At 36.5% G+C, this 65,000-nt stretch overlaps 3 protein-coding genes across 5 annotated transcripts in view; 1 reads left to right on the forward strand and 2 right to left on the reverse strand.

The window, feature by feature from the left end:
- The window catches only part of LOC144970375 (uncharacterized), a 10,484-nt gene extending 8,137 nt beyond the window's left edge, over positions 1 to 2,347 (reverse strand). For 2 of the 3 annotated variants that reach the window (XM_078909944.1, XM_078909947.1), the window contains exon 1: positions 2,031 to 2,266. The gene's annotated coding sequence lies outside the window, so the exon portion shown is untranslated. The other variant, XM_078909948.1, reaches the window with a different exon arrangement.
- Positions 2,348 to 8,153: 5,806 nt separating this feature from the next.
- LOC144971978 (transforming growth factor-beta-induced protein ig-h3-like) lies at positions 8,154 to 25,756 on the reverse strand. Its single transcript, XM_078913058.1, has 8 exons — positions 25,648 to 25,756; positions 23,728 to 23,886; positions 19,109 to 19,241; positions 14,806 to 14,896; positions 13,828 to 14,017; positions 12,784 to 12,891; positions 11,136 to 11,249; positions 8,154 to 9,069 (listed from the first exon to the last, which is right to left on the reverse strand). Exons 2-8 carry the CDS (start codon positions 23,873 to 23,875, stop codon positions 8,942 to 8,944), a joined length of 912 nt encoding a protein of 303 aa, XP_078769184.1. The 5' UTR covers positions 23,876 to 23,886; positions 25,648 to 25,756; the 3' UTR covers positions 8,154 to 8,941.
- Positions 25,757 to 28,619: 2,863 nt separating this feature from the next.
- LOC144970376 (DNA-binding protein SMUBP-2-like) lies at positions 28,620 to 49,923 on the forward strand. Its single transcript, XM_078909949.1, has 16 exons — positions 28,620 to 29,299; positions 30,656 to 30,837; positions 31,760 to 31,955; positions 32,468 to 32,568; positions 33,471 to 33,631; positions 34,754 to 34,954; positions 38,794 to 39,018; positions 39,680 to 39,777; positions 40,623 to 40,817; positions 42,212 to 42,330; positions 43,294 to 43,388; positions 43,627 to 43,750; positions 45,291 to 45,467; positions 46,005 to 46,095; positions 47,080 to 47,218; positions 48,533 to 49,923. The coding sequence occupies exons 1-16, from the start codon at positions 29,220 to 29,222 to the stop codon at positions 49,580 to 49,582; spliced, it is 3,234 nt and encodes a 1,077-aa protein (XP_078766075.1). The 5' UTR covers positions 28,620 to 29,219; the 3' UTR covers positions 49,583 to 49,923.
- The last annotated feature ends 15,077 nt before the right edge of the window (positions 49,924 to 65,000 follow it).

Genomic DNA, 65,000 nt, shown 5'->3' on the forward strand with positions numbered 1-65,000 from the left:
ATCTCCAGACTTCAACTATGCTCAAAGCGCTTCACAGTGTTTCATTTATTTCCCCACTAGGCGATATGGAAACATATTTCCATTTTGTACAATACCAGTCGCCTGTCAGGCGTCCGTTTTGTACAAATACTCTTACAATATCCGTCACCGCGTATTGAAAGGTACTCATTCACGCCTATGTGTTAAGTGTCTTACTCAAAGACATAACGTCCGGACCAGCATTTTCCACTATCACTGTCGCCATCCGGCCACTGACCATGCTTGACATCGTTTGATCTTTGTGATAAGTCGAGACACCGTATCGCTGAGCTATCGAGCCTCAAAGGAAGAATATTTTGCACATCTATCCACCAAAGGGTTCATGGTAGCACTTCGATGACAAGTATCGTAATCGTCTGGTATCGATTCAGCACAGCAGCGGGGCAATCAAAAGGCGCGTCGTCGACCATTGACCGACCGGAAGGTGGGATTTCGAATCCCGGAAGGAATACTTCAACCCTTTTTTTTTCTTGACTTTTGATTTCTGAACAAAATGGGTGTCCGCGTCTTAATCCATTGCATATATAGAACGAAGATGACGTCACTCTGGTGTTTGTTACTGTTTTTTGCCATCCGCGTTTATGGATAATTCTCACTAAACTGTATTACCCAGACTATAAATGTTCATGGTTACGCATAGTTTTGTGTGTTGGTCCGTTAGACTTCTGGATGGAAATATGGGCTTCTTAGCTAAACGCATACTGTCTATAAGAACTAAATGCAAGTAACTTACATTATTTATGTGGTCTAGTGGTATGACATTCGCTTTCGGATCGGAAGGTCCTGGGTTCGAGCTTCGCTCGGCGCATTGTTGAGTTCTTGGAGAAGGCTCTATACTCACATTCTCTCACCGTACTCAGATGTAAAATGAGTCCCTGGCCGTTAACAGCGTTGTCTCTGTCCGAAAAAAATGTAATATCCCCTAACAGGCGTCATGTCCTCTATGTTAAATGTTGCTGTTGACCAGGGACCCCTTGTAAATGCGCTTTGAGCACATTTAGTGGATATTACGCTATATAAAAGCGCATTTAAATTTTATTGTTGAGTGAAATTCAGTATAATAATTATATAAATAAATTGGGAAAGGCAATGAAACCAATATTTGGCTTAAAACTGCAATTATATGTTTTCAACCTTTAAGAGACTTTAATTAAATCATCAAGTAATTTGGCATCATAGCGTTACTAAAGTTCGCTGATACAGTCAACATAATGTATATGAAGAGTGCATCGACCATGGTAGCACTACCCCGATTGCAAGAGCTCAATCCAAATCTTCTGATCCGACAGCTGTCATAAACTCAGTACAATAATGCAAAATAATATGGAATTAACTTAAGTATTATTCTAATCTTTCTCCGACATTTAAATACAATATAGATAATAATATTTATGAATGATTGATGACACTGTTGAAGCAAGTACCGGGAGTCCATCGTGAAATTATCCTTGGCAGGTCAATGTATACATTCCCTAACCGTTTCTCAGTATGAAATGATACTGGCCGTTAACAGCGTTGTCTTTGTCCGAAAAATTGTAATATCGCCTAACAGGCGTCATGTCCTACATGTTAAATGTTACTGTTGACCAGGGACCCCTTGTAAAGCGCTTTGAGCACATTTAGTGGATATTGCTCTATATAAAAGCGCAATTATTAATGTTGTGATTTGTTTTGAGGAAATTCAGCTTGAGATTCTTATTAATATTGGGAAACGGGGGGAAAAACTCCAATTTTGCCAGCCTGTAATTCATCTTCTTATTTTTTTTTAATAACTAGAGCTTTAATATAGGGCAATATCCACTAAATTTGCTCAAAGCGCTTTACAAAGGGTCCCTGACCAACAGCAACACGTAACATGTAGAACGAGACATGACGCGTGTTAGACAACTACGCGCCGAGCGAGGCTCGAACCCAGGACCTTCCGATCCGACAGCGAGTGTCATAACACTAGACCACATAGCCGCACAACATTATTATGTCGAGTTACTTACAGTAATTCCTAATACTTCTAGACACTGTTAAATCACCAAATAGATAATATTTTTGAATGATTGAGAATTTTTGAAGAAAATACACAGGAGGTCCATCTAGAGATTATTCTTGCAGGTCAATGATACTCCCTAACGTTTTCTTCCAGTATGAAACGATTTACAATTGTTCACATTATTGCACTGGTTTACTGAGGTATGTTCTAGACATAAATATGACGGCAGGATTCCGTCCATTTCACCCACCAGAGCCCTTAGATATGAACGTTTATTGGTCTTACTGGTCAAAGGGAGACGTAACGTAACAGTCGGTCTCCGTTAATCTCTGTCAACTGAATTGATATTATAGAAAAGCTGTGGAGTGGTTGGCCTAACGATTTTGCCTTTCGAATACACACACACACAATCACACACACACAAACACACACACAACCACATACACACTCACACACAGACATAAACACACACACTTATATGTGACTCACCGCTTTAAATCGGTATTATATAGGTTCTGAAAATTGATTATATGTATATATATATATTATATAATATATATATATATATATATATATATATATATATATATATGAAACAATGCTTAGTTTATGTTTATCTAAAAACAATAGCTGTAGTTTCTTAAAATGACAAAAAATATATTTAAATATCCCTTAATTTGTGTCATTTTTTCTTTAAAATCGGGTTTTACCACTCTTATCACCCCGACATTATACTGATTTGAGACAATGGGTCACATATTATAAACCGTGTCAGTCAAGCTATGTTGAGTATGAATGCGTGGGTAGAATCAGTGCCGTTGAACTTTCTTGTACTTATTATCAGCTTTATTGGGTATTCATTTTTTCATTAGCCATTCAGGCAACGCAGGTTGATGCAAAAGAAAGTTAAGAAACAATTTTTCTTAAACTCAGTAGAGTAGGAAGTGATTGATTACATCATTCTCAACACCTTCTTCGCCGTTCTTAAGAGACATTTAAATTGCATTACGGCAATATAATAATGCGCAAGGGACTTAAGAAACGTGCAATCACTTAATGAACCTTTAAGACATGAATCAGAAACACTACACTTTGGTAACTAATTCTCAGTCGACGTTATTTTAAATCCCCTGTGTTTGTTTTTATCCGTGACGGGACGCGATTTTACAACGTTACACGTATGTTGCCAGTCAATTTGTGTTGATTCAGCTCTTTGGTCAACTAAAATAACTTCTGTTATGTCACGGTTCCTAATTCACAAAGAAGCTTTTTATTATAATACTATAACATAAAATAACATTATCGTGGCAGAAGTTAATTAGACCAAAAGAACACTGAATACTCTGTGAAAAGGAAAACTACATTTGAAAAGATTCATTGATATGACATTAACGTTTTGAGGATAACAATGCCAAGCATTTCAAAATGTACTAATTTAAGTGACAAATTAGGGAGTAGGTACTCATCATCATTGCCTTTTTCACCATGGGTTAGGGTATAGGCCACAGACAAACAGTTTCCGTCCCTCTCTACCTTGAGCTAACTTTTTAAAAAACCTAGTTCCATGTCTTATCACTTCTCTGTATATCAGCTTCTGTAATTCTTCTCCGTGTTCCCGGTGGCCTTCCCCTTGATCTTCTGCCCTGAGGATTCCAGTCCAATACTTTCTTTGTTATAGTGGAGTCATTCTCTCTAAGGGTGTGTCCAGTCCACCTCCATTGTCTTCTTCCTATTTCCTCTCCCACTGGCCTCTGTTGTGTTCTTTTCCATACTTCTTCGTTCTTAATTCTAATTCTATTCATCCATTTTTATTCTGAGTAGCTTACGCATGCACCTGTTTACGAGAATCTGTGCCCTCCTTATGAATGCCTGTGATGCTTCCAAGTTTCACATCCATACAGTAGGACTGACTTCACAAATCTAAGATAAATAAATATCTGAAAAAGTATGTATGAAATAGTGCCCGACAAGTTATAAAAATAAATACAAGAAATAACTATTCCAGATAAGTCTTATATTTATATTTCTGCTGTGTCTGACACTGTTTCATACACACATTTTCAAATCATATAATAATGACCAGCCATTGTTTAAACTCACTGAGTTCCCAATCAATGGCCGTTTTGAAGTTAGTTAAGCTTTATAGTCTTTAGTTTTGAATTTCGATATATTCCAAATAACGTTAACGTATTAAAATAATTTTTCTCATAATTTTTCTGTGGACAATAATATATGTTAGTGACAGCTCTTGTCTCAACAACAACAATATAGACTTTGGAAAACTTCGTAACAAAAACTAAAAATAAAGAAATGATGATTTTCCTGTCTCTTTAACAAAAGTCCAACACATTTAATGTATTGAAATACTTTTTCAAATTCGCCCTCTGCCAGTTTGGTTGATTAAAATATTAAAAGCATATAAAATATATCCATGTTGTCCAGAGCCAGACCCAAATGAATTTTCAATGTAATGAAATCAATCAGAAGGTAATCAGAAGGTCTAAGGATCGACTGATTTTTTGGGATGGTTTTTTTTTTTCTTGTATTTTTATTTATTGCTTTATCTGGCACCTTTCATACACATTTGTTCTGTTATTTAATAAAATCAATATTAATCCCATGGGACAGAGGATGGGTAAAAAGCAAAGGACCAAAAAAAAAATTTTAAAAAATATTTTTAAAAAATGACTGTTTGCGTTAGGATTATTATGCTCGTTTAGATTCTCTCTTGGCCAGGCGTTTGATGCCGTCACGTTTCAATAGAATGAATTTTTTTCCAATACAATTTATTATTAAATAATGGTTTGATTTCTATTTGTGGTTTATATTATTATCATTGCCCTCATCAAAACACCGCAATCAACAGGCAGGTGTGCGAGTCATAGCAGCAGGACCACTTTTACCCTACTTGGCCACGTTCACTTATTTCCAATTTTGTTTTGTTTTTTTTTCCCCCGAGCTGCAAGGCTGGACGATTGTTTTTGACTGGTTCTATTTGGATAGGTTTTGTTCCAGAGGCCAGATCTTGCGCAACCGCGGAGTAATAGTGCGTATTGTTTCCCCCACTGCTCCGGAAGATCGAGTGTTAAGGGTTACGTTGAATCTCTAATGGTTCACTGGAGATCAATGACGTAGTGCCCTTTTGCTACACGATCAACCAATGGCTTGAAAGATTTTGTTGATAACAAGGACTGGGGTTGTTAAGCCAAATACCCTTCGTTTTCAGTGACAATGAAGCAATGGAATAAATGAAAGTAAGGGTTTGATTCGTTTTGGCATTGGGATATATATAGGGATTAAAGCATATAAAGACTTCCGAGAAACATTCTTTGAAACGTTGTTTACAGGATGACAACTGGATCCGAAGTTATGAAACATGAATCTAAGCATTTTCAAAAGAGTGGCCAAGAATCGCCTTTTCATTTCTCTCTCTGTCCTCCCCTCTCTCTCTCTCTCTCTCTCTCTCTCTCTCTCTCTCTCTCTCTCTCTCTCTCTCTTTCTCTCTCTCTTTCTCTCTCTTTGTGCGGCTATTTGGTCTTGGAATGACGCTCGCCATCGGTCCGGAAGGTTCGAGTCCCACTGAGTGGCGCATTGTTGAGTCCTTGGAAAAGGCTCTTTACTCGCATTCTCTCACCGCAATCAGGGTAAAATGAGTACCTGGTCGTTAACTGTGTTGTCTCTGTCGGGAAAACAAAATTATAATATAGGCGCCATGACTCGTCCTACTTGTCAAGTTTGTTGTTGGCTCGAGACTCCTTATAAAGCGCTTTGACATGTTAGTGGAAATTGCTCTATATAAATGCTCTCTCTCTCTCTCTCTCTCTCTCTCTCTCTCTCTCTCTCTCTATCTATCTATCTTTCTATCTATCTATCTCTCTCTCCATTTTGGCAAAGGACATTTCGTTGCAGCGGCCAATTAATCTTGTAGTCTTCGTTGTTTTCTCATCTAACTCACGATTGATTTCTACATTGTTTTGGTCATGTGGCCTTCATGTGGTCTCCGGCATTGATCAGAGGTAAAGAAATAATTATGGAGTGCCAAACGTTCATTGTAATAAATGATAAAATCACACCCACAACTACAAGCGTTATATAATTTTAGAGGATCCTGGTATTTGTGTGTTTTGGAATTCAGAATGAATTCCCAATCGGTGCGCAAGCTGGCGAGTGCGAGGTCGAACAAAGTTCAGATAACAAAAGGCAAGAATGCAAAACAGTATTTTATTATTCCACCCTTCCCATAGAAAAACCCTATAACTTCTTAGTAAATACGTAGAATGATCGTTGAATCATTATTCAATGCTTTGAGCGCGTTGAATAAAAATTCAGAAAAGTGAGTGGAGCAGGCACCTATGTTGGTAACAACAAGATATGAAGTGAATAGAAAAGTGCCAGAAGACAATAGAGAATGAAAATTTTTCGCGGCGGTGGTGGGGTTTGAACCTGCGACCTTATTGGTACGACAACTCCGCCTGGCAGGTGAGAGCGTGGCTCTACCGTGTGAGCTATCAACGAACACAAAAATATTCGTTTCAAACTCAAAGTCATTACTAGATCCCTCTCTCACCCACTTCTTGAGACCGCCGATTCGTTCGTACACCACCATCGCGAATAATTTTGACCAGCAGTTAAGCTTAATAGCCAATATTCTCAACACAAACATATAACATAGAAACGATTGAGACATTGAGTATGCTCCGGTGTATGGGGTGAATTTTTAATTCAGAAAAGTGAGTGGAGCAGGCACTTATGTTGGTAACAACAAGATATGATATATATATATATATACATATCTTGTTGAATAAAAATGTATTCTATCGTTGCAGAAAATTTTCCCACTTTTTATTGGTGTGTAATAATTTAGGATTCTTTCACGAGTTTGAAGTTATTAAATGAGTCATTTTTATCGCACCAAATAACCCACGAGCTTGTGAGTGAAAAATTTCTTCAACGATTGCAGAATATTTTCGCTTATTTTATTGGTTTAAAATAAAGTGTAAAAGAGTGCTGATTTGAAATTAAAACTAATCTTTTGGTGCGCATTTATACAAATCCAACGCTTTTTTCATTTTTTTTTTTTTTTGGGGGGGGGGGGGGGGGGGGGGTCAAATTGTCATTCAAGCAGATGGAGAAAAGCACAAATTGGCGAATCACAATGCAATCGATCACGAATTATCTAAGAATCTTACTTTGAGGGTGGAATAAACGTTTTTTCATTTCTTTGTATTTATTCAACTCGTTATGTTTTTTATCGTACAATAATACATACTCGCAAGCTCGTAGTGTTATTTGGCAATATAAATATATCTCGTTTAATACATACAAATAAATAAAAGAATTGTATAAATGTCCGCTAAATTGGCAGTTAAAAATAATCTTTCGGTGCGTAGGAATAGAAATCTAACGCTTTCTTTGTTGGTTCAAATTGTCATTCAAGCAGTTGGAGAAAAACACAAATAATGGCGAATCGAAGTACTACTACCATACAATTTGTCACGTTAATGATCTGACATGGAGGTGTGGGATAAACGTATTCTTTCATTTCTTTTTATTTATTAAACTCGTTATTTTATATCATGCAAAAACACATACTCGCAAGCTCGTAGTTTTTATTTGGACATTTTTTCCTTCTAAAATTAAACAATACAAGCTTCATTGATTTGTTCTCCTCTCCATATAGGACAAAACACACTTTAAAAATGTACAATGATGGCACCATAGGGCGTTCAGAGGCTGTAGACCTACGAAAATGTACGTTTACTGATTGCGTTATGTAAAATAGGTATTCGATAAGTTTTTCAACTTTTAAGTTAAAAGGCAATGATATTTTTCATATCTCGTGTGCCAATGCACTTTTTAAGCTGAGGAACAATCTGCAAGGTTAAACCATTAAAAATATGAGTATGACATTGTTTTTTTTGTTGTTTTTTTTTTGTTGTTGTTGGAAATTGGCCTAGCACTGTCATGTATCGTAACTAAATGTTGAAAGAAAACTTTAAAAGATAAAAGAGAAAAAAAAAACAACAAAAAAACAAACAAACAAACAAACAAAAACAAAAACAAAACAAATAAACAAAATACCCCAACCCCAAATAAACAAATAATAATGAGATGAAAATGGCACAACCAAGAATGGTCCAATAGTAAATATATTTATTTTTCAATAGTTTTTTAACTTCAGTCTTTTAAACGAATTATAAATTTAAGACATACATCACGCCATTGAAATGATGGCAAATTCTGTCACTAAGCATTTTTACTCCTCTCATACGTTGAAGCTTTGAAAAGTCGTATTTTCTAATAAAACACTAGAGGCTAGAGTGAAAACAGAACATTGTAAAACATACAAAAGCAAATATGAAAAGATGGTAAACAAAAAATCATTCAAACTAAAAAGTAGTGTAAAACTATGATTATTGTCATTGTCACGGGTTTAATGAAAAATGTAAAGATAACAATCATGAACATAATCTGTGACAAATTAGGGAGCACGCATTGGTGTAAAATATGAACCAGTGTAAGCAAAAAAGAACGAAAAATATTACAAGGGAAAAAAAAACACATCCCAAAAATTCAGCCTGCATGTCGTTGCAGGCGGACTTTTGGGATTAATTTTTTCCTCTATTTTTCTTTCTGCTTTGTCAGCCAGCCACTATTTCATTCACACCTTTTAAAAAATTCTAACGTCATCTGTTGATGTTCTTTTTTTATTGAGTGAATGGATTTTAAGCATTATTGTCACGAGGATGATTATAATTCGTAGTTTAACTAACTTTCGCAAAACCAAATTACCCTCTATTTTATCAGATATATTCACGCATTTGAATTCAACTTACATAATCGTGGTAAATTTTAGAATTAAATATTTTGTCAATATTGCATGTCCTATTCTCTAAGACATATCAATATGATTCAAACCTATCCTACAACAGTGTCCGGAACTGCGTAAGCTTTCGGTCTGAGCACCTTGTCTATGATGTGGATGACTCCGTTGGTGGCAGGAATATCAGCAATTATGACGTTGGCATTGTTGATCAAGGCGCCCCCTGGTGGAAACAAATCATAGTGTATAACTCTAAGATGTGGTCAATGGAGTAAAAGAAAAATAAGTACAATAAATCTTAGATCCCACGATGATTTAAAATTGTTAGCATCTCCTAAAGCTAAACTTAAATATTTTGGCGTTAGGTCTCTTATGACGATTTGGAATGATCTCCCTCAATCTGTGAGATTTTCGAGCTCAATAGACATTTTCAACCCCCCCCCCCCCCCGAAAACATATCTTTTCAGAAAACATTTACTTAATTGAATTTTAAATATATTGTATGTGACTTTTATAATGATGATGTATTGATGCCCGTATTTGGTTGAATTGGATTTGAAACAATGACCTTTTTTGTTTTTTTTAAAGCGCTTTGAGGTTTGGACGAAAGGCGCTATAGAAATATGATGAGGATGATGATGATGATGATGATGATGATGTTGATGATGATTATTATTATTATTATTATTATTATTATTATTATTATTATTATTATTATTATTATTATTACAGAGCTCGCTGGGTTCTAGAATGCTCTCGGTAGAAGCCAAAAAGCGTGCTAGAATCCGAGCGTATCGAAGTCCGATGCTCATGAGAGGTAACTACTAATTATATCCATATTGTTTCGAGGTTAATTTATATTCATTCGATTATATTTTTAAAAAATGCATCCTCAACTTTAAGACCATATTGTTCTGTTTATCAAAGAGGGATTACTACCATGTTACACGGGCAGTTTTTAGTCTTCTTCTTTAAATATTAATATTGTTATGTGTTTTAGTTACTTTGTCAAAGCGTTTTTAACTGGTGCAGGATAGAATACGCATTGCTAAAACCGACAATAAAAATAAAATTCCCTTTATTCATTCTCAGGGAAGAATTTGTCCTAAGGGTCTATTTGAAGGGAAGACTAGAATAACCTAGGAGTCAGACCGCCGCAAAGTGAACTAGGGCGAGGTGACTCGCTAAAGGACACACAGAGCGTTTGGTAGTGGAACTCAGTACCTTTCGGATACGAAGCAAACATCATAATCATCATACCGCTGAGCCACGGTGCCACCAATAGATCAAGAACATTGATGACACTTTACTTAGTAAATGAAGTATAATCGAGTATAGTCGCGCTCTGTAAATTTCCTCCGTGTCTATGTGTTTTACATATTCAGTATTGCTTTCGGACTATTGTAAAACGTTTTGAGTATATAAGGTAGATATTGCGTTATATCTATTTATTTTTTTAAAGTAATAGGACGATAGTCTATCGCAAAGTACTCTCCACCACACCTAACAGACCCAGCTACCCAATCACTCCTGGACTGACGGAGGAGGGGGGGGGGGGGTCGTCAGAAAAAAAATCTCGACTTCGCCCAGACCGATCATAGCTTTGCATGTGAAATGGGTATTTCACCAACTGAGCTATCGGAGCCCCCCTTCCCCCCCCCCCCCCCCTTATAGGAGCTCACGTTTTATTGTCTATTTTAGATACGCATGTCTAATGTCAGCCGTTTTTATTTTAATGAATATTACATGTATTTCCGTCTTGATATAAATGACCCAAACTTACTCGTATGTCGTTTGCTTTTTAATAACAGATTTTAAAAACAACATTCCATGTCTGGCACAAGGCCTTTAATTGTGTTTCTATCTATGAAAATACACACAATTCTAAACCAGTTTAAACATAAGCATTTATATAATGCAATATCCACTAACCATGCTCAAAGCGCATTACAAGGGTTCCCTGACCAACAGCAACACTTAACATGTTGGAAGACACATAACGTCTGTTAAGCTATAATGCATTTTTTTTCCTCCAGAGACAAGGCTGTTAACGGTAAGGTACTTATTTTACACCTTAGCACGTCAGAGAATGTGATTAAAGAGCCTTTTCCGAGGAGTCAACTATGAGCTGCTAAGAGTGGGATTTGAACCTGGGACTTTCTGATCCGAAGTCAAGTGTCATACTACAAGAACACATAGCCGCATGTCTGATCCCAATCCTTTGCTATAAGAATTATAGATAAGCCATTTAATAATTTATTACTTTAACCCTAATTTTGTAGAACATACCATTGGCAAGCAGAGATACTGTGAGCGTCTCTCCCTTGTCCATTGTGGTGTAACTGTTATTCTTGGCTCCCGAAGAGTATAAAACCTTTGGCAATATGTGGTACAGTGTAGTTTCTTGTGAAAAGAAAACAGAAAACATTCATTTTAGTAACGTAGTTTATACCACTCATGAAATTTGGACGATTTTTGAGAGAGGTTTGCACTAAATGTGATTCTTCTTTCTTTATGCCCTTCCACCACACTATCATAAGAAATCGTCGCCTCGGCATTCCACGAAGGAATATAGATAATTCATCAAGCAAGATGTCTGATGCCAACAGGAATAACCCATGTTGTCCAAGTGAGCAAATTGGGAGTTAATAATCTTGTTCAAGGAAAAAAAAGAAAAATAAAGTGCCTGAAGCAGGGCTCGAACCCGGGACCTTCTGGGTCATAGAGCAAGCCTTAACCACTCGGCCACTTCGCCCCCCCCCCCTCCCCCCTAATTATGATTGGTTGATTTTAAAAATTGCCAAATCACTTTGAATTTTAGCATAGTACAAACCTGCCTAGGTGAAAATTTAATAATTTGTAGGTTTTAGGAGATAGACATAATCAACAATTTATCCTCACAGTGATTGAATAACACTTCAAAATCCTTACTAAGTCGTCTAGTATCAACTTTAGTTTTCAATAAGCTTTAATAACTTAAATATGCTTTTGAAGTTCTGAAGTTTGAGTAAAAATTTCGTAATTATACTAATGTTTCGTAGCAGTCGGCAGCTCTGATAGTCTGAAGTACTCGATTACTGTCAATTTTGAGATAGTTATAGATCTTATGGAAGGTGTGTGTGTGTTTTTTTTTCTTGTTTTTTTTTTTTTTGGGGGGGGGGGGGGGGGGGGCATATTTTGTATTATCCATAACACTTTACATTTAATAATATTTTTGTTGACAAACTGTTGTTGCAACAGACGGTACTTTGTTACATCAGCCGTTCAAAATTTGCAGTAACCAGTTAACTGTCGTACTCTAAAAAGCCACATATTAAAATGTTTTGATAGAAAACTCATCCTTGAAATTTCAAGTGATTTGAATGACACTCATCTTGGTTAAAAACTCTCAAACCTGGGAAATGGCGAGTCCCTGGGTTGAGCTTTTACCAAGATGGCTGTCATTTAAATCGATCGATATTTGAAAGACGATTTTTCTGGCCAAATGTTTAAATACGTGACTCTGCAGAGTACCACACTAAAACTAATATGATTCAGTAGTCTGATGTCACGCCGCCAGGCAACGGCGGCCATCTTGGTTCTAAACAAAGAAAATCTTTACTTTTTATTCTTCATGCTGGCTAGAACTTTTCATTCCCTTTTCATATGCCTTTTGATCAGAATGTGTAAAAGTCAAAACATGATCAAATTTATGTGTTTTTTTTTCCCTCTGGATACCCTTTATGCTCGCCAGAGAAATATTTCATACGGGCGACCGCCATTGTTCCGATAGTTTAGAGCCAGTGTTGCTAAGTTACCATGCGTCATTATGAAGGAAGTGACGTTACGACTATTGAATCCTATTGTGCTTTAAAGATCTGAAAAAGTCAATTTGATAAATATGCTTTATAAAACTTGATCCCTTGTAGACTTCTATTTTGCACGAATCATTTATTACCTCTGGTTTCCAAGTTTGTGAAATCAGGCTGGAGGCCTAGAGCTTTAAGAGGTGCCAATACTTCTTCAAAAGCTTTGTCTGTTGGGGCAAATAAAGTTCCCGAAGTGGCTGGAATATAGAAGGGAAAAAAAGTTTTTTTTTAAAATGGTTGGTTATGATATCAAACAATATTATATTCTCTTTCATACTTGGTGAAAAATAAAAATATCTGCTTTTAATATAAATATATTTTGAAAACCTTAACAGAGATTTGAATGAATACCTTGAGATTGCCATCGTGATAAAGTGAGAACAATAAGAACTGCTCAAAGACGTGTACTTTTCTTCTTCCTGCCTTAAAACCAACTAAGCCAAAATTGAGTCAATGCACATTTAACGCGTCCCTTCCCTCCCGCAAAAAGAAAAAAAAGCCAACCCCCCCCCCCCCCAAAAACAAAAACAAAAAAAAACCAACAAAACCCCCCAACAAAAAACAAAAAGTAACAAGCAACAAAAAACAAAAAGAAAACAGAAAGAAAAACCGAAGAAACAACAACAACAGAAATATATAAAACGAGTAAAAGAAAAAAAAGAAAGAAACTAGGGTACTTTCTAAATAAAACAGAAATTGACTCATACTAGACCTAACAATAAAATAATTGTAGCATTGTATAGCGCCTGGATCAAGTTCTAAACCACGATAGCAAGCTACATCATATACATTATTTATTTATTTATTCATTTATTTATTATTTACTTTTTAAAATTTTGCGATTACGATGAATTCCAATAACGACAAAACAAAAGGAAATAAACTTTCGTCTCGACCGACGTGTACCTTTTACATGTCTGATAACCCAGATTCGTGTGGGCTCAAGGTTGTAATGGAAATACTCTCAAACCAACGCAAAAATATTGCCCATTACAACAATTTTAAAACAAGCCCATAATTGGAATCAGTTATCAGACCTGCTTATATTTACACCTAGGTCTCAACAAATGTAGATAATTAAAAAAAAACAACCTAAACAAACAAACAAACAACTGAGATTCGATGGTACTCACTTTCGAGGAGCTTCTGGAATCCCACAGCGTCAATAATCTGTTTAAGGGTTTTGTGTATATCTGACTGGGACACCAGTTCATAGAGGTTTCCAAGAGGAGGGAGCATCACCCGATCAATGAGATGAACGATCCCGTTAGAGGCCATGATATTTGCCTGGAGAACTTTGGCTCCGTTCAGTGTGATGTACACCTGGAATTTGAATGAGTATGGAGATGAAGCAGGATTTAAAATATCAACTACCAGAGTATATTATGGTTTATCAATGAAAAAGAAGAATAAAATGAAATATTTTTTTTTTAATTCGAACAATTGGGTAATACAAGAATTGGGGGACGGGTAGGGGGTGGGGGGGATTGAGCAATTAGAATGACGGCACCTTATTGTCAATTTTAAGTGTTTATCAATCCATAGCTGTGATTTGGGTAGCCGGGTCAGTCAGATCAGGCAGAGAGTACCGTGCGACACACATCATCCTTTCTAAAGGGTAGCAAGCAATTGCTATTGTCCGTTTAATACAACATAAACGGGATAAATTCCGACTCCATGGATATTATGGCTATAAAGGACTACTTTTTGGTATCATTCCATAGCAGATCCTTTCTCGAATGAATATTTCAATACATTTACTTTGCATTACTAATCGTATATTGCGTTCTAGCAATTGTGGGATTTTCTAAGTCAGTATCACTTTTACTGAAAACAGTTGACAAGTATTTTGAAAGCTTTGATGTGGTAGCTTGGCTCAGCGGTACGGTCTTTGGTTCGTACCCAAAAGGTACCGAATTCGATCACCCGCCTTGGGCAAGTCACCTCCCCCTAGCTCACTTTGCGGCGCTGCACTGCGGCTGACGCATGGATTATTCCAGTCTTCCCTTGGAATATACCCTAACGACAAATTTCCTCATGGGGATAAATAAAGGGAATTTTTAAAAAAATAATTATGAGAGCGGTTAGAAGAAAAATAGGTAAATACGTACCGCATTGTTGGCATCGTCGTATGTGTTAACCCTAACACTGGTGCCAGGGAGTTGAGTCTTAATCAGCATATCGTCAACTGCATCTTGGGCTCTGGAAATGTACAATAATGATTCAGGAACAGCTTCTCGTACACATATTATTACATAGAGTTTGCAATCGTTTTTTTAAGTGTCCAAAGTCATCACCTGGCGTTGCTCATAATGTAGATGGAACGAAATTGACGTCACTCAGTTCTTTTGTTATTGACATTTTAATGGTTACTTCTCACTAAATTGTATCAACCCCGTGTGGTGTCCGGGGTCCCTCAACTGAGAGGGTCAAGAATAGCCCAACGCCAAGCCAGCGTGTCGTAAAAGGCGACTAATGGTGTGTGATTCCTCCATCTTTGAGTCACCTGGTCCTCCAGGTTGGGGGTTGGCAAAGGGTTAACACCCCTTTCCGTTAAACTCTAACCGTTACAGAAACACAGACAGACAAACCAAATCCTTTTTTTAGCTTGGGCGACCGAAGAGTTTCTGGAATATCAGAATTTATGAAGGACAACAGACAAAGCCGAAAGGACTCTGCTGACCCGATGACGTCTTCGCCAAACAAGCAGCTTCGAATTGCGTCGTGGAACGTTCGCACCATGTATGAAGCAGGAAAAAGCTCTCAAGTTGTGACTGAGATGAGAAGATACAGGCTGCATATACTTGGAGTAAGCGAAACCCACTGGATACAATCCGGACAGAAACACCTCAAGTCTGGGGAGAAGATTTTATATTCAGGGAGAGGGGACGGGATTCATACACAGGGAGTAGGAATAATTCTAAGCAAGTTTGCCCAGAAGTCACTGAGAGGATGGGAACAATGCGGAGAAAGGATCATCATGGCGTCCTTTACAACACGGAGTAAGAAGATCAGCATGAACATTGTACAGATCTATGCCCCAACAAATGATGCAACAGATGAGGACAAAGATACATTTTATGGTCTGCTACAACAAGTCATTGACAAGTTGCCAAGGAAAGACATCAACATATTGATGGGAGATGCTAATGCAAAAGTGGGACAGGATAACGTAGGCTATGAAGGTATCATGGGACGTCATGGCATGGGAGAAATGAATGATAATGGTGAGAGATTTGCAAATTTCTGTGCATTCAACAGTTTGGTGATTGGAGGATCAGTGTTCCCCCATAAGAGGATCCACAAAGCAACTTGGGTCTCACCAGATGGTATGACAGAGAATCAGATTGATCATTTTTGTATCTCTCGTAGATTCAGACGTTCATTGGAAGATGTGACAGTACGGAGAGGGCAGATGTTGGATCAGACCACCACCTGCTATTGGCAAAGCTTAAGCTCCGACTCAGAAAACACGGGGCCAGATCACATACAAGAAGAAAATTCGAGGTGAATGCACTTGATGGGGAAAAGAATGAGGAATTCAAACTACAATTGAGTAATAGATTCCAACCTCTTACTGAGCTCGAGGAGGACATAGATGTAGAGTCACATTGGGCAAAGATCAAGGAAGTCTACATAACAACTTGCCACGAGGTATTGGGGGTAAAGAAATCAGAACATAAAGAATGGATAAGTCCAACCACCTTGGACCTTATTGAAAAGAGGAGAACAAGGAAGGAACAAGTGAATGCAAGCCGAACAAGGGCTTCAAGACTGGATGCACAAGAGCAGTATCGAGCCATAGCTAAGGAAGTCAAAAGATCTGTGAAGAAAGACAAGGAAGCATTCATGAACAGACTTGCAGAGAAAGCAGAAGCAGCAGCGACTGGAGGACACATGAGGATCCTTTATCAAACTACCAAGACACTTGCTGGAAAATATGGGAAACCAGAGGTACCAGTCAAAGACAAAGATGGGAAAACTATTTTTGGAAAAGAGGCTCAATCTGAACGATGGAGGGAACATTTCAACTGCCTTCTGAACAGACCACCACCAGACAACCAGCCAGAAATTTTGCCTGCAAGGAATGAGCTACCAATTAGCTGTGATCCACCATCGATAGCAGAGATTGTGGGTGCCATTAACAAGATGAAAAGGGGAAAGCTGCTGGACCAGACCAGATTCCACCGGAGGCTCTAAAAGTTGATGCGGAAAGAAATGCTGAGGCCCTGCACCCACTATTTGAGAGAATCTGGAATGACGGGATATTCCCAAAGGATTGGAAGGAAGGACATCTTATCAAGCTTCCAAAGAAAGGGGACCTCAGTAATTGTAATAATTATCGAGGCATCACTCTTCTTTCTATCCCAGGAAAGGTTTTCAACCGTATTATTTTAGAGAGAATTAAGAATGCAACAGATGCTAAACTGCGGGACGAACAGGCAGGTTTTCGAAAAAACCGTTCAACCACCGACCAGATTGCCTCTCTGCGAGTCATAGTGGAACAGTCTATAGAATGGAACTCTCCTCTTATTGTCAACTTTCTGGATTACGAGAAGGCTTTCGACAGTATTGACAGAGCAACATTGTGGAAAATTCTGGCACATTATGGACTCCCTGAAAAGATAGTAAACCTCATTAAGGAAATGTATGAAGGATCAAGTTGCAGGGTTGTACATGAAGATCAGCTTACTGACAGCTTTGAAATTAAGACTGGTGTCAAGCAGGGATGCTTGCTCTCTCCATTCCTGTTCATCCTTGCCATTGATTGGCTAATGAAGGAAACCTCCAAAGGGAGAAGAAATGGGATACAGTGGACCCCCTGGACACAGTTGGATGATCTGGATTTTGCAGATGATCTGGCTCTTTTGTCCCACACCCAGGACCAGATGCAAGAAAAAACCACAATTATAAACAGCCTGTCGGAATCAATTGGTCTAAGAATTCACCCTGCAAAGTCAAAGGTCTTGAGGATAGGTACGCATCAAAGGGAGCAGATCAAAGTTAAAGATCAGGAACTCGAAGATATAGACACTTTCTGCTATCTCGGAAGTATAATTGACAAGGATGGAGGCACGGAAGCAGAGGTGAAAGCACGAATAGGAAAGGCACAGGCTGCATTCACATCTTTGAACAGAGTTTGGAGAACTAAAGATATCTCCCTTCAACTAAAGCTAAGACTTTTCAACTCAAACGTGAAGTCTGTCCTACTGTATGGATGTGAAACTTGGAACGCATCACAGGCATGTATAAGGAGGGTACAGATTTTCGTAAACAGGTGCATGCGTAAGCTACTCAGAATAAAATGGATGGATAGAATAAAAAATGAAGAAGTATGGAAAAGAACACAACAGAAACCAGTGGGAGAGGATATAGGAAGAAGACGATGGAGATGGATTGGACACACGCTTAGAAAGAATGACTCAACTATAACAAAGAAAGTATTGGACTGGAACCCTCAGGGCAGAAGATCAAGGGGAAGGCCACGAGGAACATGGAGAAGAATTAAAGAAGCTGATATACAGAGAAGTGGTAAGACCTGGAATGAGATAAAAAAGTTGGCTCAGGATAGAGAAGGATGGAAACTGTTTGTCTGTGGCCTATACCCTGACCCAGGGTGAAAAAGGCAATGATGATGATGAAATTGTATCAACCAGACTGCAAACTTTCAATGTTTGGCATAGTTATGTGTGTTGGTACGATATATACGGCTGGCAGGTGTTGTGAGCATTTTACCTAAACGCATAGCATCAGTAGGAGCCGTTAAAAATCAATACTCTCGCGTATACATAATATTCTCATAGGCCTGTGCCTATATGTTTTATCTAAAATGAAAAGTGAGTTCAGACTACCAAATCTTGAAAAGAAATTAAAAACCAAAACATTAATACTCCACTCTCATAGCTTGTTCCTTTAAGCTTTGTTAGAGGTGAACTTTTCGGAATTGTCTATTGTCGAATTTGACCATGTTCTTCTTGACCATTCATTTACGTAACATTTCTTTAAAGATTTGATAGATTGAACTCACAATTCATATAAGATAAAAAACTATAGACACAGACCTATGAATGCAATGCAATGTTCAACCAGATGCTCATCAATCTCCGGACATGCACGTGGAAGACCCCACCATACCCCACTAATTTAGAGTAGCTGCCGTTAGAAAGGACATTGACCGTAGTCTTTTAACTCTTACTGGTACATAATCCAGGAAGCTTCTTTCCCGCCACCAGGATCCCTTTTGTTTGTTTTGTTTTGTTTTATTTTTATTTTTAATGTTTTGTTTGTTTTGTTTTGTTTAGTTCATTTGTTGATTTTTCCAACTCGACCTCTCGGAATTGCATACCCCTTTCGAATCTGAATCCCGGATCCACTTTCAATTGTTACGATTAAAACTGTGAGTGGATAACTTACCTAAATATGCCTGTGCTCGCGTGGAAACTGAGGACGCCGGCCAGAACGCTCTGGTTTGTCGTCAATGTTTTAGCCAAGCTGTCAGGGAGTGCGGCAAATGCTTCGTTACTTGGGATGAACAGGGTAAGATAATCTATGGAAAAGCGGTATACTCAAATTATTTACATTAAAAAACAAAAACAAACTTGAGCCTTTAATCAGTTACTTGTTGTACTCTGGAAAAACAAGTCTTAAAATCTTGGGCCACAAAACTTGTCCTTTCAAAGATCAATCGATTTAAATGAACCTCATCTTGACAAAATTAAGTTTTTGCCAAGATGAAGATCCTTTATATCGATCGATATTTGAAGGACGACTCTTCTTGCCAATTGTTGAAATACACTTCCTAGAGTACGGCAGTTAACTGGTTAAACAGCGCAATATTCACGGAATGTGCTCTAAGCGCTTTACAAAGGGACACAAGCCAACAGCAACACTTGACATGTAGAACGAATCATGACGACGAGTTGTTACAATATTGTTGTTATATCAGCCACTGACAGTTAGAGATATTATTAGTAATGTTAAACTGAAAAGCCCCGTGTGGTGTCCGGGGTCCCTCAACTGAGAGGGTCAAGAATAGCCCAACGCCAAGCCAGCGTGTCGTAAAAGGCGACTAATGGTGTGTGATTCCCCCATCTTTGAGTCACCTGGTCCTCCAGGTTGGGGGTTGGCAAAGGGTTAACACCCCTTTCCGTTAAACTCAAACCGTTACAGAAACACAGACAGACAAACCAAATCCTTTTTTTAGCTTGGGCGACCAAAGAGTTTCTGGAATTACAGAATTTATGAAGGACAACAGACAAAGCCGAAAGGACTCTGCTGACCCGATGACGTCTTTGCCAAACAAGCAGCTTCGAATTGCGTCGTGGAACGTTCGCACCATGTATGAAGCAGGAAAAAGCTCTCAAGTTGTGACTGAGATGAGAAGATACAGGCTGCATATACTTGGAGTAAGCGAAACCCACTGGATACAATCCGGACAGAAACACCTCAAGTCTGGGGAGAAGATTTTATATTCAGGGAGAGGGGACGGGATTCATACACAGGGAGTAGGAATAATTCTAAGCAAGTTTGCCCAGAAGTCACTGAGAGGATGGGAACAATGCGGAGAAAGGATCATCATGGCGTCCTTTACAACACGGAGTAAGAAGATCAGCATGAACATTGTACAGATCTATACCCCAACAAATGATGCAACAGATGAGGACAAAGATACATTTTATGGTCTGCTACAACAAGTCATTGACAAGTTGCCAAGGAAAGACATCAACATATTGATGGGAGATGCTAATGCAAAAGTGGGACAGGATAACGTAGGCTATGAAGGTATCATGGGACGTCATGGCATGGGAGAAATGAATGATAATGGTGAGAGATTTGCAAATTTCTGTGCATTCAACAGTTTGGTGATTGGAGGATCAGTGTTCCCCCATAAGAGGATCCACAAAGCAACTTGGGTCTCACCAGATGGTGTGACAGAGAATCAGATTGATCATTTTTGTATCTCTCGTAGATTCAGACGTTCATTGGAAGATGTGACAGTACGGAGAGGGGCAGATGTTGGATCAGACCACCACCTGCTATTGGCAAAGCTTAAGCTCCGACTCAGAAAACACGGGGCCAGATCACATACAAGAAGAAAATTCGAGGTGAATGCACTTGATGGGGAAAAGAATGAGGAATTCAAACTACAATTGAGTAATAGATTCCAACCTCTTACTGAGCTCGAGAAGGACATAGATGTAGAGTCACATTGGGCAAAGATCAAGGAAGTCTACATAACAACTTGCCACGAGGTATTGGGGGTAAAGAAATCGGAACATAAAGAATGGATAAGTCCAACCACCTTGGACCTTATTGAAAAGAGGAGAACAAGGAAGGAACAAGTGAATGCAAGCCGAACAAGGGCTTCAAGACTGGATGCACAAGAGCAGTATCGAGCCATAGCTAAGGAAGTCAAAAGATCTGTGAAGAAAGACAAGGAAGCATTCATGAACAGACTTGCAGAGAAAGCAGAAGCAGCAGCGACTGGAGGACACATGAGGATCCTTTATCAAACTACCAAGATACTTGCTGGAAAATATGGGAAACCAGAGGTACCAGTCAAAGACAAAGATGGGAAAACTATTTTTGGAAAAGAGGCTCAATCTGAACGCTTAACGATGGAGGGAACATCTCAACTGCCTTCTGAACAGACCACCACCAGACAACCAGCCAGAAATTTTGCCTGCAAGGAATGAGCTACCAATTAGCTGTGATCCACCATCTATAGCAGAGATTGTGGGTGCCATTAAAAAGATGAAAAGGGGGAAAGCTGCTGGACCAGACCAGATTCCACCGGAGGCTCTAAAAGTTGATGCGGAAAGAAATGCTGAGGCCCTACACCCACTATTTGAGAGAATCTGGAATGACGGGATATTCCCAAAGGATTGGAAGGAAGGGCATCTTATCAAGCTTCCAAAGAAAGGGGACCTCAGTAATTGTAATAATTATCGAGGCATCACTCTTCTTTCTATCCCAGGAAAGGTTTTCAACCGTATTATTTTAGAGAGAATTAAGAATGCAACAGATGCTAAACTGCGGGACGAACAGGCAGGTTTTCGGAAAAACCGTTCAACCACCGACCAGATTGCCTCTCTGCAAGTCATAGTGGAACAGTCTATAGAATGGAACTCTCCTCTTATTGTCAACTTTCTGGATTACGAGAAGGCTTTCGACAGTATTGACAGAGCAACATTGTGGAAAATTCTGGCACATTATGGACTCCCTGAAAAGATAGTAAACCTCATTAAGGAAATGTATGAAGGATCAAGTTGCAGGGTTGTACATGAAGATCAGCTTACTGACAGCTTTGAAATTAAGACTGGTGTCAAGCAGGGATGCTTGCTCTCTCCATTCCTGTTCATCCTTGCCATTGATTGGCTAATGAAGGAAACCTCCAAAGGGAGAAGAAATGGGATACAGTGGACCCCCTGGACACAGTTGGATGATCTGGATTTTGCAGATGATCTGGCTCTTTTGTCCCACACCCAGGACCAGATGCAAGCAAAAACCACAATTATAAACAGCCTCTCGGAATCAATTGGTCTAAGAATTCACCCTGCAAAGTCAAAGGTCTTGAGGATAGGTACGCGTCAAAGGGAGCAGATCAAAGTAAAAGATCAGGAACTCGAAGATATAGACACTTTCTGCTATCTCGGAAGTATAATTGACAAGGATGGAGGCACGGAAGCAGAGGTGAAAGCACGAATAGGAAAGGCACAGGCTGCATTCACATCTTTGAACAGAGTTTGGAGAACTAAAGATATCTCCCTTCAACTAAAGCTAAGACTTTTCAACTCAAACGTGAAGTCTGTCCTACTGTATGGATGTGAAACTTGGAACGCATCACAGGCATGTATAAGGAGGGTACAGATTTTTGTAAACAGGTGCATGCGTAAGCTACTCAGAATAAAATGGATGGATAGAATAAAAAATGAAGAAGTATGGAAAAGAACACAGCAGAAACCAGTGGGAGAGGATATAGGAAGAAGACGATGGAGGTGGATTGGACACACGCTTAGAAAGAATGACTCAACTATAACAAAGAAAGTATTGGACTGGAACCCTCAGGGCAGAAGATCAAGGGGAAGGCCACGAGGAACATGGAGAAGAATTAAAGAAGCTGATATACAGAGAAGTGGTAAGACCTGGAATGAGATAAAAAAGTTGGCTCGGGATAGAGAAGGATGGAAACTGTTTGTCTGTGGCCTATACCCTGACCCAGGGTGAAAAAGGCAATGATGATGATAAACTGAAAATCATTTCTTATGTTGAATTTTAAATAAACCCCAGCATCGCGTTATATATAATTCATCTACGGTCCCAATGCTGCGTGTTATGCTCTCTCTCTCTCTCTCTCTCTCTCTCTCTCTCTCTCTCTCTCTCTCTCTCTCTTTATCTTTATCTCTCTCTCTCTCTCTCTTTCTCTCTCTCTCTCACACACACACACACACATACTCTCCCTCTCTCTTCTCTCCTCTATATCTATCTATCTATCTATCTATCTATCTATCTATCTATCTATCTATCTATCTATCTATCTATTTACATACAAATTCATATATGTTTCTATCTATCTACCTAATTATGTTTCTATCTATCTATCTATCTATCTCTATGTCTATCTATCTATTTATATACCTATCTATCTATCTATCTATCTATCTATCTATCTATCTATCTATCTATCTATCTATCTATCTCCATCTATCTATCTATCTATCTATCTATCTATCTATCTATCTATCTATCTATCTATCTATCTATTATCTACTATCTATCTCCTCTCTCTCTCTCTCTCTCTCTCTCTCTCTCTCTATATATATATATATATATATATATATATATATATATATATATATATATGTCCTCTATCTCTCATGTTCACCCTCTTTCCTTCTTTTATTTTTACAGGCTCTACCCCCCCCCCCCCCTTAATTTGCCACTGCATCCTTTTGTCAACTATTTACCGAACTTGCAATCGTTTAAACTCGATTATCCAACTACAATAAAAACGATATTTAATTAATACTTGCCGGTCGTCAAACTTTTATCAAGTCCAACCTGTTTCAGCAAGTCGATGGCTGTGGTGGCCCCCAACTTTTGCGCCTCCTCCAAGAGATTCCCTCCCATCGCAAGGGAAATTCCACAGGCCACCAGAAGAATAAGTCGAAGAGCCATCATGAAGTTACAGTCTGTGTGGTTGATTAGAATGCGCAGGTATTCAAAAATGACCAGTTGTAAAAAAAAAACAAACAAACAAACAACAACAACAAAAAACCCCCCAAAAAACAAAACACAACAAAACAGAAAAAAAACCCAAAACCCCCCCAAAAACCCCCGGTATTATGTCGGGGTGATATTGATCAGGCCTGCCTACTCTTACGAATTTTAGCTCGGGCTGCAGAGCTGCAAATGTGTTTTTGACTCAATTAATCTTACTAAAAAGGAAATTGTTATTCAAAAAAAAAACAAAAAAACAAAAAAAAAAAACATACATGTTTAGGACCCTGGTACAATTTTTGATCATGTTGAGGGCAAATTATAGTTTGCATAGCTATTTTTATAATGGCTTTTCTTTTTTCCCCCTTGAAACTGCGAATTTCTGAAATTCCAAGTAGGAAGTCCTGATCTTGATGAATAAAAAATTTGAATTTTAAACTTAACTTATAAGAAGCAAGTTAGAATAAATAACTTTATTGACGAGAGTAAGTTTTCTTTCTTACCAGTTAACTGTCGTACTTTGGAAAAGCACATATCTAAATATTTGGCCAGAAAACTCGTCCTTCAAATTATATCAATCCATTTAAACGACCCCCATCACATCAAAAACTCTCAAACCAGGGGCCTCGCGAGGTCTTTAAAAAAGTCCCAGGTTTGAGAGGTTTTTTTCCAAGATAAGGGTCATTTAAATCGATCGATATTTGGAGGACGAGTTTCTGGACAAATTTTTAAATATGAGTTTTTCCAGAGTACAGCAGTTAACTGGCTAAACGTGAAAAAAAAACAACTCTCGAATTTCCCAATTCTGATCATTCGGAATTCTATTTTCTTCATCTAGTTCATTTCTAAAAGACGTAATACCAGAGTTAAACGGTGAGTCATAAAACAGTTTCATCATACTTTATTGTAGTTCGCAATGTTTCATAATTTATTCATTCGAGAACATATTTCAATTTCGTACTTTAAATGTCACCTGTCAAAATCACTCCACTGTTAAGAGCCAAATAACAAATCTAAGCATGTATAATATATAGAGCAATATCCACTAAACGTGTTCAAGGCGCTTTACAAGTTGCCCCAAGTCAACAGCAACATTTAGCATATACGACGAGACATGTGAGGAAGTATTACATTTTTATTTCGATAGACAAATCTGCCAATAACTAATTTTATATCTGAGTAAGTTAAGATACCGCAGGACTCAACTTTGCGCCGTTCAAAATGGGACCCGAACTTGAGCCCTACCGGTCCAAAAGTAAGCGTCATACCTCTAGACCACGAACCGCACCATTTTGGTAGTGTCGTGTTTGTAAAATCGTTTAATTCTTAATCACGGTATATTGCCGAGACTAGAGTTTGTTGTATCCAACAACATATTATGAAGGACACTCCAATATAACTCGTATCTTTTTAAAATATATATATGTATTTTGCGTTTCTGTGCAAGCAGTTTTAACATATATCTTAAAAATATAAACAAAAACACGGCTCTGCGTTGACCACTTAGATTTAATGATAGATACAGAAAAAGATGTCTTGGGCAAATGCACTTCTGAAAGATTTGGCAAATCATAATTTCGATTTGGCAAACAAACAAAAAATATCTATAGATATGGGTAAGATATTTATGCAACTTTCTAATTATGCATACCATTATATTTTTGCCTATGATGGAGATATACAAATAACTGAAGAAAACTAGCGAATACTACCATTGACTCACCAATTGACACCTATAAGAAAAATATTCCAAGCCCAACAAGGTATGATCCCAAGATGCAGTCGTCTATGAGGAATGACCAGGTATATGGTGTCTGACCCAGGTATAGTGATTCCACGCCATCGTAATGTGTTGCATAAGGCTGTTATCAACGTGACTTTGGTTACGCCTATAGGTCTCATGATTTCCCATCAACTCTGACTTCTGACCATCTCCCTGTGTCAACGTCAAGCAATCAAGGACTGCCTGATACTACTACTACTACTACTACTACTACTACTACTACTACTACTACTACTACTACTACTACTACTACTACTAATAATAATAAAAATAATAATAGTTATAATAATAATAATAATAATAATAATAATAATAATAATAATAATAATAATAATAATAATAAAATAATATATAATAATAATAATAATAATAATAATAATAATAATAATAATAATAATAATAATAATAATAATAATAATAATAATAATAATAATAATAATAATGATAGTAGCAGTAGTAGTAGTAGTAGTAGTAGTAGTAGTAGTAGTAGTAGTAGTAGTAGTAGTAGTAGTAGTAGTAGTAGTAGCAATAGTAGTAGTAGTAGTAGTAGTAGTAGTAGTAGTAGTAGTAGTAATAGCAACAGGGTTGGGAGTCGATGATAGACCGCCTTGCTCCTGGCTTTTAGGCGAAACTATTTATTTCAAATCATTGTTTCCCCTATTATTTATCTGACAATGGCCGCATACTTTACCTTATTCGTCAAGAGATCACTTCAAAAGATACAAAAGAAATTGCAAGCCCCTGTCAGATCTGTCTTATTAATCTCTATGTTAAAAGTGAAAACAGGATGATGTGATGTCGAGTTGGAGTATGATGGAACCCCGTCCTCAAGGGATCAACAGAATGTGTGTCACTGAGATTTCCAAGCAAATATTATTTGATTGGGTGTGTCTCTCCGTCAGGAAGTAGCCTGTAGATAAACTACGCCATTAACGTCTTATTATGACGAAAACATCCACATAATGACGGTATTAGATCAAACAGTTCAAGATTCCGTAGGTAAGATGCTACCGCCCCCATATTTATTTATCAAGCTCTGCTTAGTCGGAGTGTCTCATGCTTCTTACGGTACTTGTGGGTCACACGTGACGAACTTTATCAAATAAATGTTTGATAGCCGTCTTATATCGAGTATGCTGTCATAAGTTTTGCATAGATTAATATGATAGATTCATAAAGTAACATCGTTCAAAAACAAACATCTCCCCCCCCCCCCCCAAAAAAAAAAAAAAAGAGGAACGAAACACCCCCCTCCCCCCCCCCCCCCCCCCCCCCCCCCACACACACACACACAACCCACTAAAAAAAAACAAAAACAAATAAAACAAAAAACAAACAAACAAAAAAGAACAAAAACAAAAACACAAACGACGTCAAAAATCAGATGTTACAAACTTCAAAATGAGGTAAATGTATACAAGGTCAGGTTGCAAAATTTAAACCAGCAGCATTTGATAAAACAAAATGTCAAATTCAAATCAGTCCAATCCGATTTCTTCTTGAGCCATATTAATCATCGTGCCTTTTGAAGAAAATTACAACTCTGCCTTTCCTTATTTAGTAACCTTGAACATTTATTAGTCTGATTGACCGAATTTAGTGATAATTACTAATAATGGCTGGCTAAAAACAATACCAATGCAAGTGTTCAAACCAATTATAAAAATCTATCAGAGGGTTGTGAAGATATCCACGTCATGCACACGAGTCGTGGAACGGACTATAATAGTCTATTCTATGGATGTTGCTGGCACGAAGCAAAGACAATACCTATATGTTATGCTTCCCCTTTACCCCAACATAGTACCGGTCTTAGACTGTGGATCACAAGTGAAGCTCTTGTAATTTTGTTCTTCTCTTGTCATGGATGTGTATTGATGCTATGCGTTTAAGTAAAATACTCACAACATCCGCGAGCCAAATTATACATACCAACACACAAAACTGTGTGTAGCCTTTAACATTTGTAATCTGATTTGTATAATTTAGTGAAAACGAATTACTAACAGACTGTCTAAAAATGATAACAAAAAACTGAGTGACGTCAACTTCGTTTCTTCTATTGTTGTTTGATGCATGTTAAATGGAGTTGGGAAGAGATTCTATCTGTTTACTCATCAATGACAGAAATGAAATTGAATAGAGCATTGCGACATGCAATGTTTCATTTTAATATAGGTGCAAAACTGTTATTTGATAGGTGCTCTGTGCGTAGTCGTTGTTAACATAATCTGACACTGCAATAAAAATATGTTATGATAAAAACTAGAGCATTTATATAGAGCTTTATTCACTAAACGTTCTCATAGCGTTTTACAAGGGGTCCCTAGCAAACTGCAACATTTAACATGTAGGACAAGACACGCCGCCTATAAGGCGATATTAGATTTTTTTCCGACAGAGACAGTGCTGTTAACGGCCAGGTACTCATTTTTACACTTGAGTGCGTTGAGGGAATGTGAGTAAAGAACCGTCTAAGAGGACTCAACTTTGCGATGTTCAGACCACATTGCCGCATAATTACAAGGTGACGATCTCCAAAAGAATGTTAAATTGTATTGTCATTAGTGGTGCTCAACAAATGAACTATTGAATACAACTCACTGTTCCCTTTCGTTTGGTGGCCGCGTGGCCTTTGACTATGATATTAATATATTCTTTGGGCAGTGTCACGCTATGAGTATACGAAGGTTGTACGTTCTGTGTCCATACCATCTCTATTTATTTGTGGATTCACCTCTGAGTTATTAATAAATAATCATTCAAAAGCCCTGTCTCTGTGGCTTATTTAAATTGTGCGTTAGTCTAAAGTACTTTCCGCAATATCTGGAGAGGGGAAGATAATCTCTGAATATTTTGGGAGGTTTGGAGACCATCTGAATGGGACAAGGAGCATAACTGCGAAAATACAAAAACGAGTTCATTTGGATTGAAGTTACCTAGCTATTGAAACCGAAAGTACAAATTATTTCTCAGGCTCAGTCTCACAAAGTTCTATCTTATGCTAAGTCTAAGAGTCAAAGATTATTCATCTATTGACATTGCTTTCTAAATTTATTTCCCCCTAATTTTTGGGGTCACTTGCCCCCTTTCAAGCTTGGAATTTAACTGTTTAGTCCAAGACTACGTGCTCAGCCAACTCCAATCAATTTCTTGAGGCCAACTACCATTGCTCGTTTTTTGTGTGTGTGACAGCAGACTTCTAGAAGTATAGACTATAATTATAATAGAGTCTAAGTCTAATAGACTCTAGACTGGCTCAAGTTTTGTTTGTCGTGTTTGTGACTCGTGAATATTGTTATAACGACTATGACTCGAATTTTTTTTGTTGTGTTTGTGATTTGTGAATATTGTGATAACGACTGGCAGACTTACTGACTAAGCGATCCTAAGCCTAAGCTATGTCTGTCTTGTGATTGTGGCAGTCATTGTGGTTTCCCCTGGAAGTTGCTGTATCTTTTCTGTAAATTGTACATATGAATTCCAGCTTTGATTTGACTTAACATTGTAATTTGTAATTCCATGATGGACGTGCACGAATTTGTTCTCAAAACGCTGTCACTTCTTGACAAGGAGAGAGAAGCCGAAATTGAGGAAACACAGTGAGTTGTCATTTCTCTGTTTCGATTTTCATTTTCGTAGCCAATCTGTAGGACTGTCTGAATTAACATTAAGTTTAAGAAACATGAAATTTGTGTTTCCCAACCACTATTTTGATTCAAAATTTGATTGTAGAGAATAAACTTTTTGGGGGTCTTTTTGGGTATAATCTCTCCTCTTTTCAAAATATCACAGTAAAAAAATGATCTGACGCAGGCGTGGTCAGGCAGTAAGGCATTGATATGGGTATTGATCTAGGTGAACAGACAGTATGGTAAGAGCTCCCTGGTATTGATTAATTGAAAATTGCAATTAATTATGGAACTGTCTAGGGAGACCACAAACAACCCACAAACGACCAAGGTGTTTGGCGTAGGGGAGACCATGATTCGAGATCAAAGAGAAAAAGCAGCCGCATTTGGATGGTGTTTTTAAAACTATCCTATTTTCTTCCTTTTTTACTTTTTACCGACACTGATGTGACCTAAATGTGTTGCAGCGCCATAAAACTCTTTACAAACAAAAGCTTTGTATTCGTCGTTGTACTGCATTGTACTCAACACCCCCCCCCCCCAGAAAAGTTACCGGATTTTCGGAACTACGTAGAGAAAATTGAAGAACAAAAAGAAAATTCAAATTCAAATACTTTTTGTGTTGGGTGGCTGATAACTCTCTCTCTCTCTCTCTCTCTCTCTCTCTCTCTCTCTCTCTCTCTCTAAAAAAAACAAACAAAAACAACAAACAACAAACAAACAAACGAACAAAAAAAAACAACTAAAACTGCCCTCCTCAACATCATAACAGTACAAGAAACAGTTACGTGGTTTTGAGTCTGAAGACCAAAATCGTGTTTTCCTAGCAAAAATCTAAAAATATTGTTAAAAAATAAAAGTTAAATTTTGTGTGGGCGACCGGCCGATAACTTGCAATCTCTTCTCTGACTCTGACATTTTTTTCGTGTGGGTGGGGAGGGCAGGATTATTAATAACCCCCCCCCCCCCCCCACAAAAAAAAAAAGAAAGAAAGAAAGAAAGAACAGCAATAAAAACAAACGGGCAAGCAATGAATAAACAGAAGTAAAAACTCGCCTCTTTAACATAAAGAAACAGTTCCATAAACGAAAATGCGGTTTTACGCCGGGGGCCAAAATCTTGGTCTCCCTAGCCAAAACGAGCCATTTTGGCTAGGGAGACCAAGATTTTGGTCTCCCTAGCCAAAATCGACCAATTTGGTTAGGGAGACCAAAATCTTGGTCTCCCTAGCCTCTACCATTAATTATTATATCCTTCCCACTTTTAATTTTTTTTCAAACAACTGCTATAATGATTGATATTTTAAAATATTTATATTAAATGTAGGTTTCTCAATGAAAGATTGTCTGCAAAAGATCTTCAAGGAAAGGGTGTGTGCCTTCTTAAGCTGGAGATCAAGTCGAGGAGACATGGCATGTACGGACGGATGATAGCAACTTTTGAACCTGAAACAAAACACAGGGGAAAAGATTGTAGACCAGAGTTGCCTTCAAATAATTTCTCACCAGGTCTTATTCATTATTCACTCTACTCTAATTCAAAGTTTACTATGAAAAGGAATATGTTTAATTTTGTAACATTTTCTTTTGTTGGTTACTAACTAATGTTTCAATATGAAAATATAATTTTCTTATATTTACCTCTGTATATAATCTAGAAAGCTTTGGTATGGCCAAGAATTTTAAATATTTTTTATAATTCCACATAAATTATAGGCTCATCATGAGAGTGTTTTATTTAAAATAAAGGTCATTTTCTTAAAGATGTGTACTGGCAAATTGAGTTGGATTTCTAAAATTGTTTAATCTTGACTTTAACAAAATATGACAATCTTTTTCAAATCACTTTGGACCAAATAAATTATTTAAAAAAATAATTTTCCTTGTTGAAAGAATTGATTTAAAAGTTTGCTTGTAAATCTAGAATTTTAAACAAATATGAGGATGTCATCTGTAGTAATGTATCATTTTAGCAGTATTTCTTTATGAATTAAAAAAAAAATTATATTGTTTAAATATAATAATTAAACATACCAAAGTTATGACATGCGCAGGGTTAAGACATGACTACAATTGAATGTTATCTTAATAATTAAAATTAATTGGATATTCATTGTGTTGACAGAATTAAATGGGCTTATCTTTTGGGTACAAACGGAATAGATTCCCTTTCAGATCACCTCCCTTAATTTACTCACAATTACTGACACACAACAGATGCAAATTGAAATTGATGGGACATGTGCATGTCAGATTTCCTTTAAGTAAAATTGGGAGGTGTACAGAATGAGTATTTGCTGTATTAGGCAAAATTGGTAAAAATGTAAGCACTTGTTGTAATATTATTTATGCAATCTTGAAAGAATTTATAATAACAATAGGAGATTTGATGTAATTTTTATGTTTAATTTTTTAATTCTATATTTTCCAGGAGATATTGTTGGCGTGAGTCTGATGTCAGCTGGCGTCAAGGAAAAACCTGTAGTGACTGGCATCATATCACAGATCAGCTCATTCCAAGTCAGTCTAGCATTTGATGAGTCCCAGGATGTGTTTGATCTGGACGATGGTGCCCTATTCAAACTTATCAAGCTTGCCAATGATGTCACTTATCGGAGATTGAAAATGTAAGACTTTGTTTATTGTTTTGTAATTCGAAATGAAGATTAATCACTTGTATTATTAGGTAGATATTCTAATTATGCCCTTTCGTCACGACATCATAAGATATTGTCGCTAAGGCATTCCATGAAGGAATAAGGATAATTCAGCAAACAAGATGTCTGATGTCATCGGGAATTACCAATGTTGTTCAAGTGAACAATTTGGGGGTTAATAATCTTGCCCAAGGAAAAAAACGAAAGTGCCTGAAGTGGGGCTCAAATAAAAATAAATAAGATGATGAGCCTGTCCCTTCTAACTTCTTGGTCGCTACTGTAATAAATCATGTCCATTTGTTAAAATTATTGTTCGGTGACTATCCATCATATTCACACATTATGAGAAGTTCTCCTTTGTTATTTTCAATTTCATGTTGTTTGTTTTAACTGAATTTACAATAACTGAGCTCATGAATAATGTTACAATATGAATCATGTTGATATTGTGTGCTTAACATTGTGATTCTTTTGCTTTACAGGACATTAAATGATTTAGACAAATACAGAGGTGGACCATCCTTGGGACTTATTGAGATTCTTTTTGGAGAAAGAAAAATATCAAATCCAGTCCAGACACTTCGTAAGGAATGATTATTACCATTGTTTCTTAGATCGTGCTTTACCTCGTTTGTATTTTAAAAGTTCAGTGAAAACTGGTGAGGTCAAAAGCGTTGTAACTAATTAGATTGGTAAACTGAGAAGATTTTGGAGAATTAGTTTTTCTCTCTGTGATTGTCAACAGACTCTGAAAAGGAAAAGGCTAATCCAATATCCACCTTGAATACATATCTACCTGTTGGATCAGCTGGCCCTCCAATTTTGTGACTTTGTTACAATGCTCAATAGTAGGGTCGAGATTTACACTGAAATACATTGCAATGCCATGCATTTTAAAATTATTTTTTTGCCTATGTCAAACATTTGTGAAAAGTGCTTAGAATCTGCCAGGCTTTGGTTCTTCAATATGCATTCAAGAAGTTATGGATAATCCTTGACCACTACTTTAAAAAAGAAAAATTGTTTCCTCTTAACTTTTAAATAAGAAAACTTTTGTGACTTTATTGTCTGAACGAGGTAACGTGGTCATGACAATGAACTGCAGCACTTATGAATGATTGGCATCCTTTTATTACTTCTAGTGATTTTCAGTTACTGAGACACAATGCTTAATGATTAGTAAGTTTAAACAGAATTTAGTAACTGATTCCCTTGATTTTCAATTTTGATATTTTGTACTTTTAGAATGTTTTTTCTGTTTTGCATTTTGTCTTCCAAATTATTGTCTGTGTGTCAGGCTTGAGGAACTTGTTGATTAGCAGAATTCTCCATGAACAATGATTACACTTAAATTAAGCAATAAATCTGATATTCCAATGATCAGTTGATTCCATTGATCAAAGTACCACTTTCTACTTTCTAAATGTTGTGTATTTTTGTTTGATTTATTATTTATAGTTTTACTCTCAACACAAATTATTTCAGCGGTGGGATTTGTGAATCAATCGTTAGACCAATCTCAGCAGGAGGCAGTAAAGTTTGGGTTGGCTCAGAAGGAACTGGCCATCATTCATGGACCTCCTGGTACAGGAAAAACCACAACTGTTGTTGAACTGATTATACAAGCTGTGAAACAAGGCCTGAAGGTAAGTTTGGCTTACTAGTTTATTTCTTTTAATGCAAGTAATTCCAAACTCATTGAATGTGTGACTCCAGAAGTATTTAATGTGACCCATCGTCTCAAATTGGTATTATGGCGTGGTCACTTTGATGCAAAAAGTGAGATAACAGTTAAAAAATGACCAGAAATGTAAGTTTTAAATTTGTATTACCATAAGTACTTAAGCAAATATATCTATTGTCCTCAACAAAAGGTAGAAACCTAATTCACGCTTCATAAGAATGAGCACAAATCCAACTTTTTAGCAATAAAACTCCAATATGATACTGTTTAGGTCCCAAATAACATCATTTTAAAGCTGATGGAGATAGTTTCATGGCAGGAATCTACTTTGGCTGTGTGCTTGAGCTTGTCCCTCTTGTTTTACATTTAATTTTGTCTAAAGATTATGATATAAGAAATCTTCAAATATATTATCTTCTAGCTGTCCTGTAATATTCCTCTTCCTGGGCAGAGATATGACTTCCGAGTTTTTAAGTGTTGCAGGTTCCTTTTAACTATTAAAAAAAAAAGAGAGAAAAACTATTTTACTATTTGGCCTTTTTATTTTAAAAAAAAAAGAAGAATTAAAATATGACTTCAATTTGAAGAGATTTGATTGGATAGTATAAAGATGATCAGAAGTGAAGTAAAAATTTAGATACAGGGGATTTTGTCTTCAAAAAATGAATTCATTAGATGGGGTTTAGAAGCCTTGTTGTTCAACAAGTGTTAGTAATTGAATAGCATGTGGGTTTGACCTGTAATGTGCACTCTAATTTTTTCTCTGTTTTTATGGCTTCCTCTCTATTTTCCGGGGCCTTCCAATGATTCAGATAGCACAACACTCGTCTCAATTTTTTGGACCTTAAAAACAAGATTTTTAGAAATGTTCTCTTCTCTTGTACCAATATGTTAATTAAATTTACTGAAAATGGTGTCAGACATACAGGTTGGACATGTCTTCCAGGGTAAATTTGCCTGTTGCATATTTTTATATTGTTAGTCAATGTTACAGAATCCGGGATAGATTCTGTCACCATGAGTCTTTTGGCTCTGAATGATTTTTCTCCACTTTTTAAAAATGCATGTACTTTATTCCCCAAAGGTTTTAGCCACAGCTCCCTCCAACATAGCAGTAGACAACATGGTAGAAAAGCTAGCTAATTACAAACAACGGATTGTGAGAATTGGCCACCCAGCTCGTCTGTTAGGACATTTACAGAAATACTCTCTGGATGCCATAGTGAATGCCAGTGAGGAAAAAGGACTGGCCAAAGATGTCAGAAGTGATATGGAGAAAATATTGGTAAGGTAATAAATAAAAAAATAAATTTCCCTTTATTCATCCCCGAGGGGAAATTTGTCTGTAGGGTTTATTCCAAGGGAAGACTGGAATAACCCAGGCATCAGACGCAGTACAGTGCCGCAAAATGAGCTAGGGCGAGGTGACTTGCTCAAGGCCACACAACGAAGCGGGTAGTCGAAATCGGTACCTTTTGGGTACGAGGCAAAGACTGGACAGCTGAGCCACGCTGTATTTGATTATTCACATTTCATTAGGTACGGCAAACCCTCTTATCGAGTCATGGCTTTATTGGCAAACCGAGAATTTCAACTCAAATCGTCACTCTCTTTTTCTCATTTTCAGTCCGTCAAATAAAACGTGTTTGGTATCAGATTAAATCTCAAATCTTCATCTTTTAAAAAATGTTTATGCTTTTTTCATAGGATTTGCCGTTATTTTATGGCTTTGAGTTGAAGAAGAGGGTTAAACTCCGATTTTTGAACCGGCGCTCCGCTACTCGAACACCGTAACTGACGGTCATCTTTTCTCTCCGCTCGGCTGTTCGCGTCAGCGCTATTAATAGTAACGCCAATGGCTGCATCAGAAAGAAAATTGAACAAGCTTTCATTCGATACCAGATTCGCATTTTTATGATCTTTTTCAAAGTTTGAAGTTTCAAGTTAAAAACTTTAATTTGATAAAAAAATTAAGAAAAATTTGAAAATTTGGACGATTCTGGTATCAAAAGAAAGTTTAAAATCTCAGCTTTAAAATGATGTATACGAAAGCAAGATTTATAGCTTTGCAGTCACCAGCCAACTGAAAACGAAACTACAGCTACAAATTTGCCGTATTCACTTCACTCATACGCCGGCTCAGGCAAGGGGCACAATCGCTGATATTTCGAAACTTCGTGTTGAAATTGACAATTTTGGCTTTGTCAGCTACTTTGGGGGCAAATTATTTCTTTTTTACTTAGAGTTGAGCTCAGGAAAAAAATACACATATTGTTTATAAAAAGATGTGTATTGTTAGAAAGATACAGAGGTCTGGCTTGAATATTTATGAAAATACGGCATTTTGAAAACGGACAAAAGGTTGCCTTCAAAGCAGCCCAAATTTGGGCGATTTTCTACAAATTTCGAAATAACATATCTTTTTAAATTTTTAACCAATTTTAATAATTTTTATACCATTTTAATCAGGAAAAAAAGTTCTACCTATTGAATGCAACTTAAAGACAACAATTATATAATCTAAATTTGGGTTTTCCGTACCTAATTTCATACTATAAACTTTAGATTCAATTCTGAAAATCTGACTGACACCTGAGTTATCTTGGTCTTTTTTCTAGATAGACCTTTAAAAAATCCATTTGTTTGAGGACCGATATGGTTTTTATTTTTGAAAATGTATTTTTGATTTGAACTATCGCTTTTAATCGTAAGACATTTGGTATATGCCTTGTGGAATTTGTTGTTTGATTACAAATCTGCTTTATTAAGGGGTCGAAAAAGTGTTGGTTCCTTAACAATTCGCCTGCATTATCTTTTTAAAATTTTTTTTATTGGACTTTTATTCATCAATATGAAATACCTGATTTCTTGTACCTGGTACAGTTATTGTTTTAATGCCATTGTCAATATTACTATTTTTTGTTAGTTTTATAATACGGTAATAATAATATTAATACGGAGTGACTATTCGTCAGTACTGACCCCCAGACGCTAGCATCTGGGGGTCAGTACTGACGAACAGGCACCAGCGTCTTGGGGTCAGCACTGACTAATAGGTAGGCTACTGGTATCTATTGGTCAGTTCTGGCGCCTGTACTGACGGTGCCAAAATTATGGAAAAATGCCATTTTTTGAAATAACTTGTTCTACGACAAATAAATCCGCATTTCCTGTCCCATACTAGTCGCAAGGAAGTCCCTTGGTTTCACCTTTTTTTATCGGTTTACGTGAGATTTGTTTAATAAATTTATCAATTAATTAAACAAATGATATTGTTCAATCCTGAGAAAAATACCAAATTTGATGTTGAAACGCCAAACTGGCAACCTTATATTTAGGTTCCTCCAACGCGCATGCTCACTGATGCGTGACGCCAGAACTGAAAGTGAAGCTCTTTCATTGTCTCGTCTTTTTTCATTCCGTCCTTTGAAATTCGGCTTGCTCGCATCTCCCCCCCCCAAAAAAAATAAAAAATGGAATTATCTATTCGTCACCAGGTTTCTCCTCCTTTCCGTTATTATTATTTTTTTTTTTTGCATGACAAAAAACAAAAACAAAACAAATACATTTTTTTAAAAACCTCATCAATAGAATGGACAATGTATTATAAAAGAATCGTAACAAGAAATATTATATTATAACACATTTCCTCTATTTTTCTTTAATTTAAGCAATAACGAAAATATACGGAAAAAAAAGAAAAACAAAAACACATACACACAAAGACAACATAAAATAAAAAAGAATCGTATGGTGGCTTGAAACAACGAGTCATACCGTTGCCCCAACGCCATCTAACCGTAGCCATCGTTATGTTATAGCGTGGCCTTCGTAAAGTTATGGCCTGATACTGACCAAAAAATGACGTCAAAATGCCAGCCTTTTGCCACAAAAGAAAACAAATCGTGAGTTGTATTCAATAGTTCAACCAATGAAATAACTTGTTTCCTTGAGCTCTACTAACGGCAACTCACTAAGCGGTGCAAAAATCAAATAATGACGTCAAACTGCCAGTCCTTTTGGATTTCAGTATCAGGCTATAACATAACGATGGCTATGGTTATAGCCTGATACTGAAATCCAAAAGGACCGGCAGTTTGACGTCATTATTTGGTTTTTGCACCGGTTAGTGAGTTGTTAGTAGAGCTCACGGAAACAAGTTATTTCGTTGGTTGAACTACTGAATACGACTCACGATTTGTTTTCTTTTATGGCAAAAGACTGGCAGTTTGACGTCATTTTTTGGTAAGTATCAGGCCATAACTCTACGAAGGCCACGATCTAACGCGTTAGACATCAAATTTATCTAAGTGACCAAGTGTTGCTTTGTGTCATCGGATAATTGGCCTTGAAAGCCTGGGATTTTAATTGTTTTTTTGTTTTTTTTTACTTTAGGAAGTGACGAATAAGTGCGAAGAGGTCTTTGCACTGACGAACAGGCCCGATGTTCGTCAGTGCTGATTAATGGCGGGCGGTGGCACAGACCGAAGAGAGGCTGTCTGTGGGCGGCGGCACCTGTTGTTCAATACTGACCAATAACACCAGGTTATTGGTCAGTGCTGACCCCCAGGCGCTGGCGCCTGTTCGTCAGCACTGACACGCAGGTACTAGCGTCTGGGGGTCAGTACTGACCAATAGCCTTAGCCATATTAATATTTTTTTTAGTTTCAAGACATATATTTTGAATACTTTTGATGACTCAACATTGAAGTATTCAATTTTTTTGATGTTTGCTTATCCCGGTAATGCGATGTACAAATATAGCTATGCCTGCCACAATTTAATTTATGTTATACCTAATAATCAATTCAGGTAAAAGATTTGTACAGTCAGAAGTAATGTGTGATGTCAATTTGGTCATAATATGTGTCCCACTGCCTCGTTCTGGAGTTATGTTGGAATGAACTAGATTTGCAAAAACTTAATCAATTGTCAAAATAGTCTGAATCAGGAAATATTTTTTTTTTTGTAGTTTAAGAAACAAAACCCATTCTCAAATTTTGTAAGTTAAGCTTAAAGTTAACTTTCCAGCATAGGGCTCACCCGGCACAGTACTGTTTTTGTGACAATTGTTACATATCAAAACTATGTGTGTGAAATGTGTGTTTCACTTTCTTCCTACAGAAAAAAATGAAAAAAGCCAGGACTGGAGGGGAAAAGTCAGCCCTGAGAGAGGAGATGAAGTCTCTACAACGAGAACTTTTCCAACGAGAGAAGTCTGCAACAAGTGAAGTTCTGTCTCGGGCAGATGTAGTACTGGTCACTCTTACCAGTGCAGCTAATGATGGGCCCCTGAAACACTTGAAGGAGGATCATTTTGATCTTGTTATTGTTGATGAATGCTCTCAGGTTTGAATTTGATGTTTATTTCGATGCTATTGTTGTGGCTCATGACCATATCCATTCAAGAGTAATAGAAATAATAAGTTTGTTTCAACTAGGACATCTTTTATCTTTTGAAGATGTAAATTGATTACGTCTATAAGTTTGTATGAGAAACTCAAACTCTGTTCCACTATTTCATCTGATACGAATATACAAGTTTTCAGTTTGATTTTGTATTTAAAGATATAGTGATTGACACCAGTATTCCTGAAAAGAAAAGGGGACGGGTCGTAAGACAAAGAAAATTATACAAAAAAAGGAATTTCCAGAAAGGAAATATCACCAAAATGCGTTTCTTGGTTCCATATTGATTGAACTTGTTTTATGATCAAAACCAGCAGTATTACCACTACACTACAGCTGCTATCAAGAAACAACATTGTGTTTGAAGTGCTCTACTCTTGGAATATTACAATATATAATCTGAATTTTGCACAATTTAAGATAAAAGAAAAGCGCCAGTGAGCAATTTTGATTGGAACTAGGCACTTTATAAATTCATTATATTATATTATATTATTTGCTCTACATTCTGATTTCAAATCTACAGTAAAATCATTTAAACTCATTTTTATGTAAATAATAGCATAAAATTTTGTATTTTTTATATTCTTTTTTTTCCAAGGCTCTGGAAGCAGCGTGTTGGATTGGCTTATTAAGGGGTCCCAAATGTGTCTTGGCTGGTGATCACCTTCAGCTACCTCCCACTATCATGTCCAAAGAGTGAGTTTAGTACCTTCTACTGTCATATACTGGGTAAAAATTCTACAGTAATGTTTTTCCATGCTGCCTCCAATCTCGCCTGTTGACAAATTAGAATGGAAAGTCAGACCTTTCAACCTGTATAAAATTGCTTCTTTTGATAAATGATTTGCTAAAATACTCAAATATGTAAAAGTTTACAATAATATGTTAAAGAAAAAGAAAGAAATTTAGCATGGTGGTATCAGCTATTGGGATTCTTTGGTTCTCTTGTTATTTTAAGTCATTTAAGAAATTTAAAAAAATAGTCGTTCAGAGCCATAAAGCCACTGGAACTGGAAATTATCCTGGTTTCTCTAGTGTGAAATGGATAATAGCAATTGTTTGATATCCTTTGGATAGGACACTAATCTATTACAAGATACTTTGCATAAGATCTAACAGACCCAGCTACACAATTCCTACTGGGGGGGGGGGGGGGGGGGTGTCAGAAATTATTTTTGACTAAATTCGGAATCGGTATTGGTTCCTTTGTGTGTGGAGTGAGTGCTCTACCAACTGAGCAATTGGGGACCCCCCCCCCCCCCTACCCTCAGTTTAAAGATTGAGGAATGATGCATTTGATTGGCAGGACAAGTCTTGAACTGTGACATCACATTTTTGCTCTTCTGCCCTATGCTGATTTTTAAAAATCTTGCATTGATATAATTTTGTATTGCATATTTCATTTAGAGCTGCAAAGGATGGGTAATCAAATTAATGACATTTATAAGTAAATTATAGTTATTGAATCATGCCTTGCTAATCCAGATTTTTTTTCAAAGTAATCTTCATCGATAAAAATTTGTATTGCATATTTTGTTTAGAGCTGCCAAAGATGGGCTTGATTTATCCTTAATGGAGAGGATTCTCAATACATTTGCAAAAGACGAGGATACTGATATAGTGAGGATGTTGACAACTCAGTATCGCATGCACTCTGATATAATGACTTGGGCTTCAGAACAACTGTATGAGGGAAGGCTCTTGGCTCATGACTCTGTTGCAGCACATTTGTTGAGGTAAAAAATTAAATTATTGAAGCGAATTTTTATCATCTATAATCTTATTGGTAAGAGCCAACTTAATTGTGATTTCATCGACTGATTAAAGTTTGAATAGAAATGTATGTTAAATATTCCACAGCTTCGGGGACAACTTTAGAAGAACTTTACAAATTTATTTATCCATAAAATTAGTGTGATGGAAGAATTATGGTAGTTCTACGCTGGAGTTTATCCCAGTTTCTATGAAGTTAAATGGACAATAGCATTTGCTAACAACCCTTTAAATAGGATGCTAATCGATTGAAAAGTAGTAGTTTCTGCCTGATCCAACAGACCCCATACCCAATCACTACTGGGTGAGCAGAGAGGTTAGATAAAATCTCGACTCTGCTTAGGTTTGATAAGGGTCCCTTTGTTTGGGAAGCAAATATTCTACCAACTGAGTTATCTGGAACCTCATGTAAGTTTGTATAAATACATTATTGTACCGGTGAACACAATGCCTTTTGCCGATTACAACCTTGAACTTGAAAATTATACATGGCTAGAGAAGGCAGATAGAAAGATATAGTAAAAATTGGTTTAACCAAAATTCATTGGACTTTGTTACATATTGTGATTTAGACATATTTTGGTTTAAACATAGTGATTACATTTTTTGTAAAGAAGGGACTCGAGGGATGGTATAATCATGACTACTACAGCCTACCAATAACGTTTTTTTGGTTTTTTTTTCTTGTTTTTTTTTTTGTCATAAAGTGAAATATTAGACTTTGCGCTGGATTATTGACACACAATAATAGACATGGCCGTTTAGTGGTTCTACATTTTAGTATAGTATAAGAAGACATTATAAAGCCAAGGACATACAAATTACTTTAAAGATGAAATAAACAGAAAACAAGATTTAGAAAAAAAAAAAAAATCTGCAATGTTGGGTTAGATTCTTTCATTTTGTCAAGAATCTGTGTATAAATACATAGAGAAAAAATGTATTATAATTGTGTTCTTTATTATTTATCAATCCTTTTTATTTCTTTTTTTTTTGGTTAAGCCGCTTTTTGGTTACATTGATTTTCATTGTGAAAAAATAATTAATTCAGTGCCTGCTCCCCAATTTTAAACTTGCTTATTATCAATCGGATTTCGTTGTATTAAAATTGTTGTCCTGAACCGTTAAGTGGAATTTATAAACATAAATGTTTTTTTAAGAGAATATTTCAATCCTTGAAAAAAACAAACAAACAACAATTACTGACTGAATTTATGAGACATATTTAATTTATGAAGAGAAGATAATGAATTAACATTGTTGTCTGTAATCTCCATATATCCTGTTTTTACGTGTGTCAATTTTTATAAATAGTTTTTCATTTTGTTCCTTTTTCCCTCCACTTCTTTCACTACAGAGATTTAGGAGATGTATCACAATCTGAGACAACAGAGACGTCCCTGCTTTTGATCGACACGTCAGGATGTGATCTGTATGAATCAGACTTGCCAGAGGAAATATCTAAAGGAAATGAAGGTGGGGTTCTTGGTTGGGGGTCCCGACCTCCCATAGTGGGCAGGGAGGTACTTGCTGTGTCTTTTATCCCCCTGTTTCTGTTACCCAATTGCTTTCTGTCTTTGTCTTGGAATGATATTACGGTTTTGTCCAGGCCCTGGGAGGGAAACAGTCAAATGTATAGATAGTTTTGGGAGATGATATTTTTTTTCTTATTAATCATCTCTCGGTTATATGCACTGTAATATGTTTTGTTAACATGTTATATTTGATTTGTAAAACACTTGAGTGTATTCCTCTTAGTGGGTACCTCTGTTTGTGTCTGGATGAGACATTAAGGTGATCTCAAACTAAGTACACTATCTTGGAATCTACATCTTTTCCCTGTTTGAACTAATTTCCCTTTGTCTTACCTTTTCTTGTGTGCTTTAATTGTGAGTCTATAACTTTTCACTATCCCATTTTCTTCCTTTATACTGGTGCTGATATAACCTTAATGTGTTGCAAGCGCCGTAAAACCCTTATGATGTGTTTTATGTTTCACAAGGAAGACTCTGAGACTTTATGTCTGTATTGAACAAGATTATACATATATGAAAACCTTTCCCAAGGACTTACCACCAGGGTGTCTTGACCAGGGTAAAAACTAATGGGGTCCTGATAGATTAATTGTCTCACAAACGAAGGGACCAGTTTGATCATGCTTTGAGTTGGTTTTTTTTTTTCAAATATATGTGATCATACAACAGTGATTGAGTAGCTAGGTCTATTAGGACTGGCAAAAAGTACTTTGTAATAGACTAGCACTCTACCCAAAGGGTAGCTAGTAATTCCCATCGTCATTTAACACTATAGAATTCAACATCAACTATAGCTCCATGGGCCTTAAGGTTCTGAAAGACTACCTTTTTTTTCTTCTAGGTGCCACAATCAAGGTTAATCTTGAGTGATTTAACTCATTCCATTTTTACCTCCCATTTTCAGGAGAAGCAGATATTGTTGCTGCCCATGTTAAAGAACTTATAGAGTCTGGGGTCAAAGCTCAAGATATAGCTGTCATTTCTCCATACAATTTGCAGGTTTGTTGTCCTCTTAGATTTGCCGTAGTTTTTCGAGGTAGAGTAAAATGGATATGCACATGCACTAAAATGTTATGGTTATACCTCTTCCTTTGTGTTCATGCATTTCAGTCTTAGTTATGAGGGGCATTAATTGAATGAATTATATATTCATGTTTGCATTCTTTCTGAAATATCAAGTTGTAATACATTTGAAGAAATACTAATTTACACCATGATCTATCACTTTCTGTCACAGATTGAGCTGCTCAGAGTGCGACTTTCCGCTTATTTGCCTGACTTGGAAGTGAAATCAGTTGATGGATTCCAAGGAAGAGAAAAAGAAGCTGTCATCATTTCTATGGTTCGAAGCAACAAGAAAGGTCTGTGTTTGCTTCTCTTGTTTTGTTGTTTAAAAAACTTCAAATCAATGTCACAGTTTTTTGTTTTAAAGCATATCATGGCGCTTTAGAAATGTCCACTTTATTTAATCAGTACATATATATATTTACTTAAGATAATTTATGACACATTGTCTCAACCCAGAGTTATGTTGGGTTGATTCAAATATTGAAAATTGAATTTATGGTCAAAAATATTAGACTGCAGTTAAATTTTATTTGATTTATTGAGAAGAAATAAGGTTTCTTTAAAGCAGAAAAAAAAAAAAAAAAAAACAATTACAAGCCAAAAACAAACAAAAAAACCCCTAAAATTTCATATTTCTGATCATTTTAAGACTTCATTTCAGTAGGTACGGCAAACTGCCGCTAATGCGCTCTGGCGGACAATTTTCGATGTGTTTTACATAAATTTTACTTCGTTGTATTCCATTAAATATCAAAATGACAAGGATAAAATTTATATCAATCGAAAGCTTATTCAAATCCCTTTAAAATGGTGTCTAAATGATTTATCTGCTTTTTTTGAAGATAATTTAAGTGGGTTTTGAAACAAGTCACTAATCGGCTCGCCCGCTGATGGAAAAAACGAACTTTTCGCGATCGGTCATCTTGAAGAGCTTGGCGAATTCGGGCCATGGGTGGTATCGGATCAGTAATTGGTTTAAAATGTGCACAAGATCTTGACGTTTCGATCGATACCAAATAACTGTTGGTTTATTTAGGGGAAGCGATTTTATTTTTAAAATTTCTCAAAAAAAGGAAGATTAAACTCATTTCCACAAAATTTCAGCAGACTATTTTTACATTACTCGAAAGCTCATCCATTTTTCTCTTAAAATATGGAAATGCCGTACCGATTATAAGTATCGCCCGCATTCGCCCAGCATTTAACTTTGGTAAATAAACACGAGTTGCACAGCCCAGTCAGTGAGAGCAAAATGGCGTGCCGACCAGAGGCTGCCTCGACGGACACATTTTTTGTCTCCCTTGGTGATTTATGGGAAATATGCATTTTTTTGCGTTTTCGTGGCGCTTAAAATGTAATTAAATAAAGAGCTAGAGTTCTGAAAAAAATTGGAGTTGTTTAATTTCTATGAGACTCTAAGCAGTTGAAATTTTGTCATTGTGAGCCCGATACATCTTTTTATACGAAGTCCCGAAGTTGGGTGCAGAAGCAGGGTGTCGCGACGACGAAATTGTCAAATTTTCAAATGACCATATCTTCCTTAAAAATTCAGATACATGTATGATATTGGTATCAAAATGCTCAGAATTGCAAACTCTTTTAAGCAAAAGTGACTAAATTGAGCATTGTTGGGTTTGAAAAATCAGTTTTCTGTACCTAATTTCAGATTCCAAAGTCCTGTATACTCGGAAATATGTAACTTATTTGGTTTCTGAGTATTTGTACACAAAGTCAGTTTTGTCCATGCTTAGGCTATTTTAGACTCAAGACATTGGTTGTTTTATCTGGTGTTTCAACTATGTTTTTTTTTTCTTACTATTTCATTGCATCAAGGGGAAGTTGGATTTTTAGCAGAGAAAAGACGTATCAACGTGGCTGTCACTCGAGCAAGAAGGCATCTTGCTGTGGTTTGTGATACAGGAACTGTCAGCAACAATGTCTTTATAAAATCACTGGTGGATTACATGACAGACAAAGGTGTGGTGTTGTCAGCACACCAGTACTCCGAAGGTAAGGCATTAAAAAAAACATTATATTGAAACAATATGGGATAGAAGCATGCATTTCAATTTTTGAGTTCTGAGTTTGGGTTGAGGAAAGAAAATAATAAATCCACAAAGAATTCTGGATTGTTTGAAATCATATTAATCTATTTAGGATGGTATTGTGGCCTCAATCTTTTTACTGACTTACTCAATTCTTTTGGTTCCCTATGGAGTAAATGGCGTCCACCAAGAGTTTTCATTTGGTCCACACTCTTACCACTTTTCCATTGTCTCGCATGATGTCTTTCAACCCATTTACCGCATTGTTGATGGGCCACCTCATTTACTTTGTGGGTTCCACTCAAGGACTCTCTTAAGAATGATCTCTTTTCTTATCAAAGTCTCTCTCTCTCTCTCTCTCTCTCTCTCTCTCTCTCTCTCTCTCTCTCTCTCTCTCTCTCTCTCTCTCTCTCTCTCTCTCTCTCTCTTTCTCTCTCTCTCTCCCTATATATATAATATTATCCGTCAATGTATTAATCTTAGCTTTGTATTCTACCCACAGAGGTCAATATGGCAACAAATATTCCCTCAAAGTTTACAGAAGAGCCAATGAAATCTTCTAAGGGCCAATCTAAATCACAGAAGAAAGTGAAGTAAGTGTCAGGAAATACTAAATGTTAGTAGTTGAATTAAAACTATATTAAAGAATTTTTAATTAATTCACCATTACTTTTAAATTGTAGAAATTGAAACACTGCCTATGTCGCAAGTTTTATCATAATAAATTATAAACATCATTTCATCATGTACTTCACACTTGGGAATACATTTATATCGAAGATGAATGTAAAATACAAAGATGTTACGTTTGTCCTCTGTCATCTGAATGGATTTTAAAATATAAAAAAAAAAAATTCCAAGAGTTTCTCCCCTTACTTCAGGTATAAAGTAGTAGTCACGATTCATTGGTTGTGGAACTTACATCTTAAATAAATTATTTCTTCATAAATGTTGTGGCAGGCAGTTATGGGAGCTTATGGTTTATATTTTGTTGTTTGTGAAACCACTATAAATATTTCTGTCCATCTATGATCTGTCAACAGACTACTTTTCCAGCCAATATTGTCAATTATCCCATATAAGATATGTCGAAAAACACCTTATCTGTAATCTTAATCAAACACAACAAAAATAAAAACAGACATATAAAAAAATATGTTCAACAGAAATACTCCATAGATGTTTAATGTTAGGGCAGACAACTGGAATTACAAAGTGTAAAAGAAGGAAATATATTAAAGAAACATTTAAAGTGTTCCTTATCCAGTAAATTTTCCTTATACATATTATACTTCTACTGATCTAGTTAACTAGAATCTTACTGTCAGCTTGCTTGTTATTTTACCCCATAAGGTTATCATCCGTTTTCAATAGCACATGGTATATATATGTGAAAATTTCTTAATACTGCTAAGGTGCCTGCACAGGGTTTTGAACCTGGAGACCTCTCTTGTAGTCAAAGCATTCTGGATGCGTTACCACCTTACAGATGAATGCTCATTCTACATTTCACGGTTATACTATTTCTAACTCAAGGCTGTTATTATAGCAAAATAAACATTGTTCTTGTGTTTTAGGTCAGAATTATCTGTATCCAAAGAGGAGAAAATGGCAAAGTACGCGAAGATTTTACAAGAGTTTATGTCTGATGTCAAGAGAGATTCCATGGAGTTTCCTGCGTCCCTCAACTCACATGACCGACTGGCCATTCATGAGGTTATCAAGTTTTGCTTTTTTTAAATTGTTTCATCAAAGCTGCCAAAAAGTGTGACTTATCACCCCTGCTCAATTTCAGGTTGACCTAGCTGCTGAAAATGAAATTGACAGCTAAAAAAAACTATGAGATTGTATTAGATTATTTGTTTTATTAAGGAGAAATACAGTACAACTCATAATCCTCGTGCGTGCTTGGACAAAATATTTAAGATGAGGAATCCATGAAAACGAGGAGGATTACTTGAAACTTGTAAATAAATTTATAAATTTCGGATATTGATATTGTTCGGGAATGCTTGAGAACGAGGAATAAGAGGACAAAGAAACTGAACTGCACTGTAGTATCCAATTTTCAATATCAGATTAACCCTCACATAATACCAGACTGATGGTTGGTCACATTTTATTAATATTTTTGAAGAAAATTACTTTTTTTATATGAAAGAGGTTGACTTTGTTTCCTTCTGTCTCATCATAATGGTTAATGTAATGTATCTTATAAAAAGGTCAAGTGACATTAAGCTTGGTCATTGGTGAGATAGGTGACAGTAACAAGCTTTAGGGACCTGGCTATATGGGCAGTGATGTATATGAAATCACAAAAAGACATCTTATAAGTGATTGTAGGTGACTTACGCTGAATGGATTGTAAATTTGGTGCATATAGTTGGTGTAATAAATGAGGTTTTGGTAAGTGCAGTGAGTATAGTGAGATCTTTTAACACTTTCCTTAACAACCATAAGAAAATCATCACATTCCTTATGATACAATTAAAAATGTTCTCATTCTGATTTCTATCACAAAATAAAGAGAGATCTTTTTTTTATTGTAATAAAAATTTAATACTCTGTTATAGAGTTTGTTTCGCTGAAAAAAAAATTATGTGTAGCAAGAACTTTTTGCTTTTTTGTTTGGGTGAAAAAAAAACCCATCAATTTTTGTCTTGGTTGGGTTTGAAGTTTTGAAGAAAATCCAGAAAATATTTAAGCAGAGATTTAAAAAAAAAAAAATTACGCTCTTCTGCCATGGCATCATACAACACTGTTGCTTAGGTATTCCACAAAGGAATATAGATAATCCATCAAACAGGATGTCTGATGTCAACAGGAAACACCCTGTTGTCCAAGTGAGCAAATTGGGGGTTAATCATCTTGTCCAAGGGAAAAAAATGAAAGTGCCTGAAGTGGGGCTCGATTTAAGTGCATTAAATAATGGGATGAAAACTGTCGAAATATGACTTATGTATGGTACTTATTTGTATTGCATCATCAATTTAATTTTCTCCTGATGAATAAACCATTTTATCATTTCAGGTAGCTGAAAAGTTAGGGCTGTACCATGTTAGCACTGGGGAGGACAAGGCCAGACACATCATGGTATCGAAAGTGAAGTTGGATGACAACTCAGTAAAGGATAGCGACTTAGATAATGACTCGGTCAAGGACATTGTTATTGATGTCTCCAAAACTGTTAATACTAACATTCCTGATACTGGTGTTCTTATTAAAGGTGTAGAACAATTATCTGTTGAAACCTGTGATAAAAGAGGTGTAGAAGGTATCTTAAAAAGCAACCAGGAAGGTGCGTCTTTAGAAAGTTCAGCAATGAATAGTAAGAGTTCTGTGGAGGTCAGTTGCAGTGTTTTACCTGAGACCACTGCACAAGTTTCTAAAGATGATTCTGTATCTAGTAAAGTTTCAAATTATGTGGATGTCAATGTACAAGCTGCAAAATTGCCTAAAACTGAAAGTGATGTGTCTTCTGTGAATACGTCCTTATGTTCTTTTTGTAATAAAAATATCAATACAGCTAATTTTGATCTTCACCAATTGCATTGCTCCCGACAACCAAGACAAAAATCTGGAGGAGGAAAGAAAAACACACAGTCAGAAGTGACATCTTCTCACCAAAGTTCTGCCAAATCAGGTGCCAGAAAGAAAGAAGTCAAAGCACCGGAGAAAAAACAAAAAGACCAGTCATCTGTCAAGGTTAGAAGGGCTGAGGATGTTTTGAAGAAATTCGATGAAGATGACTTTGATGCCATGCTGGATAGCATAAAAAAGCTGGACAGTAAATGTGCTTTCAAAAAGTGTAAGACTCTTACCAGTACGTTAGGAAGGCACTGTGACTTTTGCAAGTTGAGATTTTGTTTGAATCATTTGATGCCCGAAGTGCACGGCTGTGGTGATGCGGCAAAACAAGCAGCACGTCGGAATATTGTAAGAGAAGGTGTTCTTTACAATGGCAGTGGTGTTCCCAGTCACAAACTAAATCCAACAAAAAAAGCACAGTTGGAGAGAAAGATGGAAAAGAAGATGGAAGAAATCTCACAGAAAAGAGCCAGGAAAAAGAAAGACTCCTAAAAAGGGAAGCATGGCATAGTGGTATGTTCTTTACCTCATAACCTGTAGATTCCAGGACTGCATCTCACCCTCCCTGCAGTGTAGCATTGTGCTAGTCATCTTGCCTTTATTCAAGGGATGCTGCCCTTATGGCGATCCAGTATGATGCCTGTCACTTATCACTGAAGAATAATTTCCCTTAAAAAAAAACCCGTAACAAAACAAAGTGATTTGAGAGAGCAGGGATGCATAGCATTACCATGGACCTTTTGTTTTGTTGTGTGTTATTCACTTTCGATTCTTGTGATATTTTGAAATGAAATATATAAATAAATAAATATCAATTTTATTTGAAAGACTCATTATGTTTATAAGTGTGGCATTGTTCTACATTTTGAGTATTTGGTTGGACTAATGAGCTATTGGGACCCCCCCCCCTCCATAATTTTCCTTACATTTAACTTATTCATACTTGTCTCCGAGGTGGTTTCAGTGTCGGTCGTGAAATACAAAAAAAAAGTCATTAATTTTATTATTCCAAATGATGTTATTGTTCATCAGTAGATTTCTACGAAAAATGATATAATATTATCATGAGAGAAAAATTTTAAAAACAAAACAAAAACAGTCAGTAGAACAAAGAAACAGATGCAAAACAGATAGATAAATAAATAAATAATCTTTAAAAGAACTCCACAAAATAAATTTAAAAAGACACTTTCTCTAACTCTCTCTCTCCTCCACCCCCCCCCCCCCCCCCACACACACACACACACAAAGACTACACATAAAAAGAGTTGATGCATAGACTAAACCTTTTCAATTTTCATCTACCTTGTGCGTACGGATTTGTGGTCCACTGGAATGACACTCAGCTTGCGACCTGAAGGTTGATTGTATGGTTCCCACAGTAAGGCCACTCAGAACTGATTATGTATTAATTTAGAAAAGGCTATACTCATCTTTTCACCTAACTCAGGTGCGGAATGAGTACCTGGCTGACAACAGTGTTATCTGTCTCGGAAAGTAACTATGACATCGTCTTATATAGGCTGCTTGTCTCGTCCTACTCATTCAGTGTTGCTGCTGGCGTGGGACCCTTTATAAAGCGTTTTGAGCATATTAAGTTGATAATCCGCTTTGTAAAAGCTCTCGTGCATGTTGAACCTTTAATTCCTGCTGTGGTTGTGTCGAGTAATTTACACATCCACATGTTAATATTAATAATAATAATAATAATAATAATAATAATAATAATAATAATAATAACACCAATAAACGTCATAGTAATAATGATAATAATAATAATAATAATAATAATAATAATAATAATAATAATAATAATAATAATAATAATAATAATAATAATAATAATAGTAGTAGTAGTAATAATAATAAAAGTAATAATGATAATCATCATCACATACATATAATAATAATAATAATAAAATAAATAATAGTCGTAGTAGTAGTAGTAGTAGTAGTAGTAGTAGTAGTAGTAGTAGTAGTAGTAATAACAATAATAATAATAATAATAATAATAATAATAATAATAATAATAATAATAATGACGTACTTACTTAATATAGCGCCAATTAATCCACTGACAAGTGCTCTATGGCGCTTTACAATCACTCAAACTAAAATAACATACACATCATACACACTAATACGCGTACACATATACACTCGCACACTCAAACCCACATACGGAAAATTCTCCACATACACTTACGCTTTACATACACACTACTATACCATCTACCCTAATTTAAAACATGAGCATATTTATTTAATGTCAAAATAAGCTCTTCTAAATAACTCGGCTTTCATTTATTTTTAAGCGTGTCTAAATTTTCAGTCTGTTTCTGGATTTATACGAAAGGGAATTCCACAACCTAGGCGCTGTTACTCTAAAAGGATTTTGTAGTGAAACAAGGACTAAGAGGGTAACCCTGTCATAAGATTTAGATCATTAGATCTTAGCGATCTATCAGGTCTATAATGAGTCACAAGTTCATTTAAGTAAGATGATAACCAGAAATGAAGTGAGTAGGAAAGTGCCAGAAGACAACAGAGAATAAAATCTTCGCGGCGGCGATGGGGGCTCGAACCCGCGACCTTACTGGTACGACGACTCCGCATGGGAGATCGTGACTCTACCGTATGAGCTACCCACGACCCCACAAAAGTCGCTTCAAACCTTAGTCTAACTAGAGCCTTCTCTCCCCGTCTTCTTGAGGTCACGGGTTTGACAAACACACAAATGCTACGAAGTTAGTTGGCCAGTATTTAAGTTTAAGCTTAATAGCCGATATTCTCAACACAAACATATAGCATAGAAACGATCAAGACATTGAGTATGCTCCGGTATTGGGGTGAACTTTTAATTCAGAAAAGTGAGTGGAGCAGGCACTTATGATGAAAGATGGTGTCATGCCATGAAAGGAGCGATAGCAATATCATTAAATTCATGTTAAAAGATATTTGGAAAACAAGGAACGGTCCAGAATATATTATCATATACATAGTATAGTTCTCTTAAAATCCATTTGACTTTATTAGTCTTGTAATTGGGGATGGGATCTTTTGACCTCCCATGATGAGCGGATCTCTTTTGTTGTATCTATTTTCTCATTCCGTCATTATCTTAAAATGAGATTACATGGTTTTGACCTGGCCCTGGCTGGAGTCCTTGGCTGAGATGGGAACAGTAAAATATATAGTGATATATTTGGGAGATGATCTTTTATTTCCCTTGTAAATCACCTCTCTGTTATTTATTTTTATAGGCTGCTTGTCTCTTTGAATATTATAATTTATAAACATTTGAGTGTGTTCCTCTAAGTGGAATCCTGTGCTTGTGTCTGGATGAACTTCCGATCTGAAACATTGATATTATAGTTGGTTCATGGAATCTACCCCTGTACCCTATTTGAACCAGAGTCCTTTGTCTCACTTTTTCACGGGTGCTGTAAATCTAGAATTTTCTTTTACAGCCCCATCTTCTTTCTTTTTACTGGTTCTGAAATGACCTAAAAGTAAGTGTGTCGTCTGCTGTCATCATCATCATCATCATCATCATCATCATCATCGTGGCTTATCCCTCCTGGACGAGGTCTGCGCAACTGCCAACCGAAACAAGCTTCTGTCCTGCGCCATCCTTTTACATTCATTCAGTCACTGGCTTATTCATCCATTCGCTGATGTCTTGTAACCATCTTCTTATTGGTTTCCCTCTCATTCTTTTACCCTCCACAATACTCCCTAGAACAATTTTTTCAAGGGTGTCATGTCTCTTGATATGTCCAAAAAGGCAAGTTTTAGATTCTGTATCATTTTGATGAGATATCATCGCACCCTAATGCCCAGGGACTCTTTCACATTTTTGTTAGCTTTCTTTGCTGTCCAGGGAACGCGGAGAATTTTCCTGAAGCATTTCATTTCAAATGCATTAATTTTTGCTCATCGTTTTTGTGATTGTCCATGATTCACATCCATATAATGCTGTTGGAAATATGCATATAATATTTTTTAAATTTTCATTTTCAGTTGGATGCTTTCACTATTCCATAATAATATGAAAAAAAGAAGATTCATTCAACTCATCACGTGTTTAAGGCGCGGTCAGTCGGACCTCACATAAAAACTGACCTCATCTCCTCTACACTCGTGACCTTTCACATTGCATCCTCAGCTGCTGCAACACCCTAAAAAATCTCAGAAATAATAATAATAATAATAATAATAATAATAATAATAATAATAATAATAATAATAATAATAATAATAATAATAATATTAGAATAATAATGATGATGATGATGATAATAATAATAATAATAATAATAATATAATAATAATAATAATAATAATAATAATAATAATAATAATAATAATAATAATAATCTAGTAAGCCAGCCAAGTTTTAGTGCTAAAGAGATGCACATCAATGTTCAGAAAACTGAGGCTGATAATGTTAAATCATGGAAAGATCCAGCGTGTCTCTAAAATTGGTGGATAGCGTATGGCGTACCTCTTACAGTCAGACGGAAGGTTACGTATCAGTCGGATCCCGAGTTCGATTCCCATCACTGCAATTTTTAAAAAAAATGGCTTCTATCACTTTTCATTTCTTGTTACTTTAGCATGAGTTCAAGAATGTCACGGTAACGACTTAAGCACTGTGTTATGATGGAGCAAAGAAGTTACAATGGATGAAAACAATATATGCAAAAAAAAAAAAAAAAAAAAATCTCTCATAAAAACTGACCTCATCTCGTCTACACTCGTGACCTTTCACACTGCATCCTCATCATATCGAAAGCAGTTACTTCCTTGAGGGCCTATTTTCTTTCCCCGTATAAAAGAGCGGGGCGTGATGGCCGAGCACCTAAAGAGGAACATTTTATGGCTTCGAGTATCGCTCTATCCAAACACTTGTCTGGTTTGTCCATTGTCCTCGTTTTAATGTTCCAGTCCGTCTTGCAAATGAGGACACACACTTTGTCATCTTTGCCTCTTCATTCTATCTCGCCATTATTTGTATTTTCTAGTTTAAATCAGTATCGATATGTCACTTGAAAATATTTAGCTTACGAAACCAGCTTGGATACCATCACACAGTTGCAAGCAAACATCTGCTAATTTGAGAAAAGAGTATTTCATTATTTTACCTTCATTTCATTTACATTTACGATTTAGAATTGTTTATAATACATGTACGTCGTTATCTTGAGTATGACAAGCAAAAAATATCGAACTTTCTCATAGATCGCCCAGCACAAATTGTAGAGGTTTTAATCGTCCACATGCCCAGAACTTGACGTTTGCCACACTCAGGGAGGATTTCCTATAAATGAGATTTTGTGGGAGAGAACGCCCATTTATTTTTTGTTACCCTGTTGTTGTGAAACTAGAGAAGATTAATTCAATCTATCCAGTGTTTAAGGCGTGGTCGGTCGGACCTCTTTTCTCGATTAAGAGTAGCAAAGATCACCTCAACTCGTGATATCTGAATCGCTTCACTGCAGAATAGTAATAGATTTATGAGATGTTTAGGCAGGACAAAATTATAGTTTTGGTCCAAATTAGTATGCATTGGAATTGATTCCCCTTTTTAATATTAATTGCAGATTGAGTTTTAGATTGATTTCGATAATAAAAGCTATTTTGTGGGAGCGGGTCAAGATTAGTTCAGATTCAAGGGTGCCCACACTAGTCATTGTGTTTTGGTATTTGTTGCAATCGCTCTTAAAGTGTTCTCGACTTTATTGCATGCAAACTTCCACTGTGAAGTATGCCATTTATATGACTTGTGTCCACAACAGTTGCCGATTGACTGACACAAGGTACTTTGTAATGCATACTGGTGATTAACATCTATTATATTTTGATTTTCAAGTTCAAGTTCAAGTGCTTAAGATGCAAAAGGCACAATGTGCCCATCACCAAAATCCTATACACATCAATTTATCTATCACACCACACTAATCCCGTCACTCTGAGTCATTAAATCCTTCCGTTGTTCTCGTGTATATGGAAAACGCGTTGAAATGATGTTGGGTCTGTAATGTCTCTTATGGCATGTGGTAGTTTGTTCCATTCACGTATTGCTCGAGGGAAAATGTTGTATTTGTATGTTTTTGTTCTTGCGAATGGCTGGTGGAATTTGTCGATGTGATGAAGCCTGTTAAGTATTTGTTTTTGGAATTGTAAATGTGATTGGAATGTTTATGGATGAGTATTTGCTTTGGACTGTTCTGCACGCTTTCTCTCTACACGACTGGAGTGTGGCCATCTTAGTGTGTCAATTTTACCCATAGCCTTCTTCAAAGTATCCTGATATGCCAAATTACATGCTTTTTAGGTCATGAACAATTTTTAACAAAAAATGAAATAAGCGAGTTTTTTTTTTTCTTTTGTGTGTGTTTTTTAAAAAAATGGCACTGAACATTGTCTACGTATAATTGTGTTAAAATGTTTTGATAATAAATACAGAAAGATTAGAAGGCCCCTACGATCCAGCTGATAAAATAAAGCATGCACTCACGGTGGCTATGGTTTCAGGACAAATTTCTATTTTCATCTTAAGAAAATAGCTTAGATCATTGAAGCAAGCAAGAATTATTTTGACAGAGCTCTAGATTTCCTATTCGCATTATGAAACCATTACAGTTTTCAATTGACGGAACAAACATTCGCCCACGCTCCAGCTGTATTAATCTTTACGGTGATCTGAGTCCGAGAATTTCCGGATCCATTATTTGTTGATGTAATACAGATCTTGGCTGTCAGATAAATAGCGTTATGGTCTTTTTTAAAACGTGCATTTTCATTAATAATTGTACTGACAGGGTCAATTGCTTTATCGAAAAAGTAGTAGTAGTAGTAGAAGAAGGAGAAGAAGAAGAAGAAGAAAAACAAGAAGAGAAGAAGAAGAAGAAGTAGAAGAAGAAGCAGAAGAAGAAGAAGAAGAAGAAGAAGAAGACGAAGAAGAAGAAGGAGGAGGAGGGGGAGGAGGAGGAGGAGGAGCAGGAGGAGGAGAAAGCGGAATGATAATAGTACTGCTAATAATAATGAAAATAATAATAATAATAGTAATAATAATAATAATAGTAATAATAATAATAATAATAATATAATAATAATAATAATAATAGTAATAATAATAATAATAATAATAATATATAATAATAATAATAATATAATAATAATAATAATAATATAATAATAATAATATAATAATAATAATAATAATAATAATAATAATAATAATAATAATAATAATAATAATAATAATAATAAGAAGAAGAAGAAGAAGAAGAAGAAGAAGAAGAATAACTGCACTGCTAGATCGTTATTTACCATTTCTTTTACTATCCATGAGTTGCGTTGCCTATCAACTATTAAATAAACTTGTCTCAAACCCCAGGGTAGTACTCGAACGGAGCAGTTATATAAAGGCTAAAGGCCCACAGAATATTCAGTCTGTATAAATGTTTAGAATAAAACATGGTCCAATTATCACTATTCTAGGTTTCAACATTGCATAGGCGGTAAGTCTCTCAAACATGATACAATGTGTATTCAACGTGTGTAATGTACATTTTCCGTTCCTTTACAAGTTCCATGCGCACACAAACAGTCCTCAGGCATCTTTTGTAGAGAAGGAAAATAATTTGAACAGACCATTCTCGCCTGATTAGAGTGTCAATATATAAACCCACCCCCCGTACTCTTTATAATTTTTGATTTGCAGGAGTTCTTTTGACGATTTATGGTCAATATTTTAAGTCGATGGAAACGTCCGGATGACTTTTGTACCTGCTGACGCCATGTTTGATTCTCGCGAGAGACGGTGCCCACGGTACTTCCTGTCTACGTCTTAGAAGATGATTATCCAAAGAGCCAAGCTTTTAATAGCCACAATTAACGTGGGATAAATCAACACAGTATTCGTGATATATTCATATAATTGTGCTTAGTTTATCTTGGGGTGTTTTCTCTCTCTCTCTCTCTCTCTCTCTCTCTCTCTCTCTCTCTCTCTCTCTCTCTCTCTCTCTCTCTCTCTATATATATATATATATATATATATAATATATATATATATATATATATATATATATATATATATATATATATATATATATATATATATATATATAGGGGGGTGACAAGGGGAAAAAAAAGTAGTCCTTCAGAGCCATAAAGCTCATGGAGCCGGGGTTAATCCCGGTTTCGATACCGTGAAACGGAAATAGCAATTTCTTGCTATCCTTTAGATAGGGCGCTCGTCTATCTCAAAGTACTTTCCGCCAGATCTAACAGACCAAACTACCCAATCAATCACTGGTGGGTGGACAGGGGGGAATCCGAAACATCTCGACTGCATCCGGGATCGATCTCGGTCCCTTTGTGTGTTAAGCGAGTGCTCTACCTCGACAAGAAAAAGGAACTGATTATTTAGTTACGAATTGAGTCCGTTGTCTTTCCCGGTTCAATCATTAGACAACAAGGTCTGTCTGTGCTAAGGCGTATTCATTTACAAGTATTATAATCCCAATTGTTTTGGTCTTGCTGTTATAATTGACAGACTGAGAATAACGATCAAAATCCAAATAAAACTAAAATCAACGTGTAGATCTGACATCCGAACGTCAATGCGTGCCTTGTTAAAACATTGTTGTAATGGACAATATTTTGTGTCATTAAAAAAAAAAAAAGATTTCCATTACAACAATGAGCCTATAATGACGAAAACGAAAATATATTGTGATTTCCAACCAATTCAAAGTGACGGTATATGTGACTCGTCGTCTAAAATAGGTATTACGTCGGATGATTTGAATTCTGAAAGATTGATTTAATAGCCATTAATATTAGACGGTTTAAGCGAATCTGTTTTTAAAAAATGAAATAATACTCTCAAAGGAGCGAAAAACCGAAAAAAGTTCATATTTTAAAAATTCATTTCAATGTTTCAGACATTATCCGACATGTAGTATATATCGACATAATAGCACTTGAAGCGATGGGTCACATAATATCATGATTTGCTTATTGGTGATAAAATTATATCACCCCCCCCCCCCCCAACAACGAACAAAACAAAAGTCTCTCCCGATATATATCTCGTTCTCTCTCTCTCTCTCTCTCTCTCTCTCTCTCTGCTTCTCCTCTTTCTCTCCTTTTCAGCCCTCTCGAGCAGTCCTGTTTTCTACCTTCTCCTTATCTCTCTCCCGTTCAGACTCTCTCTCTCTCTCTCTCTCTCTCTCTCTCTCTCTCTCTCTCTCCCTTTCTCCGCCCCCCCCCCCGTTCTCTCTCTCTGTCTGTCTCTCTCTCTCTCTCTCTCTCTCTCTCTCTCTCTCTCTCTCACACACACTCTCTCTTTCTTCATTTCTCCATCCGTTCCTCCAGCCATCCAACCACCCCCCTTCAAATACATTATCCTTTATACCCCATGCTGATGTCCATAAACTGTCCGCGGGTGGCGAAATGGCTATTTGGACAGTAAGATTGCCTAAATTAATCTTGGCAAGGACAGAAATTTAAGGGAATACTGAGAGACGATGCACTCTTAAGCTGCGTCTACATTAGCCTTCACCGGCCAAGCTTTACTTTTCTTTCTTCCTTTTCTTTTCTTTCTTCCTTTTCTTTCCTTTCTGACTCTCTCCCCCCCCCTCTCTCTCTCTCTCTCTCTCTCTCTCTCTCTCTCTCTCTCTCTCTCTCTCTCCCCCCCCCCCCCTATTTTTTCATTGTCAATGCAGAGCGTTGTAATTTTGTGTTATGATACTCATCTACGGCTCTGTAGATCATTGTTCGAGTTCCTTTTGTGACGGTACATCGCTCTTTACTCACATTATCTCACCATACACTAGGTAAAATGAGTACCTGAACCTATAACAGCGTGTAATATTGTCTTAGAGGCGTCATGCCTTTCCTTTTATGTCTTGATCTCATTTAATGGATTTTGTACTACATAAAAATATTTTCTGGTATCTTTTTTTTTTACCGTTATGGGGATTATTTATATTCGTTAAGGTGGACAATATAAATTTCTTATATTGCCAAAGAAATGGACGTTGGTATTGTTTTCATTTTCACTTTACATTCACTTTTAGGGTCCCGATTCATCCCGACATAATGCCGTTTTGAGGCGGTGGGTAACAAATAATAAAGAAAAGAAAAAACACATTTAAAAAAAACCCAACAAAAACAAAACAAATTGTAAGTAATAAAATAAACAGGCACCGAAAATTATTATAAATACCCAAAATTGAAAAACTAATGAATTAAACAAAATAGAATAAAATACAGAGCCTTTTGATTTATTCTTCTCTCCACAAGATCCGTTCAAATGATTTTCGTATCTCTCTTCTCTCTCATCTCTCCCTCTCTTTGCCTCTCTTATTCTTATTCTTTTTGGCCCTCTTCATAATATAATCCTCAACATCGCACAAAGACGGCCAATGACGAACAACGTAATACGGTATTTAGATCATGTCGTAAATGATGTAGATATTAGAAAGAATCAACAAGTTGGTCTATTTGCCTGTATGTTGCATTGAATCATTGATATGGTTACAAAAGTTTCCTGTTCCTGTAAATTGCTAAGATTATTGGACCTCTTTTCTACGGCAATGAAGGCGTCAGAACCAGCAATCAATTGAGCTCAATCCCTTTGGCCGTAATATGCAGACATTGAGACCTTAAGAATGAATATTCAGTTCTTTTGACATTCGTTTCAACTCGATTGGTTTGCCTCTAGGTCATCTTTCATATATATGAAAACATAATATATTTAATTGGTTTTTATCTAAAATAATCTAAATACATAAAGAACTCGAACAAAATGGGACTTTAGAGATGAGGATGAAGTTTGATGCGATAAGACAATCAGATACTCCAAAGCAGTATCCTTGCTTCGTCAATGGCATAAATTGTTCAAATGACAGAGATGATTTCATAATTCAGCCGGCCAGGCAGAGTTGTCGTACCAATAAGGTCGCGGGTTCAAACCCCCATCACCGCCGCGAAAATTTTTATTCTCTATTATTATCTTCTGGCACTTTCCTACTCACTTCAGCTCTTGTTGTTAAAGTTGAGTTCACTGCTTACTATTACTAACAGACAAAATTTGAATAAGTTTATATTCATCTTATTTAAAAAAAAAAAAACATGCTGTGATAGGACTTTATGGAACAGATCTATTAGCAGGTCAGATAACTGAATACAATTATAGGCTTGATATAAAATTGTTCTGTTGGATAGTAGTTTGCTTTGGTTTGAGTCTTACCCTTACAGCAGTGAGCCCATCATTATTTGGGTTATCAGCCCTGCAAGATAAGTAAACGTCGGAACAGATCTATTGAATTTCTGACCCATTAAAAAAATATTGGGGTCTGAAACCGAATTCATTTCCATTATTTTTTCTAACATCTATTTATCTATTTAATTATCTATTCATTATCAAATCTCCAGAAAAGACCACGCTACCCAGGCATCAGCCGCAGTGCTGCGCCGCAAAGTGAGCAATAGGGGGGCCGATTTCTTGCTCAAAGGGGACAAAAATGAAATGCCTAGAGAAAAGAAAAAAATTCTTCGTGGATGAATTAAAGGAATGTCGAAATAAGAAATTTGGATGAACGTGACAAGTCACCACCATGGTGAAACTGATGGGAACGAATTATTTTGTTATGTATTTCAAGAATCATCGCATCAAGTTACAATAGGGAAAAGTTGAATTGGTTTGCACAAATGTAACAGACTCGAAACTTTAAGGGGAATGGGGGGAAAGGAGTTTTCATTAGAGGGGTTGAGTGTGAAAATGAAAGGAATGGAGGTAAGTGAGAAAGGAGGGGGTGGGGGGGGGGGGGCGAGAGGGCAAATAAGGGCGATCTGTATTTGTAATTTAATGCATTGTATTTGTTGAGTAATTCGTGCTTGTTAAGCGACAACAATGAGGCATTAAAATAATCCAGTATCAAATAAATATGGAATAGTTGAATAGAAACATTACAATTGATAAACTCTCGAATTTGAACTATGAATATCCACACCAATTCAAATATTTGTAAAAAAAAAAAAAAGTGAAAGCGGTCATCAAAATAGGGGAGTAAATAAAAGTATATAAAAGAGAGAATATTGATGTAGAAATAACCAATTGGGTATCGCAAGTAACAATAGATCGGTTCCGAGATGTTCTGCCCACCATCGATTCTGAATCTCGCCAAATCTAGTTTCTATCAATTTTCTTCTATATCCAAGGGGCTAATTCAGCGCTGGACACACACGCCAAGGTCTTGGGGTCATTTCTGGGGTCATATAATGGGTGCCCCGTCAGATGCATGGATTCCATGCTCATTTCGCATGTGACACATTCCATTTTTCAATCTAAGACTTCCAATCAAGGGGCAAAGGGAGAAAAAAAAAGAAAGAAAAAAGATCACAGAGAAATGTAATGATTGACCGTGATAAAAAATAAATTGTTGAAGAATCGATGATCTAATATTTATTTTGAACTGTCATTTTTAATAGAGACCGATAAGATCCAGAGTTCGGTAGTTTAAATGAAATCTTTCAACTGTTTGCATACATGAAAACACTTTTAGACATTTAGAAGCTTAAAAAATATGGCCTTTGACTGAACATTAGATGAACAAAGAGCTTCAGTGATTTCGTGGTATATCATTTGTGAGAGAATCGTGTTTCTAATTTGTAGAATAATAAAAACCTTTCTTCTCAGTACAACTCAACAGACGCTACATAAATAATGAGAAACAAAGTTAACATTCGACATAGTTCTAGACGTTCCCAGGTCTCTAACAAAGTTAAAATGGTTCCAGTGAAGCTACACTAAGCAGTAATTACATTGATGTCTGACCTTAACGTACGCCGTATAGTAATCCTCTTCTCCTAGTCCGTCCATCCTTCGAATCTGTGAACGTCTGATGTTCAACCTAAATGACCACTAAAACCACAGACCTAGAATCAACAAATAAATTGACATTATGGAAATGATGTTGGTACAACAATCTCATTTCGATACCGCGGCCGTGTCAAATTGACGTCAAACGTTTCATTGACTCGATCCTCGTGGCAGTGAATAAATGAATTCATCTTAGAAAAATCTTACACAAATTGGTCTCGATTCCCCCACCATTCCTTACTCCCCTCTCAAAGGAATGTTGTATTTGATACTGAAATAGGCTACCGAGTACTAGCTTTCATTTTTGGTGGACAACTTTGATGATCAAACCATCTTGTTTGAGGGTGGAATTCCTTAGAGTGTAATCACGTGATAGGTCACGTGTGCCGCGTCTTCCGGCGCAAACAAATTGATGAAAGTGCAGGGTTCCAATCTGCCACAAGAGGTGCACGCAAGGACCCTCTCGTCACCTCCCTGTTTTTGTTACGTTGTCGTCTCGTGTTCTTAGAAAAATGATGGGGGGTGACAGGCGGGATCTAATCACATGACCTCTTGGCTTTGAAATGGCCGCCTCTAATTTGACCTTCGCGAGATTCACCAAAGCAAGAAAATCACTTTCGATTAGGACAAGTCACTGACATGGTATAGTCTGTGTCCACTCTTGTGCACTTCCTGTTCTAAGATCTAATTACTTTTCCTCCCGAGTTATCCATCCCGGAAGCCCCCCCCCCCCCCCCCCCCCCCCTCTCCCCACTGCCACAGCTATTTTTCCATACAAGATTTCAGAACCTGCTTTCTTTTCTTGAACAAGCTATTTCATTCAATATCCTATCTGATTCTGTAGTTGCCAACTCAGGCATATTTCGAGGAATAGCTTATCAAAACAACTTTCATGCGTTAAAATGAGTCACTCGGGAATGAATTAAAAATTTATCGGTTCATTACCCAGTGGAGATAAATGAAGTTTTGTAGAATATTCATAGTATTGTGTTACCTCAATATTGCCAATAGTGTTAATCCTCTCATTACCAACTGTAGGAAAATATTTGTAACAATAAATTTAGTTTTGAACAGAATATTATTTGAAAAATATATTTGTGATATTTTAAAGAGCTTGATACTGTTATTTGTAAAGCTTGTTTGGCTGTATAAATTATGTATGGTATGTACGTGTACTTATTGCTTTTCAGGTTGAGTGTAGAAAATAAATATTTGTGTTGGGTTGGTTTGCCGCTTGGTGAAATATCCTGAAAATGGTTGATAGGGAGGGAGTTAAATTGTCATTTTGATTTATTGTCGAAAAAAAAGTAAATTATGTTATAATGGGCTTATTTTTGTTTGATTAAAATTAAACTTAACATGACTAGCTGTAAGTCCGAAATAAGTGGGAATAAATGAGCCCATAACGATTTTGGTTATCAGACCTGCAAATAAGTAGCGTCGCTACAGTCCAACCTTTGTATTGCATGTCACGGAGTTCGTGCTCTCTACAAAAACGAATTAAACAGCGGACGACAGACATGCTTTCAGCAATCGTGGCTCGATTTCTAATGCACACATGGATAATTAACCAAATTGAATTAAGGACATCGCTTTAAGTAACCGGACTAAAATAATCAGCATTAAAGCGATGTTCTACCGGAATAATCAGCATGTGGTATCCATGCGTAGTTCCATGAAACGGAAGAACACGCAATGCTCTGGAACGCTTCAAATTGCGTTTTAAATGTAGCTTATTAAACTTTAGCTTTTATAAAGCGCAATATCCTCTAAACGTACTCAAAGAGCTTTACAAACATTTAACACTTAAGGTTTAAGCAAGTTAGTCGGCATGGAAACAGTTTATATTTGAATTCAAACATTTAGTTGTTGAAAAGCATTTAGATTGTAGATTGCTTGGTAGTTTCTTCGCTATCTTTTTTATTTCAATGCAAAACTTTGTTCAGCTAGGGGTGGGAATGCTGGGATAATAATGATGCTTGCTTTCATTCACCGGTTTGAAAGGAGGAAATGTTTTATGCGATAATTTATAAAGATACACACTCACAAACACACACACACACACACACACACACACATATATATATATATATATGTATATTATATTTGTTTGTGTGTGTGTGTGTGTCTGTGTGTGTATAGATAGTTGAACAGATAAATTAATTATATAGAGAAAAATAAATAAATAAATATACTTTGAAAAAATTACTACAGAAAGCTTCGAATTCCTCAATCGGCTTTGGAAGTTGCAAATGGCAGTACAGCAGTTTCAATATCGAAACAATCTCCTTGTTCCACAAGTCATGTTTGCTGGACAACATAGTAAGCGGGTCTTTTGGTAGAAACATCGAGCAAAGTCATTCCTTGCTATGTGCTTGAAAGGGTAACAAAACACTGCCATGTCAGATCAACACCAACCAAGCAAATATATCCAATAATGTAATATTGGAAATGATTGCGCCGCCAGTCATCTATCATCTCGATAAAGAGCCATGAAACCCACAGCCCTTTCAACTTGTCTCGTCATGACGTTAGAGTAACTGACCGTTTCAATTAAATCAATCTATTCATCTCAACCTTTGCATTTCTTTTGTTAGTCGTGACAAGACTGTTGAGCGTAGCGGCATCTCAGGGTTCTTTGGTCTTTTGTATTCCTCCGCTCTTTGAGAAAATAGACCCCGTGTTTCCTGACGGCCTTGGTTGATTTCTGGAATGTTCTGCAAGTGACGACAATCTCCCGACTTCTTGATCGTTTACAATCATTGCTTGATTTGGCCGCATCAAGTCCTTTGATCCAAAAATGACAAGTATTGTTCTCCGATTTTCTTGTAATTTTCAATCGCGATAAATGTTTTAAGTTAAGGATAAAACAAAACACGAGATAATAAAAAAAAATAAAACAAAAACGAAATACAATTTAAAAAAAAAAATAAAAAAAAAAAACAACACAAAAATAACAACCAAACCCAAAACAAAACTCACTACTCCTACCCCAGTGATACCGCCCCC

Source organism: Berghia stephanieae, chromosome 4 (assembly GCF_034508935.2).
Source record: "Berghia stephanieae isolate SIO BIC M18660-M18661 chromosome 4, UCSD_Bste_1.3, whole genome shotgun sequence".
Lineage (NCBI taxonomy): Eukaryota > Metazoa > Mollusca > Gastropoda > Nudibranchia > Aeolidiidae > Berghia > Berghia stephanieae.

Coding starts and splice junctions, on each gene's coding strand:
- LOC144970376 (XM_078909949.1), top strand. CDS start 29,220: ATGATGGACGTGCACGAATTTGTTCTCAAAACGCTGTCACTTCTTGAC. Junction 32,569..33,470: donor AAATCCAGTCCAGACACTTC/GTAAGGAATGAT, acceptor AAATTATTTCAG/CGGTGGGATTTGTGAATCAA. Junction 40,818..42,211: donor GTTGCAGCACATTTGTTGAG/GTAAAAAATTAA, acceptor CTTTCACTACAG/AGATTTAGGAGATGTATCAC.
- LOC144971978 (XM_078913058.1), bottom strand. CDS start 23,875: ATGATGGCTCTTCGACTTATTCTTCTGGTGGCCTGTGGAATTTCCCTT. Junction 14,897..19,108: donor GCGAGCACAGGCATATTTAG/GTAAGTTATCCA, acceptor GTACATTTCCAG/AGCCCAAGATGCAGTTGACG. Junction 9,070..11,135: donor AGTATCTCTGCTTGCCAATG/GTATGTTCTACA, acceptor TGTTTCCACCAG/GGGGCGCCTTGATCAACAAT.